The sequence below is a fragment of the Gorilla gorilla genome, chromosome 1 (genome assembly GCF_029281585.2).
Source record: "Gorilla gorilla gorilla isolate KB3781 chromosome 1, NHGRI_mGorGor1-v2.1_pri, whole genome shotgun sequence".
Lineage (NCBI taxonomy): Eukaryota > Metazoa > Chordata > Mammalia > Primates > Hominidae > Gorilla > Gorilla gorilla.
Window position 1 is genome coordinate 144,352,911 of NC_073224.2, and position 72,089 is coordinate 144,424,999.

At 37.9% G+C, this 72,089-nt stretch overlaps 1 long non-coding RNA gene across 1 annotated transcript; it reads left to right on the forward strand.

Moving 5' to 3' along the window:
• Positions 1-8,009: 8,009 nt before the first annotated feature.
• Positions 8,010-54,513, forward strand: LOC129529176 (uncharacterized). The gene is made up of 4 exons (XR_008674630.1): positions 8,010-8,079; positions 14,657-14,749; positions 40,530-40,594; positions 54,446-54,513. It is a non-coding gene; the product is annotated as an uncharacterized lncRNA (long non-coding RNA).
• The last annotated feature ends 17,576 nt before the right edge of the window (positions 54,514-72,089 follow it).

Consider the following 72,089-nt stretch of genomic DNA (forward strand, 5'->3'; position numbering starts at 1 on the left):
GGGCATATCTCAGTCCTTATCTCAACCAGTAAGACAGACACTCCCAGAGCGGCCATTTATAGACCTCCCCCCAGGAATGCATTCCTTTCCCAAGGTATTAATATTAATATTCCTTGCTAGGAAAAGAATTTAGTGATGTCTCTCCTACTTGCACGCCCATTTACAGGCTCTCTGCAAGAAGAAAAATATGGCTCTTTTTGCCCAACCCTGCAGGCAGTCAGACCTTATGGTTGTCTTCCCTTGTTCCCTAAAAATCGCTGTTATTCTGTTCTTTTTCAAGGTGCACTGATTTCATATTGTTCAAACACACATGTTTTACAATCAATTTGTACAGTTAACACAATTATCACGGTGGTCCTGAGGTGATGTACATCCTCAGCTTACGAAGATAACAGGATTAAGAGATTAAAGTAAAGACAGGCATAAGAAATTATAAAAGTATTATTTGGGAACTGATAAATGTTCATGAAATCTTCACAATTTATGTTCCTCTGCCACGGCTCCAGCTGGTCCCTCTGTTCAGGGTCCCTGACTTCCCGCAACAGAAATCTCCCAGAATATTAAGCAAAAAGGTAAAGTGGGAAATTATGAATAATAAGATTTATGGGCCGGGTGTGGTGGCTCATACCTGTAATGCCAGCACTTTGGGAGGCCAAGGTGGGCAGATCGCTTGAGCCCAGGAGTTTGAGACCAGCCTGGGCAACATAGACCTCTATCCCTATAAAAAATGCAAAAATTAGCAGAGTGTGGTGGTGCACACCTGTAAGTCCCAGCTAATTAGGAGGCTGAGGTGGGAGGATCGATTTAGCCCAGGAGGTCAAGGCTGCAGTGAGTCCTGATGGTGCCACTGCACTTCAGCTTGGGCAACAGAGTTAGACCCTGTCTCAAAAACAGAATTGTGGGGGGATATTTCAGAAGTTCCAAAAGCTATTTGACAGCAGTTGCAAAAAGAGAAAACCAAGGTAATAAATAAATAAGGAGGAAAATGTCATTGAAATAAGACAGTGTCCCTGAGCTTAAATACATACTCTTTTCATATTGAAAATGCAATCTGAGTGCCAAGCACAAAGAGTAAATATCCATCCTTAGAAATCTTCTGACAAAGTTTGAGAACTTCAAATGCAAAAAGAAAATCTAAAGTTTGGTGATTTGAAGGTGGAGTAGGTTTCTTTACACATGAACTCCAAATGCTTGAAACAATGTCACAATTCTTTAGAGGTTCTTAAGAAAAATGATTTTGAACCTACATTTCTAAAACCAGTTAATTATTAATCAAGTGTGAGAACAAAACTTAGACATTTTCTGACATGCAAAAAATTTAAAAACTTACCTCCCACATATACTCTTTCTTAAAAAACAATTACTTGCATATGTATTTCTGTAAAAAAAGAATGCCATGATGAAAACATACGTCTCTTCTGTCAGTAACAAAAAAAGGAGAAATTCAGAAAAGGAAACAAACTGATTTATCAACAAGTCATTCAAGTACGAATAAAATTATGAGTTTATGAGTTATTGACTGAGTTTAAGAGACACCACTTTTTCTTGATGCTTGGAGCATTCACCACTAAATGTCACATATTTAATGACACAGGATTATATCTTTTTCCTTTTGGGGTAAAACTACTCAGCTCTTCAGTAGATGATATGTACATAATAAGGGCATTTAGCGTTTCAAATCGACTTATATATAGCACATAGAAAAATTATAGATGGGAAGGTAAATGTTTTAAAATCTTAACAATATAAAAGTAATACAGAACTCTAGATACCAGAACTGGAAAATAGGATTAGTTGGGGCCTTCCTACAAAGATATTTAATTAAGCATTCTTTGAGTTATTGATTTAAACCTTATTAATTTCACCCTCCCTTGCAACAAATAAGGACAGCCAAAAGTAAATCCAAGTCACTACGGAGCCCCAGCTGTGGGTACTTGAACACATGGAGAACCAGAAATGTTATTGCAGAAATGATTTACTGCACCTCGAATGCTCCCATCGACTCCCAAGACTCTTCCATGACCTCATTTCCTTTCCCTTTTTCTCATACTTTTTTAAAATCATAGCTTCTTTAGTAAACAGCAGTGAATAATTTTTGATTCCTAGATTTCATGGCAGTCTTCATTTGTACAACCAAGTCCATACTTAGCTTTCATAATGATGTATTTCAAGTATGAGCTTTATTTTCTCATATAATAAAAGCACAGGGATCAACTCCCTAAGTTCTTTAGTGTATTAGTTACCACAACCCTAGAATTTGTAACAGATAAACCCTGAAATGTTGCTGGCCTAACATACATAGACTTATTTCTTGTTCAACAGAGGGTGATAGGGCAGCCATTTCACCTTCACTCCGTCATTCAGGGACCTAAGCTAACTGAGCCTCTGCCAACTTCAATACTTGACTCTCAGACTCAGGCATAGACACAGACATCTCAGCCTCAGACATAGACATCTAGATGTCTACGTTTAAGAGAGATAGAATAGAGGATTGTGGGAAGTTTTATGGAACAGATCTAAAAGTGAGATACATCAGTCTGTCCACATTCCATTGGCCGAGACTTAGTCATATGTCCACACCTAATTGCAAGGGAATCTGGAAAATATGAAATATAATCTAGCTTACTGCACAAGGGGACGGGGAAAACTGGTTTGGCGAACAACAAACCAGTTTGTCACAAAGAATGCTATTTAAAATGTTAACCAAAATCTGAAATACCTGCAGTGTGGTTACCACTGACTCAGCCCAATTTCATCAATTAGTGTGTAAATAGCTGCAGGACAGGATACATGGTTTAAACATCTTTGCTTTCTTAGCACCTTCATTTGCACAACTAGGTGTTAGAGAAAGTCTTGGAGGAATTAATTTACTTAATTATATTCTAGAAGCAAAGACAAATTAATGCAGCTACCAGAGTGAAAAATAATCTCCTTTCTCAATGAAAAAATCAAGCCAAGTATTTTGAACTGATCATATTTTTATTAAAATAACTATAAGACAACGAACCCATAATTGGTTATTCCAAATAATAGCTGAGTTAGTGATTTTCAATATTTGTTTTATTATTGAATGCAAAAGCAATGGTAAAGACTGCAAACTATAAACATTCTCTCATTTTTCTTAAAGGAACAAAAACATGCAGGAAAAATTTAATGATACAATGAATTGGTAACTTCCTAATTTGCTACAAAAGAAGCATTTATCAGGTGATGTTTACATGTGTATGCTGCAACAAGCCATTAAAGTAATAAAACCAAGTCTCGTAAATCAACCAAGCAAATAAGTCCTCAAATATAGCAAATGTTATAGGGGTAACTCAACCTCTGATTTGCAGATCCCAATGAAAGGATAAAAGACAGTAACAGGTGGAGATAAAATTTCAGATATAGGGATTTTAGAAATGTGTAAATTGTTGGGCGTAGTTTGTGAATCTGCAAACCAAATGAGGGTGGAGTAGCAGTGGAGAGAGCGATGCAAAAGCGATTCCAAAAAACATTCACTGTCTTTGGTAGTTTAATTATAAGCCATTACGGTATCAATTAAACAGAACCAAAGAGCATCAGAAGAAGAAGTTTGACTATGTGAAGAAGTATGTGGGTATAAAAAAATTACCTTTGATAGATACATAAAATAAAACCCATTATCAAACAGTGATTATTTAAACATGAATATCGTAAAGAAGATATCAAAAGTGAGGGCCAGGGAGTAGAGTTATTTAAAATTTCAGTGGAGAGTCACAGTTACTAGTAAAGACAAGGTCTATGATATCAGCCTCGGGTGAGTGGCTGAGATGGCATTGAGGACAAGATGGTTGAAGAGGAGAAGACCAGGGACTCAGAGGAAAGGATTATATACGAGAATAATCACATCATCAAGAAAGTTGACAAGACTGATGCTGAAGGACTGACATTGAGCCAGGTACTAAAAATCTCCAGACACAAGGGACTCGGGGCTCCACAGATAACCACAACTCAAAGAGATAATATGTGGGTGGTGGAGCATCAGATCCAAAGTTCGATTTTCCTTTATCGGGGACGGGGTGAGAATGGTTTGCAAACACCAATAAAAACACAAGGGGGTAGAAAAGGAATGTGAGACAAAATAGGCACCAAATGACAAGGCTGGGAGGGAAAGCAGTGTCCCCAGGGAAAGCTAGGAAAATGTAGCAGATTTTGCTAATGATGGACTGTTGTGTTCTCTTCATGTGAATAGACTTGAGTTGGTGGAATGCATTCAGTAAAGGGTGTTTCATGATCCTTCCATGACTGAGCAGTACGTTCAAAAGTGCTAACAGAGCGAAACACGCGTGGGTCTGCTTTCCTCAAGCTCTTTTGTCCTTTGAGGAAGAAGAGCCCTATAAAATTTGAAGCCTGGACACCCAGGCTTGTAAGTCTAAAGAAAGAAAATGGCATTTCAGAGGCCAATTGTGACATATCACGTTTTAAATTTTACTTGCTTTTGTTTTATATTTGAGAAGTGCTTAGCTTTTTGAATGGAAGTGTGGGGCTCAAGTAGTGATTAGGCCATCAAATGATGACAGCTAAATAGATCAGCACACTAGCTGGACTGCTGGATTAAATCAGGCAGATTTCATTAAGGATTTCAGAATGATGCTCACATTTTTGTATTTGAAATGTGTTATAGTTTGCGCTGTTATAAAAAGAACCTTGCCAGATTTGAGAATATGAAAGGGAACGGGGGAAAATTCCCTAACACATTTTTTTTTACCCCAGAAACCCTATAATATAATTTGTCACCATTTTTAGTATTTTGTATCCCTACAAGTTAAATGTGGTTTAGAACATTTCTAGAAAATGATCTTCAAGAAAAATTCAACTCAGGTATACCTTGGGGTATAGGGTCTTCCACAAGTTGAGGCCCATATGCATTTATGCATAATTTAAAATTATGACTTTGAGACTTTATGACCACAATTCAGAGTAAGAAATGCATTTTATATTTTAACCCATTATACATATATATTAATAAATGTATACATTAATAAAGGCACATACTACACACAAAATAAGATTTTAATAGAAATATTTATTCTTTGGAATCAAATGCACTATCATATTTTTATTTTATCTCCTATTTTATATGCTGATCTAGTAAACTGACTTCATGACCTAATAATTGGTCACAAATAACAGTTTGAAAAACATGTTTTTAAACGGCAATATGGAATTGCTCTATGCTTTGGTTTTTCTCTTTATTTCTTCAGTCTCTGAACTAGAACAAATGGCACTCTCTTTAAAAAAAAAAAACCAATAACCAGAATAAGTTAAAATTGTACAGTAAACAAAACAGCTGCTATTTAATAAGGGCTGAGCAGAGAGCTAAATTTTTGCATTCATTATCTTATTTAATCATCACAGCAACCCTATAAGGTAGGTGCTTTTTTCAAGGTACACTCCCCATTGTACAAATGATGGAATTGAAGGTGTTAATACAACAGTACACTGTGTTGCCCGTACCACCCCATATTTCCTCACCACAATTTACTGGGTACTAGTGAGCACAGCAGGGGATAAAACACAATCTACACCTTTAGGAATTTCTGTCACACTATGTTTATCCTCTCACATGAAGCACAGTGAAAAGACTATACAGTATATGTCATATATTCCAGTTGATCAGACATTTGCATGTTCATTATCTTTGCAACTCAACTTCTTAAGGTAGTACAGCTTGAACTTCAGAAAACTCACACAATAGCTTTCAGAATTCTCATGCTTTTATCTATTTCTATTTTCTATTCTCTGGTATCAGATGGTTTCCATCTCCTCAAAATGCTGCTGCTAGTTATCTAATTTAACACTGTTAGTGGCAGTCAGGGAAACTTTGAGATATAGCCATTTCATCAATTATCTCCAGCTGGGAGGATTTAGTGCTTTTTTTTTTTTTTTAAATAGGGCCACAATATCAAGTTCATCTACACTATTAGTGAGGTCTTTATCACTGCCAAGTTCAGAAAGTGCTAGAGCATTTAAAGTGTTTTTTGCCTTTGTATTTTGGGTACAGTTCATTTTCTTGCTCTTGCAGAACTTGGGTTTCATCTCCAAGAGAACCACCACTCAAAATCAAGTCAAGAGAGAATTATGGAATGAATATACCTCAGGTCAAGCAAAGAGTTAGCATTTACTGATTTCCCCCATGTTCAAAGCTCTATACTAGAACCGATAGGAACCTCCAAAGGGAATAGAAGTCTTATGTGATCATTAGTGCTGTTGATGAAAGACTTCTACACTTTCCAGGTATACAGTAACATCACACTTCTCTACCCTTGGAAGTCAGGTGTGGCACAATGACTTGCTTCACAGATGAGCAGAGTCACTTCCAGGTAAAGTTTCAAGAGCCAGTGTATGATTTACTATGCTCTCCCTTTCACTCTTTTCTTTCTGTTTTTCAGAGGTGATCCAAACAGTAGCTGCTTGGGCCCCAAAGTAAGGCAAAGTGGAAAACAGCCCTGACTGACCCATGCTACATGGATGGTGTTAAGTAATAATAAAAAAAGAAAAAAAGGTTTGCTGTAAGCCACTAAGTCTTGAGAGTTGTATTAGTCAACGTACAACTGACCCTTGGCAAACTTAAATCTCTAAAGATATTTTAAAACACCTTTAAAAACACACCAAAAAATGTAAATAAATGGAAAGTACAAATGAACAGTGTAAATTATGTAAATAAAAGATAAAGGAGGAAAAAATGACTAAATAAATGAATAGTCATATAGAGGTTGAATATGGGTAGGAATTTCCACTTGAATTGCACAAGAGGCATGGGGAATAGGAGGTGTGCATGAAATGCTGTGTGTAAAGGTGCAGAGGGAAAAATAAAGTCACATGAGCAAAGCCGCAGGTGATTTGTTTGGTGGAGCAAAGAACTAAGAACTGAAATACTTGAGAGAAGGAAGAAAAGGCAGTTGGGAGGGGGCTGCAAGGACCAGACAAAGGTGTTCAGGCACTGATACTAGCTCATTTATTCTTCACTCCTTCATTCATTAATGGATTCAATAATGATTACAAGCTAGGAACTCTGCCAGCCAGATGCTTGGAAACTGAAGATGACTGAGTTTGTGATCACTAGTCTTAGATCTCATCATTTTGTAAGTTTCACATAAACAAACAATCTCAACATATTATAGAATTTCATACCAGACATTTGGCTACCAGAAACATAAAGCCAGAAAGGAGTTAATTCACATGTAGGTTGTTGTAGTGTATAAATAAGAAGATGAAAGAATCTGGCAAGATTTTAAAACAAAACATGGCATTTGAACAGATTCTTCAGAAAGGACTGTTGATCATAAAGATAAGGAAAAAAAAGACATTTCACTCAGGGAAAAGAGTATTTATTCAGTAGTCATTGGGTCAACATGTTTTATATAGGTGTTTTCTTAAAGTACTCTGTGTTTTTGTCTCACAAGAAGACTAATCAGTGTATATTTATCAAACACACACTGTCTGCCAGACACTGTGCTAGCCTTAGTATGTGACAGTAGGGGAGATAGTCTCCCTTTCCTCACACTCTAGCTGGGGAAATGTGAGATGCTTAATTGAACAAGTAATTAAAATAAATTATGATCAGGGCTCTAACAGGGGAAAGCAGGTTGCTATACCAGCACATAGCAAGGGCACCTAATATGGTCAAGACTACCTGGAGGAAGTTACCTTTGGTTGAGATTTAAAAGTTAAATAGGAGTTAGACAGATGAAGAGGGAGGGGAGTAGAGTTGCAGTGAGAGGAACCAAGCTGTGGAAGACTTGGACGTAGACAGGGTATGTACTACAGAAACTGGAAGGAGTTCAGTACGGCTGAGGCTTAGAGGAGGGAGGAAAGGGCAGAGGAGAGACTTGCAGCTGAGAAGGGCAGGAGCAAACTTCAGAAGTTTACATCCTATCCTGAAATCTTAGGAGAGCCTTTGAGACATTCTAAAGAGGAGGGCATGGTAAACTGTGCATTCTAGAACATAGCGAGTGTGACAGACAGCAGAATGGAAAAGAATCAGGGCCAGAAACAAGGAGACCAGATAACAGGCTCTTATAGGAGCCCAGGAGAAAGATAATGGCAGTTTACCAGGTTAGCAACTGTACAGACAGAAAGTCTTGAGTGTACTTGTGACAAATATTTAGGGTAATGATGTAATGTGGCTTTGGGTTATGTATGAAGGGAAAGAAAATTGAGGATCCCTGCAAAGATTTTGATTCCTAGTCCTGGCAAGTAGATATACAGTAGTGTCATTCAGTGACAAAGAAAACAAGAATTTGCAAAATCACTAAAAATTTTTTCAAAAAAATCTGTATGTAGGGAACCAGGTTTACTCAACATCACAAGAAACGTAGTTCCACCTGGAGGGAGGTAAAAGTAAAATTTGACTTAAGTTGACATTATAAAGGCATTTCTATGTCAATGCTAAAGCAGCTAATTAAATGACAGAGCATGCCAGATTCTGAACAGAAGACAGAAGTGATCTGATTTCATGTAGAAAGATTACTCTGGAGAAAGTGTGAATGGGGGATTGAAAGAGAAAGTGGCTAAAGATGAAGCAGGAGATTATTTCAATTGTCCAGGCAAGTGATAATAAGGTCATAAACTTCAGTAGCCATGATGGGATTCAAGAGGAGGAAACGATAAAGATTTAGAGGAGAGAACCAATAGGTTTCTATGATAATTACAAGTGATAGGGTGAGGAAAAGAGGGATGCTGAAGATGAGCCAGATATTCTACTTTGGGAGACTGGAGGAGTGGCAATTCCATCAATGGAAAGATATTCTTTAGAGGAGGAGAAGTTACAGGAAAAACGACAAATTTGGTTTGGACATGTTGAGTGTGACATATCTGTGAGACATAGAAGATACTTAACAATGTTTGTTGTAATTATGTATCTGGAGTTTAGGGAGGAGGTTGGGTCGTGGAAGTTGCAACATATATTAGAGTCAAGGGAAGGGATGATAATTGCCCATAGAGGAAGAAAAGAAGAGAAAGAGGAAACCCTGGGGGAAGTCTTACATCTAAGATGTTGATGGGTGGAGGTAGAAATGATTGAGAAGCAAATCACCCTAAGCTCTGAAGTTGGAGATCCACTCAAAGACAAAGAGATTTCAGGATGCTTGACATGTATACACGCTAGAATTGGAAAGTAAGAAGCTGGGGAATGGGAGACCAGCTTGAAAATTATAGCAGCAGACCAGGCCCCCAAAATGGTAGATTTCAGCCCCAGTATATTGTAGTATTTCATGCCAGACATTTGTGCTACCAGAAATGCAAAGCCACAAAGGATTTCATTTACATGTAGGGTTGTAGGGTATAGGGTATAAATGAGGAGAAGAGAGAATCTGGCAACACTTTTAACACTTATAAAGATATGAATGAGGATAAGCCTTTGACTATAATGAATAACAAAAAAATACATGTCAAATTAATTCTTCACATAATCTTTTTTCCCATAAGTCTGACAATTTTGATTGAAAAAAACCCACTAGATTAAAAAGTGACTGTTCAGTCACTAGTGGAGTCAATAACTAACAGTAACTATTATTAGTTGGGTGAATGGGCCAGAAAGAACGGAAAAATAACTGATAGTAATTTGGCTGTTTGAGTACTCAACTGAGAACCTGTCATAAGGCATCAATTTAAGGGTGCCTGCAGCAGTGTTCAGCTCCAAACAAGGTCAGTAAAAAACGGCAAGTGCACAAGCAAAGAGGTGCCACCTATTCAGGCACAATACTCCCTCCATATCTATTTGGAGACTCTTGAGATGGCTCTGGTGTTTTTCTTTTACAAGTCCTGACCAGCATGTGTATGACATAATGACATGTCAGTGCCTATCAAGTGTCAGTATAAAGTATTAGTTTTGAATTTACCCAGGCATCTCATTAAAATGAAAAACACAGTGTAAAATTTCAAATGAACCTAAGCCTCTGTCTGGTTTGCTCATAATTCAGGAAAAGCCATAAACAGAAAGATACTTGTCTCTATCCATAGCCAGGGCCCCAACTAAGTACTGCATTGTGAAATGAGTCATATCCCTGTAAGCAATGATTTGAAATGTGCTATAATTGCTATGCTGCCCATGTCACCCAAGGAGAAAACAAAACATCTAAGTAACATCACTATGCCCTACAAACTGTCAAACGTTCATCGATGATTTCATCTCATACTGGTGATGACCCTTCAGTGGTTTCTTTTACAATAATAGACCTGCCAGCTTGGTCTAAGAGAAGAGGAAACTCACAGAAAGCAGAGCATTGGGCTCATAATTAATTTCATCACTACCATCCGGGCAAAACCCAGAAGCCTATATTTTAATTGGCTTGCTAACATATTTGAAAACAACATTTCTAATGAGATTTTTTTTTCCACATTCAGAAATAATGAGAGAAAAAAGCAACAGTTATATTTTAAAATATCTTAATACTTGGTATTGGGAATTTAGAAAGCTATTATCTATTTAGCATAAGTCAACTTGACATTCTGCTGAAACTAAAATTTCGCTCTGGTTAAAAAGCACTTGGAGGCCCTGGCATGAACAGCTGGATTAACAAAATGGAATAGAGGAAATGTTTGCATTACTTTGCTAGGGCTGCCATAACAAAAACCCACTAACTTGATAGCTTAAAGAAAAGAAATGTATTGTCTTATAGTTATGGAAGCTAGAAGCTCAAAATCAAGGTGTCATCAGAGTTGACTTTTTCTGAGGACTGGGAGGGGAGAATCTATCCCAGACCGCTGCTCTTTGTTTGTAGATGGTCATCTTCTCTCTGTGTCTTTTCATATCATCTTCCCTCTATGTGTGTCTAGCTCTGTGTCAAATTTCCCCTTTATGTCTTTATAAAGACACAAGTCATGTTAGATCAGGGCCCACCCTAATGGCTCATTTTAACTTGATTACTTCTGTAAAGACCTTTATCTACAAACAAGGTCACATTCTTAGATACTGGAGGTTGGGACTCCAACGTATCTTTTTTGGGGAGAAACAATTCAACCCATACCAATAGTTAAAATAATCCTTCTGGGAGTGCAAATGAATTGCTTTAATTCCATCCATTTACATGTTTGCTATCAACTGTCTCAGCTAACAAGATAAAACAAAGACAAATCAGAGCTACATTGTCACAAAGTTTCATTGCTGAGAGGTTGGTTTGGTAATGCCTGTCCAGTTCATTAGAGACAGATATATCAAGAGTAAATTTCTTGCAGACTCCTGCCATTATTGTCACAGTAAAACTGACTAGTGAATGTCTACATGCCTATTCATCCTATATCATTTATGACCATTACCATTCACCAAATTTTTAAATTCCAGTAGCATGGAACCCTAGAATTCTACATTTAAATTTATCTATCACTGACATTCTTAGGGATTCTAAGTATTATCTCTAGCAAAATATCTTCTTCTCTAAAGCTGAACAAAAGAATACTGCAATGTGACAAATTAAGATGAATTTTGGCTTTGCATCTGAGAAAGTCTATAGAGACTTAGACTCTCTTGCACTGACCTGGACTCACAGAGAGTTTTATTCTGTGAAGAAGCAAGAATGTTCCCATGATATTACCATCATAGAGAACCAAATAGGCCATTTCCAGCCCCACTGCATCATCTTGATCAAACTCAGAAAATGAACTATCTTCTAAAGAAATAATTCAGTATATATAAAAAGATATTCATCCAAGAATTATTTCTAGTAGCAGAACTTTAAATGTATACTCAATCATCAATCAGTAAAGATACCATTAACTATGTTATGTTTACTCTATGAATGATTAAAGTGGTAAACACAAAGATTATATAGCATCATGACCATGTGATTCTACAGCAAAATACACAGCTGACAGCTCTGTTCATGCCCACAAAGTTTTCAATAAACTTTTGAGTGCCTTCCTCTTAAATTTAAGGAGAAAACTAGGTGAGATTTAAGGAGGTCAGTAAGCCCCAGGAAAGATGTCCCCAAGAACATGAAATGTATAGAGTATCTGACGTGTTTCAATGCATGAGAGCAGATTGAGACAACTGAGGGAAACATCAATGTTGAATAAGCGATAAGTACGAAGAGAATTAAGAAAACAAATAAGCAAGACAATTAGTAATTCAAAGGAAAAACAAAAAGTTGTGTAAAAAACAAAAAAAAATAGAATACTATACGAATAATGTAGTGTTCTGAATTTTGTATCTTGGCAATATATCGTATCTGTACATACAAGTCTCCCATATGTTAAAAGCCAAATAATAGCTCCTTAATAAGAACACATTGTAATTCATGTAAGAGTCTCCTAATGATAGGCATTTCCGTCATTTCCAGTTTTGTTTTATTACAAATGATGCTGAAATAAACATCCTTGAAATTTTCTGGAGGACACAGTCTTAGTAATGAAATTTCTAGGTCAAATGGTAAACACAAATAAGGTTTTGATGACTTTTTTCTAAATTCTTCTCCAAAAAAGTTTCATCCATATAAACTGTCACCAATAGTGCACAGTCATTTTCTCCCACAATAGATATTATCAATTTGCTTTTTGTGAGTTTTTTTTCTTTTTGACAATTAAGACTACAAGAGTAAAGAGGGAGAATTTCATATTTAAAATAATTATATCTGTATTATTTTAATTTTATTTCAATGTATTATTTTTAAATTAGACTTAAATAATTGATTAATTGCTTTAGTCTAATTAAATCTTCATACTGCACTGACAAATTTTTCAAAACAAATAATGTCCTAAAGACGTGAAACATTATAGTTGTCCTTAATGCTAAATTATTTTCCTCTATAAAAATCCAGTCTACTGCCATCTATAAAATAGCTGCCAAAAAACCAATGTAGTTATTAAGAAATTATCTTTAATATTTTTAAAGGATTCCTATATCTTGCACTGTTCATTAATCTCAAAACACCTGATGTAAATTCCAGATCTTTTAACCAAGAAGGATGTGGCTGTGAGGAAAAGAAAAATACATAATTCCCATTTCTTAAATGAAGTATAGGATAATTAATAAAAATTAGTGACAACAAATGGGAAATCATATTAAATTATGTGGATGGATGCCTACTCCTTAATTTGCACAGCCTCTTAGCTCTCTACTAAGACATTCTGCCACCCACAGATATAGATCTAACTGTGGCATAAGAATTTTACATACAGTCTCCTAAATTTCTAAGCATTTCTACTCTTAACTTTCTCTGGTGTTAAAAATCTCCTTCATTAAGACAAGCATTGATTTATTTGGACTGAGAATATTTCTGACAGGATTTGAAACTAATTATTTTGTCCTAGATACACAAAAATAGATTATGTTTTACCAACTTCACAAAACCATGGACCATCCTCCACTAAAAAAAAAAAAAAACGCAAAAACTTAACTGAGTAACTTAACAGCAAAATCTTATAATCATGAAACGAGTTTAAAACTTAGTCCTTTAAACAGCTATTAGCTATCAAACTAAATAATTTATGCAAAATCACATGAATTTGGCCATTTTTTCAAATTGACTATTTCAAAATTTTAAATGTCAAAAATCCTAACGGAGACTCTGAATTCACCAACGTCCCAGTTGTGACTTTAGAATAGGTACGGTTCCAATAATTGTTCTGAATTGCATTCTGTTGAAAACCTCCTTAACAGAATTGAAAGTATAATCTGGGCACTGTGTTTGGTATGTGCTGGGAATAGAGGAGCAGAGCAACCTCTCTGCCCATGCAGCGCATTTTACATAATTTCATTATTAAAGGGTTGCTGATGAATAAAATGTCATAGATACAGAGGACTGAGGCAGGGAAAGAATGTAAACTGGAAACCTGGATACTGCAAAGAATCACATAGTACATGAGGGCCAGAAGTCCTTTCCCATTTTCTATACGGTCAGACCCCTATTTGAATATTCATTCATCCTAAGCTCCACAGGAATATAGAGATGTTGGAAGGAGTTGGGAGGTGAACACTGAAGATGATTAAGGGTTGGACTAAGAAAGAAATGAACAGATTGCTAAACTTGGAAAAGCAGGGAGCTCTATTTAAAAAAGGCTTCTGAGTAATGGGACCAATTAATAAACAAAAATAGAATCTCAGCTGCTTTTCGTTCCCACTGTGAACAGAATAAGAGAAAACAGGTGGAACTAAACATGAGGGTGAAGGCTGCCAACAGTTTAGCAAGTCAGGAGCAGCAGTGTCTACAGCAACCAGTTGTGATATTCCAATCCACACGATCTGTAAAGTAGGGCAATAGCAGAGGTAAATGTGGTCACTGCCACAAGAGACTAAAACAAATGAGTGCTTGAAGGAGGGAGGAAATATTTCTAAAAGCACCAAGTGCAAGACCCCACTTCCAGACTAGCTGTCAATAACTTGTATGGCAGTCGGACGTGTAAATTAGAATAGCCCTGGAGCTGGGCAGCCTGGCTTTGAACCCTGCTCTTCCGTTTGCTAGCTTGCTGTCCTTAGACAAGGCACTTAACCTATCTGTTCTTCCATTTCCTTATCTATAAAAGGGGAAAATCAGTGTTAACCTAGTGGAGTAGTTGAGAGGATTGATGAATTAAGTTACGTGTGTGTGTGTGTTCTCATATATTTGTTATTATTATTCCTCAATCACAAAGTTGTGAGTTGGAGGAATGTATTTTGGCAGAGGATTAATTAAACTTGTTTCAACATTCTAATGTCCAGAATTCTCTATGAACCATCATTTGCAGCAAGTACACTAAATGTGGACACTCATGCTTACAATGACTGAGGCAGCAGACACCATGAGACCCTGAGGTATGAATCACGCAAAATGGATTCACCTTTATCCAATATTGAGAATTTAAAATTTAGTCAACTACATGCATGCAGCTGGAGGCCATTACCCTAAGGGAATCACGCAGGAACAGAAAACCAAATACCACATGTTCTCACCAGTAGACCCTGGGGACTACTAGTGAGGAGAGAGTGGGAGGGGGACAATGATTTAAAAAAAACTATTGGGTACTATGCTCACTACCTGGGTGATGGGATCGTTTGTATCCCAAACCTCAACATGAGCCAATATACCCATGAAACAAACCTGCACAGGTACCCCCTGAATCTAAAATAAAATATGAAATTTTTAAAAAACAAAACTGCTAAACAAGAATGTCAAAAAAATAAATTAAAACTTCATTATCTAATTATTTAAGACTAGGTGACCTATGTTTATCTTACACAATAATTCTTTCTTTATAAAATACTATATTAGCCAGAACATATTAATTTATAATCACCTTATGTAACAGAAACCACTTAATACATAATACATATCACTGAATCAATGAAGGCACTAATTAATTAATTAATCAAAAACTGACTGCAGATCCAGAGACCTTTGGCTAGCTAGCCTGCGTGTTCCCCTTTGCTGGCTTGTGATTTGGGACAGGTCATTGCATAACTTAATTTTTGATGTATTTATTTTTAAAACTACAGATAGGTACTGCTTTAAAAAAACAATTCGGTGCCTCACCTCTAAGCAATCATAATTTAAAATAAAAGATTATAATCAAAATTACTATATTGGGTAATCAAAATGTCTTTAAGATTCCTGATATTTAGAACTTTAAAAAGAGAAAAAAAAATCCCTTTTTTCTGTCAGTTTGCTGTGCAATTATGTCAGTTGTTCAGTCCAGACTTAAATAAATCATGTTTTACTACGAACTACTCTGTACATAGAAATGCTTTATTCTTCCCTTTCATATTATTATTTAAAGCCATTCCACTCATATGCATGAACACATATAAGATTCTCTATTACAATTTTTCTTTTTTATAATTATATGAAAAAATAAGTTTAATAAAAGTGTCATACTATGATAAAGTGAAAATGTTGCATAATTAGAAGTAATTGCTGTAGACAGATTATCTGAATAAGAGCTGTTGTATCCAGAGTTTTTATTTTTAGGCAAAACAACCCTTTATGTTTTTTTCAGCTTTATTGAGGCATAATTGATGCACCCAAAAAAATCTGTACATAATTTATAAAGTTTGATGAGCTTGGACATACATGTATCCTCTTGATATCATCATCATAATCAGGGTAATAAATATACTCATTACTTCCAAAAGGTTCCTTGTGTCCCTTGGCTATTTTATGGTTTTGTTTTATATTTATTTGCTTGCTTGTTTGTAAGAACACTTAACATAAGCTCTAACCTCTTAACAAAATTTTAAGTACGTAGCACTGTATTATTAACTATAGGCACTGTGTTGTACACCAGATATCTAGAACTTACTCATCTTGTACAAATATAACTTTACACCCATTGAGCCCCTGGCAACCATTACTCTAGTTTCTGCTTTTGTGAGCTTGACTATTTTAGATACCTCATATAAATGGGATCATGCAGTATTTGTCCTTTTGTGACAAGATTATTTCACTTATCACAATGTCGTCGAGTCCCATCTACATTGTCATAAATGGATTTCTTTCTTTTTTAAGACTGGGTAATATTCCACTGTATGTATTCACTGCATTTTCTGTATTCATATGTCAATGAGTATTTGGGTAGTGTCCATATCTTGGCTATTACGAATAGTGCTACAATGAACATGGGAGTGTTGATATCCCTGCAAGATCCTAGTTTCAGTTTGCTTGGATCTATAGCCAGGAGTAGGATTGCTGGATATTGGTTTCTGTGCTTGACCAAGTGGTGGAGCTGAGCTGCTTCAGTGACAGATGACGCCTTGTGGATGAAGGGGACTGGGTTTGTGTGTGTTCGAGCTCCCATCTCTCCTTGAACCACATATAGCAATAGAGAAGCCAGGAGGTGTTCTATTTACACACCCTGAAACATGTAATTTCTGAATATGAGCATTTTAAACATAAAGATGAACATAACTTTCAATAATGCTTTCACTCAGTGCTCTCAGATCAGTGACATTGTGATTTATTTCTACAATTGGAATGGACTTCTTCACAGAGCTTACTTAACACATACTTTTAAAAAATATAGCATGATATAATAAGTAAGGCCAGCTAAGCAACTGATGCAAAAAGATTTGCAACATATAAACTAGACAAAAGATTAGTATGCTTAATGTACTCAGAGCTCCTACAAATGTAAGAAGATAAGCAACACAATAGAAAAATGTATAAATGATATTGTGATATTTCATATAAGAATAAATGCACAGCCGGGTGTGGTGGCTCACGCCTGTAATCCCAGCACTTTGGGAGGCCAAGGCGGGTGAATCATGAGGTCAGGAGATTGAGACCATCCTGGCCAACATGGTGAAACCCCATCTCTATTAAAAATATAAAAAAATTAATTGGGTGTGGTGGCTGCGCACCTGTAATCTCAGCTACTCAGAAGGCTGAGGCAGGAGAATCGCTTGAACCCAGGAGGTGGAGGTTGCAGTAAGCCAAGATCATGCCACTGCACTCCAGCCTGATGACAGAGCAAGACTCTGTCTCAAAAAAAAAAGAATAAATGCATATAATAAAAGACAAAGTTATGAAAAGATACTCAATCTCACTAGTGGTCATTAGAATGCAAATTTAAACAGTAAGATATTTTTCAAATACCAAATCAATTTTTTAAAATTTGCTTTAATAACTAGTACTTAAGAATTGCTGATGAGATGAACTGTGATCAACTACAAGAAACTTTTTGAGAAGTGTACCAACCATGCTTACAGAAGTTCTAAGAAGACAAATATCTATCCCATTAAGCTACTTGAGGAAAATATGAGTTTATGGTAGACATTAGTTGTCTCAAGTTCTTAGTGTTTGTCTCCCCTTTTAATAACTGCTCAGCAATTATCCTTGGGTAATCACACTTTCATACTTTCAATCCAAATGTTTTGGTAAGGGTGGCCTCATGCTCCAGAGTCCAGAGGGGAGCATGTGGCCTAAACTTGGCAGATAGAGTACTGATGCCCTGGTACAGTGACTGGTTCAGGGATGGGCAACCAGGTCAGCGAAAATCATATCTCAGAAATCATATCTCAGAAAAAACAACTGGGAAAGAACAGCTTTCTTAACACTGTAAAATGAGATTTAAGACTGGAACTGATGATGACTATTTTGTCAAAGAAGAAAGACTGCTTGAGAATTAAGCTTACAGAGACAAATGCTGAACCAAGACTCAAATGTAGACAGGCTCCTGAGAACATCATTTCTGTTTCTGAATCTGACAGTATCTGAAGCTTACATTCCTCTTGGTTTTTCAACTTCCTGAGCCAGTAGAGTTGAATCAATGGTGCATATACATTCTATGGAATATTATGCAACTTTTTAAAAACAATGAGACAGAGCTACACATGTTGAAAGGATGGCAAAGTTTTTCTCTAAAGGACCAGATATTAAATATTTTTGGCTTTATAACTAAAATGTCTCCGTCGCAACTACTTAACTCTGCCTTTGTAGTGTGAAAACAGCCATAGACAATACATTCAGCATGGCCAGAGTCAGCTCATGAACCATGGTTTGCCTATCCATGGTACATCATTAAATGAAAAATGATGCCATTTTTATGAAGGAACTTGCTTAAAGAATGATTTATATATAAACATATATTAAAAGTATAATGAAAACAATGTAATAACATATAGCATTGCTAATTACCTTAGGTGGAGTAGTTTTAAGAGGTGAAGCCAGCTGGACTTTCTGGGTCAAGTGGGGACTTGAAGAACTTTTCTGTCTAGCTAAAGGATTGTAAATGCACCAGTCAGCACTGTGTAAAAACGCTACAATCAGTGCTCTGTGTCTAGCTAAAGGATTGTAAGTGCACCAATCAGCACTCTGTAAAAACACACCAATAAACACTCTGTAAAAACGCACCAATCAGCACTCTGTATTTAGCTAAAGGTTTGTAAATGCACCAATCAGCACTCTGTATCTAGCTAAAGGTTTGTAAATGCACCAATCAGCACTCTGTAAAAATGCACCAATCAGCACCCTGTGTCTAGCTAAAGGTTTGTAAGCGCACCAATCAGCACTCTGTAAAAACAGACCAATCAGCACTCTGTAAAATGGACCAATCAGCAGGATGTGGGCGGGGACAAATAAGGGAATGAAAGCTGGCCGCCCAAGCCAGCAGCGGCAACTGGCTTGGGTGCCCTTCCACAGCAGCTTTGTTGTTTCGTTCTTCACGATAAATCTTGCTGCTGCTCACTCTTTGGGGTCTGCACTACCTTTATGAGCTGTAACACTCACTGCAAAGGTCTGCAGCTTCACTCCTGAAGTCAGAGAGACCACAAACCCAACTGGAAGGAAGAAACTCTGGACACATTTGAACATCTGAAGGAACAGTCTCTGGACACACCATCTTTAAGAGCTGTAACACCCACCACGAGGGTCCCCGGCTTCATTCTTGAAGTCAGCTAAACCAAGAACCCATCAGAAGGAACCAATTCCAGACACAGTTTTAGAGGAAGATTCAAGAGAGATTTTTAATTTTGAATCTTTTTCTTTCCATATTTATGTGTTATTTGACTTGTTATAATGAACATGTGTTACTTTTTTATTTAAAAATATCTAATAACCTTAAAAACAGGGAGGTGCATTTTTTAATGTAGTCCCTTAAATTTAAAAAAATTTGCATTATAACCAGGCTAGAATTTGGGGAAATCATGAATATTCAACCTGCCCTGATCTTTTAGCACCTGGAGGCCACACTCAGTTTAGCAGACCTATTTTATAGAGAAGGCCTAACGAGGTATTGCGCCTTACTAAAAAGGTTACAGAGCTAATTAGTGGTAAATCCTCATCTAGAAATAAGGCCACCAGATTCCTAGTCCAGTCTTTTTTCAGCACATATTACAGGTCCATAGATGTTCTTTCCGTTCCTCATTTGAGAATTAACGCATAGAAAATAGATGCCTCTCCAAACATATCATCATGAATATGTTTATAGCATCCAGCTCCAAGCAGCTCTGCCTTCAAAGATTTTTACACCACAGTCAGATTTTCTCTTCTGTAAATTGTTAGCACTATTTTTAGGAGTCCTTTTCTCTGGCAGATCCAGGCATTCTCGCATTTGAGCCCTGTCATCTCTTCAGTGTGTATTTAGTAGTTTCAGCACTCTGCTCACTGTTTGCGTATCATGACACCAGGCAGAGTTCAGCAATACAGAACGTCTTATCCATTTCCTCTTAATCCAGTTTATATTCATCCTGAGCCCATCAGAGCAGGAGATGGAATGAGAGTTTTATAATTACCTTTTGCAAACAGAACATTAAATTATTATACAGTAGAATCCTCTAGTTTCTTGGACATAAGACGGCCTTTACTTGCCAGTGAACAGATCTGCCTGTCTCTATAAGTACACATATGTGCTTTGGAAATCAGCCCTGTTAGCTTGAAGTTATTGATCAATTTTGGTAGATTACTGCAATAGATTCTTAAAGTGCTTTAAGATTAAGAGATGTGCTTGGCTTTCTTCTGTCATGTATCTCAAAGGAAAACCATGAGATGAGACACACAATGAAAAACAGCAGGTAATACCATATGAGACTCCTTATTAAAAACATAAAGTGCCTTTCACTCCTGCTTTTATTAAGTCTACTTTTCAAGCTAAATGGGGGGTTAGGTGAGACGATTATAATACAAGTCACATATAACTATTTCATTATCCATGTCCTACAGCAAGATAGCCCCCAGAATGCCTTTGAAAGCTCCAGAGTGATGGCAGCAGGTTGAATATAATGAACAATGTTACAAATGGGAACATGAGACGGCAGGTCTGGTGGGGACGGAGTCTCCTAGAAACTGTAAGGCTGTAATTACTGAACACTGCCTCGGTTTCAGTTGACTTTGAACACTGGTAACCATCTTTGGCGGATTATATTTTTCTCAGCTAGTTAAAATGAAGCCAGTCAGAGAACCTGAAATTTATAAGGCATAATACATAGGCAAAGGCATTGTCTGCTTTTATTACTCTAATTTTTGTCTGGTTTCCAAGCTCATTCCACTATGCACTGTGCAACTGAATTAAAATTGGGTTAAGAAATAGATTTATATTATTATGTCTGAAGGCTGAATGGCTAGAAGTTACATTTTTAAAAAGAATTGAACAGCGTAATTTTTTGTTGGGGGAAAAGAGGCAGACATGGGATTCCAGCTTTATGTGTCAGCACTTTTTCTTAGTATGTTATTTGAAATAATCACTAAATTAAGAACGGAATGAAGGAAAGCGAATGAAGAGACAGAATGAGCGGGAAAAGGGAAAAAGTATAAATGCTAGTTACGATGAAACATTGAACTGAAACCAGCAAAACCAGTTCCAGTGATTTGATTTGCCTTAACATTTAACCCAAAACAACAATAAAATGAAAATTGCTGACAATGCCCACTTTAATTTAGTTGATTTCTAGTCCAAATTTTAGGGGGCAAGAAAGTTAGTATAAATTTATTAAAGAGCTTGAGTAAACTCTGGTAGCTGACCTGCTGCATGGATAAGCCAGAATCCAGCTGAGCATATGCCTGCTTTCTTGTCTGGAACTACCTGAATAAAATTCAATTCAGTCCAATTCAGAGAACACAGCACAGGCAGGGCTAAGCCCAGCAGGGCAGACACAGGCCCAGTGGTAAATCACAAAACAGCCTCTATCCTTACTACCCATCCTTTGTTCTCGCTCTCCCTGGTAATACAGGGAATCTGGTTAAAGGGAACATCATGGACACATCCACAGAAAAAGGAAAGAGAGCCATGTCACAAAAGCACAACCTGAGGGGGATGTATGGGAGAGGTCAGGATGCCATTGCCCAGCAGTCAGCCTCTGGCCACCAGCCCTGTGCTGGACCCGTGAGCAGTATGGTAGCTGTGAGCTGAAAGAAAAATCACTGCCTCCATTTACCACCTTGGTTTTGGCATCCCCTGAGGGTGTCACCCCACCTGCCGCAAATCCTGAGATCCAATGCAAGATTCAATGTGCCATGTCCCTGAGATGCATTCTGCCTCTGTTAGCTGCAGTGACAGCTCTCCTGCCTCACATCCATGCAGAAGCAGAAGGCAAGTGAGCGTGTAAGAGTGCCGGCTTGGTTTCACAGAGGATGTTGGCACCCAGATGACCTCAGCCCATCCCAGAGATCCCCTGTAAACAGTCTCCATGCAGACCTACAGCTTCCTGCATTCCTAGCTGAGGGTGTTCTCAGGCTGCGGCAGCAAGCTCAGTCTGGACTCAGGGTAGGCTGGGCCACCCAAGAGTGAATTCCAGCAAATGAGGGGCAGGAATCAGTGGATAACCATGCCAGCTTCCTCAGCCCTCAGGGGAGCTCTGAAGTTTGCGCTACACAGTCTCTCAGGAGGTCCACGTGCAATTGAGCCCTACTTTCCCACAACCCTTTGTTGACTTTTCTCTCATGCCTCATGGTGTGTCCTGGGATCATCTCCTAAATAAACGACCTCACTCAAACCATTGTCTCCAGATCAGCTTTTAGAGGAATGCCCTCTAAGAGCCTTGGCATTACAGCTATGACCAACCAGACCAGAGCTGCTCCTGGTGCTACCTGGTTCTGTCTCTCTAGACACTCATACTAAAAACAAGACACTCAGAATAAAAACAAATCCAGTTTGTCTTCCGCATGGTATCTAAAGGTGGTTATCATGGGTGCCCCTCCCCAGGACAAAGCCTTCTTGTCTCTAAATGTTCTCAGCTTTTTTATGTTTATTTTGTTCTATAATTTCTAGACCCACTGCCATCCTACTTGTGATCCTCTGGCTGGATTCCATTTTATTAACCCTCCTTATAAATGCCCTGTCTCTTCACTCTCAACTTGATTCTCTAGCACATCTGCCTCTTAAGGCTGTATGTGACAGTCATCCCCACACTACTCTAAGGAAGACGACTGTTCACAGAGGTCCTGATGTTACCTTTTTTCAGATTAGTCACAAATATCCACCTGACATTTGTTACAATCATCTGTAAGAAATCCTAGGGACACCGTCTCTTAAATTTTTCAAACAACCATTAGAATGTAACTTCTGAGTACTCTGAATTAGAGGTTCTAATTCTTGTAGGAGCCTTGAATTCCCTTAAGAACGTAATGAAAGCTGTGTACTCTGCCAAAAAAAAAAAATACATATATGTGCATCCACAATTGTGTATGAGATTTGGATGGATTTAGAGATCTTCTGAAGTCCGTCTCTGGACCGAGGCTTAGAGGCCACATTTTCATCTAAACTCTTCCAAAATCATCCCTCTGCTCAACCCAGAAGCATATTGATTCCATCACTCTCAAGTTCCATTACTCTCCAGGCACAGAACTAAATTCATGACTGTCATACAATTGGGACATGGAGAGACAATTTTATTTGCTCTAAGAGAAGATTCTGTTTGTTGACCACTGTGTGACGAAAGCCTAGATCTTTTTGGTAGAAAATGCTGAACAAAGTCACTCTCTCCTGCTTTTTTGTTTCATGCTATGCAACAATAACCCCCATACCTAAAATGTTCTGCTACATAAAGTGACCTTCCCACAGCACCTCAAGGTGTTTGAATTTTCCTGAAAATTTTCCAAAGTTCCAGCTGGAGTATAGGAGATTTTTATTATGGAGAGTTGGGTGAACCTGCCTTCAGAAAAAGCTGTCTCTCTAGACAAGATCATTCATCTGGAATGAAAGCTTATCAAGTCTGTGGCTATTGTGCCATTTCTTTTACAGAACCAAGAAGCCAACTGATTTCAATCTCCAGTACCTAGACGGGATATTAAAATAAGTTGAATGACAAAGGAGATTGAAAAGTATTTTGGACATTGGTGAAGCATGTGTGCTATGCACAATTGTATAATGTTTTAGCCACCTATATTCATAGTTGCTTATACACTTAGACTGGAGGAGACAGAGAAGCTGTGATTATTGTTAATGGCGTGGCTTGGCTTTTTTTTGATTTGCAGAACATTTTAAAAGCACATGTGTAATGCACATTCTTTTTTAATATTTATTAAATGCCTACTTGTTCACTGTGAGGTATGCAAAGATAAATTAATCTGTGATTAGTGATAATTTTTATATTATCATAGGGGAGATGAGACTCTAAAGCAGTACAATTGCTTCAAATCAAATGCTATAGGTATTTCGAGAGCTCTTTCCCATGAGATTTACCTAATAAATTTGAAAAGTAGATATTATTCTATGTGTGATCTACAAATACATTGTTTCAAATTCCTTTCTGATCAATCAAAAGCTAAGGTTTTTTTCAAACAGTTAATTTGGGGTACAAAACAATAAATAAAAATAAAATGTACCTCTTCTCTAATTTTAGTAAAATACCCCACCTACATGTCCTAATGATGAAGTTAAGATTCCTCAGCTAAATAAATCAAAATTTGAAAATAAGTAAAATCTACATATTTAATAATCATCTGTAGGCATGAGCAGAAACTATACGGGAACTGAGATCTATAACTAGTCATGTTCATGGAGGGTACAGTTTTTGCCAAATTCATTTCTAATGATACTTGGTTGAATACAAGAAAATTGCAGCAAAACCCCATGCAAACAGAACCCACAGAAACAAAATTTGTATACAATGTGATTGACTCCTTCCTTCTATCTAATCATGTTTTCAGATCTGGTGGGGTTAAAGTTTGTATATGGGAGGTAAGGCATGAAGTGAAATGTAAAGGGAAAGGCAAAACTTGGTGGAAGTGGCAAAAAATACAAAACAAAACTCTTCTTGGGAGGTACAGGGGAAAAGAGTGGGTCCCTGGTCTCCAGAGTTTTCCTGGCTCAGTTTCCCCCAAGTAAGGCCAATGAAGTGGCACAAATTAACCAGGAGATTCATGGAATTGCTGCTGCTGTCCTAGAATTCCCAGCCTTCCCTGGGAAGCTGGATCAATGTCAATGGCACTTAAATCAGAAAGGACAACCAATACCAGGTGGCATTACACTGCAACTGGGATGGAGGCTGACTGGGATCCTCAGACAAACCCCAGAACTGTGGCAGCTAGCTGAACAGGCTCACCCCCACCCCATTCCATTAACCTTGTAAAATTGTGAGCTTGCATTTTATAAGATTGGGTATTTTGGACCCCACTTATCAGGTTTTGGCAGGGGTTCACTTGGTGAAATATCTTCTAGGTCATCATTTTTATCCAAAAACAAATTTATGGAAAGGTCAGCTATAGTTTGAAGGAATGATGAACAACTCAAACAGAAATTGAAATCTGCAATATTTTATGGAAGCGATTTGGAGGCAAGAAACAATATTGAATGAGAAGTGTACAAATATGAAATTTTTCTCAGTATATTTTTGTTCAGGTTTTTAAACCATATCTAAGCACTTCATACGTTCACCATTTTAAGCTCAAAATAATTAAGAAGCAAGCACTGTCTAAAAACACATTAGAATCATGGGGCAATTTTAATTCAACAAAACCAAAATCCCAGATGTCCAAAAGAGATTGTGCTCAGGGTATATACACACAATCAAGCCAGAATTCACATGATCATGAAATGTGACTTCCTGACCTTTGAAATTTCAAAGCATGTATTTTGCCTTAGTGATATAACTAGTTAATTCAAAAAATATTTAGATAGCAGCAATCAAGCTATTAAACATTTTCAGATGAAGATTTTTTAAAAGTGAATGAAAATAAAAGATCATCACTCATGTCAATCCCACTTTGCCTATTGACTGCATGGCATTTCATGTAGATTGCTTCTCTGTCTCCCTCCTCTTTCTTTCTCTCTCTCTCTCTCTCTCTCACACACACACACACACACACGCACACAACAACAATGATGGCTTGCTGCAATAGGCAAAGAAACAAAACAATATCCCAGAATAGATATGGAAGGTGACTAGAGTTCTTTATAAAGTATTATCTCTGGTTTATTTTTTAAAAACTCTTCTGTTATCAAACAATGGCGCCTCAGAGGTATAAAGAAGGACTCTGCTAATGCACAATGAAGGATTCTGCTAAAGTACTAATGAGCACTTTTGACATCGTTAATAAAGATGTCAAATTTTTAAAGAATAGAAACATTTCTTATTAGGGTTTAAAATGAGTGTTTTGGGCAACCGAAACATTTGTACCTCCTCACTAGTTTCCATGGTTCTTGTGACTATGTCACTCAGTCAAAAGCACTGCAAGAAGTATGTGACCACCCTTTTTGCACCATATGGTATACTGCAGTTCTGGGGAAGGGGAGTTAATTGGCTATATCTGAGCAGTCACAAGATTTATAGGTTTGATTATCCAAAATAGATGCTTTTACCCTGATATATATGGAGTTTTTGCTGTTGTATTAATAATAATAAAAGCATGCCAAATGAATGAAAAGCATCATTATAAAAGGGATTTGTGTGTGCAATGAAACAGCATGGGTACCTCGTGGCTTCTACAATGAAGATGTAACTATTTTCATATACAAGTTATTAGCTCAAGTTGTTCTTTATTACACCATAACTTTGCTCCTATAGCAACATGGTTGTAGCAGAAAAATAATTACGCCTGGATGTTACATGCCAGATGTTTTTAAAGCAAAGGTGGCAGTTTAATTCTAAGCTAGTTTAAACGGTAGATATAAGAAGTGCCAGAAAAAATACAAATAAAGGCGTTACAGAAAAGTAAGGTGAACTTAATTAGAAGTGTATATTCCTAGATACCATTTTTCTAAACCAGCACTACCCAATAAAAATATATGCTAGCATGTACGTAATTTTTAATTTTCTGATAGCCACATTTTTTAAAAGTAAAAAGAAATGAGCTTAATTTTACCAATACATTTTAACCCAATGTATCCAAAATATTATTTCAACATGAAACTACTATAAAAATGTATGATGAGTTATTTTACATATTTTTCTCTTGGGTTTTTTTAATCTGCTGTATAATTTACACTTACAGCACATCTCAATTCAGAGAGCTAAATTTCAAATCTTGATAGCCACATATAGCTGGTTCATGGCTCCCATAATGAACAGCCCTGTTCTAGACTTTTCTCTTGTCTGCACTTAGTACTATAGCTAATCTCTCCCATCTAGTTTGTAATAATACTCAGAGAAGATGACCCTAGGAAGGCGCTCCGGAATCATTAATCACTCTGAAACATCTGCATGTGTACTTTTCACAGAGGGCAGCTGAGTCCTTTCATTCAATCAAGATGATCACAGTTCTAAGTTCAACCCAGAAAATATTTTTTAAAAAAGCTTCTTTAAAAATCCTGAAGTCCAAAAATTGTGGCTCGATTATGCTGTCTCCCTGTGGAAATGAAAAATGTCCAGAGATAGGAGGTGGCAAGCCTGTAACTGGTGCAATCCACATTCTTGCCTAGCTGTGGGAGTTGAGGGGATGGAGGTTGCACGCACTTATAGTGAAATTAAAGGAAATAGTATACAGAAAGCATCAGGGCCTGCAATGTTTTCCTAGCAAGGAATTACCAAAGAAGAAAAGACTCTGTCTCTGCCCTCAAGCTCTAGGTCTACCTGGGATCCAGGGTAACAGGACAGAAGCCATGACATGAGAAGAACACAGGCAGAACCCAAGAAGTGGAGGAAATGGGATAAATCAACAGGATGGTTCTGAGTGTGTATTTGTGTGGTGTAGTCAGCCACCCCTCCCAATCCTAATCTTCACTTATCCTACTGGCCTTCCTTGAAACATTTGTATATGGATGAAATTTAAATGTTTTTTTGTTTGTGTGTTTTTAAGTGAATATCAGCCTTAGAAAAGCAAATCACAAAAGAGCAACTTGCAGTGTAAGATGAAAAGAAAGGGAAGCCACAAGAGAGAAAGAACAGTCCTTTCTGGGGGCCAGAGAGGAGACATGGTACTAAGTTTGCCAATTGTACGTGTATTTTCTTTTTCTTTTTACTTTACCTGACAGTCATCTCTTAGTCTCTGTCTCTTCAACTGTCACCTATGAGGGCCACACACAAAACACAGTATTGGGGGAAAGGCCCCAGATTGCCTGCCTGGAAGACTTCTCTGATGGTGATGCAATGCAGAACAAAGGGAGTGTTTGCTGGAGTAAATGGTGCAAATTCAGCTGAGTTAATAAGATAAGGCAGTGAAGGAGGTGAGTCAGGTAGGGTTGGAAAGAAGTATTGGGACCAGGCTCTTGCTGGGTTCTATTATAATTGCATTTCTCCCAGCTACCTGTCTTCTAGGTTAGCTCACAGCCAGGTACTATTGGGTTCTCCCTGGTGGGACAGAACTGATGAGAATTCAATCAATTCCAGTTAGAACATGGCCAGTGGGGTACCATTAGTAATCTCCCAGAAAATAAACTTCATGAGGACAGAGCCTCTGTTTTGTTACATAGAGCCTAGACTAGTACCTTAAGAAATATTTAAAAGATACTTATTAGTAAATTTAACAAATATTTGTTGAATGAAGGAAAAGAAGGGAGACCAGCAGTTGCCAGTTTGGAGAATCAAGATTGGCCAGCATTGTGATATCCCCAGAGACAAGACAAGAGGGCCAATGAAAACCTACCAAGGCCAATTATGAGAACACATGGGAGAGAGGCCCTGGGGTGCTGCAGAAAGAAAATAGAGAATAAAAGAAATTTGGGGGTAATCATTCCTCAGGTTTGAAGTATAAGTGAAGTCAACTCATTTGTGGATCAATTTTTTTTCTACCTTCATCTGTATTGATTTATCACTTCTGTTAAGAGTCTGCCCTGAAACCTAAGCACTTTACTTTCAGTAGGCTAATCCTAGATTCACCCTAGAGGTCATTTTTAGTTACTCCTAATCATACTGTCTTCTAACAAGCCAAATAATTTCTCTCCATCTTTGATGTTTATGCCGTTCAAATATTTGTAGAGCGTTATCCCATCTCCCATTAGTTGTTGCTGAGCTAGGCTTTAAGGATTAAGCACATTTAGATCCTTTAAACCTAGTAAATGCCTCAGATCAATCCTTCCATTACTCTAACCATTTCTGAGGCTGTTCTTGAGAGCATCTTTAGAGTCTTTGTACATCTCTACACTACTGAGACATCTGTAGCTCAACTTGATATCCCCAAAAGAGCCTAACCAACATCATATTTTTCTTAAGTCACCAAAAACAAATTTTTCTTAAATCACCTGCATCAAAAAATCCCAAAAGTGGATTATTTAAAATTAGATTCTTGGGTCATACAATTAAACCTAGTGAATCACTGAGAGACAGGTTCAGAAATTCAAAACGGTAAATTAACAAGATACCCCAGATTATTCGTAGGCACCTAAAACTTGAGGACCAGCTGCAGGAAGTCATTACTGAGAAATCCTCAATATAAACTTTGAATACCTTTTCTATATAGGCACGTAGGCCTGAAACTTTCAAAACATTATACACTATTATTTATGACTGTCCCACAAGTGAAGTCAGCATTGAGAAAGCAGCAAGGATCTCAGATATGCAAGAGGAGACAAATGTACCAGGTGCATTACTGGTTCTTTTCTCCATTGTACTGCAATGCCCAGATATTATTTACTTCAAGTTCATAGAATTGGGTTAACCATACCCTTGATTTATGGTACACTTTCATCATTAGTCCATACATGGCTCTTATTTATTTGCTTGCTTGCTTGCTTGTTTAAAATATAATAAACACCAATGATCTCACTACCTAACACAGAAATTAAAATATTCACAATAACTTACACTCTCCTGTGGGATTTTTTTTTTTTTTCTGTTGTTCCTGTCTCAGCTCTTCTTACTACACAGTCTACAAGTGCAAAATCTGGGGCTGGCAGGGAACCTGCTGGGATATTTTATGGGATATTTTACAAGGTTCTTCCTTGCTACTGAAAAGAAACATTTTGAAAAACACAGCAGTATGTAGACACGGGATGAAATGAGGAGAAATAATAAATAACACTGACTAAGCAGCTGTTTGTTCAACAAATGTCCATTAAAGTCCCTACTATGTGCTAGGTGCAATGGCAGGCCTTGGGGCTACAAAGATAGATGGCTCCTGTCCTCAAAGAACTCACAATCAGTTAGAGAGACAAACAAATAAATTCAGTCAAGTGCTACAGGGGTAACGAGAGAAATCTGTATGAGGGAGAAGTGAGACCCAACGGATAGAGAGTCAGTTCTACTGGTGAAAAAAGAAATATCAGGAAAAGATTTTACAGAGAAGACAATCATGAAGCTGAGTCTTGACAGATGACTTTGAGAGAATTTTACAACAAAAATTTTAGTCTCAGAAATGAGACTGGAAAAAGACTGGTGTCAGTACCTTTAAATTCAAATTTTACTCAATGTTCACTTGGTTTCCAGAACTTCACTATCATCTGTGTAAGCCTACTGACACCAGGACACATGTGAGTCAGCCTCAGCAGTGCACAGTCAGCCAAATACTGTTCAGCAACCTGAGTAATATCAAAATTGCTCAGCTATTTTGGATTGTGTTTGAAGAGAATACATAGCCCACAGTTAATGTTTTCTAAAACTTTCATTTTTTTTCTCCCGTTTATTTTCTTCAAATGTTGGAACTTGTCTGGTACCATTCTCCTCAAAACTTTCTTAAAAACAAAATAAACAAACAAAAACCTCATCTACATCAGGACTGAGCATTCCAGTTATTCTATACTTTCCACCTATCTTTCTTATTCTGTATCAAAACCCCCCAAAATCTGGCCTGACAATAGCAGAACACTCCTCAGGGGCCAAGAAAGGCAAAGAAACTACGCAAGGAAAACTAACACCATGCTTTTTAAGATTAAGGGATGCAAAAATCTAAGAACATTCTTTGGTTATTTTTGTCTTCAAATAATTATTACATCCAAATATCTACTCTTCTAAAACAGTAGATTTATCAAAAAATATGTATAACTGTGACTTCTAATCAACCTGCTTCCTGAGAAGTTGAAGACTTAAAAAAAAAGAGAAAATTGTGGGAAGGCAGATAATAACCAGATTGTGGAAGGCTTTGAACCCAAGCAAAGAAACGTGTCTTCATCCCTTTGAGCTGCTATAACAAAATATCTTAGACTGTATCATTTCTAAAAAACAAATTTATTGCTTACAGTTTTGGAGGATGGGAAGTACAAGATCATGATACCAACAGATTCAGTGTCTGGTGAAGGCTGTCTCCCCACCTCATAGATGGCGCCTTCTCACTGTGTCCTCACATGGCAAGAAGGGCAAACAAGCTCCCTCAGGCCTCTTTTATAAGAGCACTAATCCTATGATGAGGGTGGAGCCCTCATAACCTAATCATCTCCCAAAGACCCCATCTCTTAATTCTACCACAATGGGGATTAAGTTTCAACACATGAATTTTGGAAGGGACACAAACATTCAGTCCATAGTATTCTGATCCTGATGCCCCCAAATTGATGTCCTTCTCACATGCAAAATACACTCATTCCACCCCAGTATCCCCAAAAGTCTTAACTTATTTCAGCATCAACTCAAAAGTCAAAAGCTCAGAGTCTCATCTAAATATCATCTAAATCAGACATGGGTAAAACTCAAGGTACAGTTCATCTTAAGGCAAATCACTCTCCAGGTGAACCTGTGAAATCAAACAACTATGTGTCTCCAAAATATCATAGGCATAGGATTGATATTCTCGTTACAAAGGAAAAAAAATAGGAAAGAAGAAAGAGGTAACAAGTCCCAAGTAAATCCAAAATCCAACAAGGAAAACAACATTAAATCTTAAAGCTGAAGAATAATCTTCTTTGATTCTATGTCCTGCCTTCTGGGAGGGGGTTGTTGGGCCCCCAAAGCTCCAGGCAGCCCCATCTCCATGGCTTTGCTGAGCACAGCCCACACTGCAGCTTTCGTGGGTTGAGGTCACCTGCCTATAGCTCTCCCAGGCTGGAGTTGCACTCTGGTGTCTTTACCATTCTCATTCTGGTGTCTTGGGGATGACCCTGCTTCTGTGGCTCCACTAGACAATACGATAGTGAGGGCTTTCTGTGGTTGCCCTACTACTACGGCAGTTGTCCGCCTGAACCAGGAGGCTCTATGGGGCACCCTATAAAATCTAGGTGGAGGCAGCCATTATCCAACAGCTCATGCACTCTGAGCACCAGTGGATATGGCACCATGTAGATGCCACTAAAGTTTACTGTCTATGCCCTCTGGAGGAGCAGCCATAACTGCACCAGGCCTGCTGGAGCTGAACCTGGTGGGGGGCCAAGAGTACTGCACTAGAATGCATGTAGCCGAGCCTTGAAGTGGTGCTGGGCAGTAAGACCCAATGTCTCATAGACCCCTTCCTTGAAGTCATTCTGCCCTCAACCAACTGGCACTCCAACCTGTGATGGGAGTGGCAGCCCCAATTATCTCCAAAATGCCTTCAGGGTCACACTTCCATTGTCTTGATGAACAGCACAGGGCCAATCTATACTGATCTTCTTATCCACACTCTTGGTGTTCTTGGTCCCTATTATGGTTTGAATGTGTGAACTCTCCAAATTTAAATTGAAAAGTAATCCCCATTATAGTAATACGGAAATTGGCTCAACTTCCCCAAAGAACTGATGGTTACAGTTTTTGAAAAAACATAGAGTTGACTGTCCCAGTCTTAAAGCTGGAAACTTACATTTGTCTTATCTGAGTTCCTTTCTCAAGAAACCTCAGGCCTCCCAGATAGTATCAAGGAACTGAAACTCACCAGAAGACTGCATCTAGACAATGAGACACAAGGCCCCTCATTCATCATGATTGTGTCCTTATCCCCCAATAATTCCTATTTTCCTGCACATAACTACTCTCCTTCCCCACTATATAAACCCCCAATTTTAGTCAGTTGAGAGGGAGATGGGTTTGAGGTTTGGCTCCCATCCCTCCAGCTGACATCACTCATAATATAATAAAGCCTTCTTCTCTGGCAATACTTATTGTCTCAGTGATTGGCTTTTGGTGCAGTGAGCAACCAGACCTACACCAAATGCCCAGCATTTTGGTAATAGTATTAAAGAGGTGGGACCTTTGGGGAAATGGATTAGTGCCTTATAAAAAGGACAGAGGAAAACAGCTTCAGTCCTTTTTTAGCTCTTCTGATCTTCTGCCATGTAAGAACACCTAGATGGTGAGGAACAAGCTTTCACCAGATGCTGAACCTGTTAGTGCCTCAATCCTGGGCACCCTAGTCTTCAGAGCTATGAGAAAATAATTTTTTTTTCTTTTTAAGTTACCAAGACTGAGGTATTTTCTTATAGCCATAGAAAAAGATGAAGACAGTCATAAACATGCATTCCTATTTGTTACAATATAGTCAGGATGAGAATTTTCCAAGTATTTAAGTTCTGCTTCCTTTGGGATTATAAATTCTATCTTTAATTCATTTCTCTCTCCTAATTTTTACTGTAAATAGAAATGTTATGCCATACCTTCAACACTTTGCTAAAATATTTCTTTTACTAAATATCTATTTCATCACTCAGAAAGTCTACCTTCCAAAATGCATTAGGATTCACACAACTCAGCCAAGTTATTTGCCACTTTAAAACAAGGATGGCCTTTCCTCCAGTTACCAAGAGCATGTTCCTTATTTACATCTGGACCTCACCAGAACGGTCTTTACCATCTGTATTTCTATCAACCTTTTGATTACAGCTACTTAGATAATCTCTAAGAAGATTGAGGCTGCTCTAAAGCTCTCTTCTTCCAAGCTGTTATCAGAACCATCCTTAATGCACTATTTACAGCATTTTAGGTTTTTTTAGCATGAACTTCCAAATTCTTCTGGTCTCTATTCGTTACCCAATTCCAAAGTTGCTTCCACATTTTTAGGTATGATACAGCAACACCCCATTTCTTGGTACCAATTTCTGTCTTAGTCCATGGTTGCTATAACAAAATATTTGAGAGTATGTAATTTATAAACCACATAAATATGTTGCTCATGGTTCTAGAGGCTGGGAAGTCAAAGATCAAAGTGCCAGCATATTCACTGTCTGGTGAGGGTTCTCTCTCAGCTTCAAAACGGGTGCCTTCTTGTGGCATCCTCACATGGTAGAAGAAGAAAACAAGTTCCTAGGCCTCTTTTATAAGGGCATTCATCCCATTCATGAGGGCTCCCAAAGGCCCCACTTCTTAATACTACCACATTGGGGATTCAGTTTCAACATACTAATTTTGGGGAGACACAAAATTGACACATGTAGACCATAGCAGAGCTTAAATTTTATACTTTTATCAATGAATTAATCAAAGTGTTTTTACAGAGAAACATCTTGGGAAGACGATGCATCAGAAAAAATTAGAGGAGAGGGTTTGTATTAGTCTGTTTTCACACTGATGAAAAAGACATATCTGAGACTGGGCAATTTACAAAAGAAAGAGGTTTAATTGTACTTACAGTTCCACGTGGCTGGGAACCCTCATAATCAAGGTGGAAGGCAAGGAAGAGCAAGTCACCTCTTACATGGATGACAGCAGGCAAAAACGGAGATTGGGGAGGGAACCTGCCCCCACCCTTATGATACTGTCAAATCTTGAGAGACTTATTCACTATCACCAGAAGAGCACGAGAAAGACCTGCCCCATGATTCAATTATCTCCCACCAGATTCCCCCCACAACATATGGGAATTCCAGATGAGATTTGGGTGGGGACACAGCAAAACCATATCAGTTATTAAGCTACTAACAGTTTATTTGTCTTTCTTATTGTTAGGTATAAATCCAAATATTTCAGGGTGAGATTATTGCTTCTTTTCTCAAAGCACTTGAGTTTGTCAATCATTGCAAGGAAGGATGGACTCCATATCTTGTTTTGTTTAACTTCCAAAGCTATCATCTACTCAACACCCATTTTACCTCCTTCCTACACTAAGAATATGCTTTTTTCCACACAAGTCAACAAACGAGGCTCCCTTTCTTTGAAGACTATCTCAAAACCTATTCTTTCTACATTCAGAGTAAATAATGGGCATGTACAGACTCTGAATCTTTCTTTTGTTCTTCATGTTTCCATTCATTTCATGATGTCAACTCTTCCTTTTTACATCTCCTCCACTGTTTCTTAAATGTAAATTTGCCTGATATGTTGATGCCATGTTTTAAAAATACTACTTGGCTGGTTGAGAGTAAAAAGAAAAAAAGAAAAAAAAGAAAAAAACCTTTTCTCTTTTGGGAATATTCATTCCAAACTCGATACCATATTGTAGCTGCTATGACCCAAATGTATCCCCTCTACAATTCTTATATTGAAAACTGAATCCTCAATGCAACAGTGTTGGACGGTGGAACCTTTGGGGAGTTATATAGGTCATGATGGCTTAATGCTGCCATAAAAGGGGTTTGTGAAAATGAGTTCTCTCTCTTCTGTTCCTCTGCCTTGTAAGGACACCGAAGGAAAGCCCCAACAGATGCCAGAGCCTTGATCTTGGACTTCCCAGCATCCAGAAATGTCAGAGAACAAATTTATGTTTTTTATAAATTATCTAGTCTCAGGTATTATGTTATAGCAGCACAATATGAACTAAGGTAGTAGCTTAGCCCCAAATATATGAGATTGGCTTTTATCAAAATATAAAGATAGAATTATTAAAAATTTTTAAGTTTGAAGCAAAAGTGGAACTGATAATTTGGGATGAATTAGAATTCAGTCATCAATACAATAATAAGCTCTCCCTTCTGAATGAGCTGGAGATGCTTACTTTACTTCTTCATGTGCTCTAGATGTACACCTCACTACAAGCTTCTTTTAAATCTATTGTGACAGTCTCTGTCTTTTAACTGGTAAGTTTAATTCATTTGCATTAAATGATTACTGATAAGGAAGGAGTACTTCTGCCATTTTGCTATTTGTTTTCTATATGTTTTATATATTTTTTGTTCCTCAATTCTTCCAATACTGTCTTCTTTTGTGTTTAATTCACTTTTTTCTAGGGTACTATTTTTATTTTCTCCTCATTTCTTTTTTTGTATATTTTCAAAGTTCTTTTCTTAGTAGTTACCATGGAAATTATAACTAACATACTATACCTATAACAATCTAGTTTGAATTGAAACCAATTAAGCTTTAATAGAATACAAAAACTCTGTTTCTATACCTTTCTGTCTCCACCAAGTTACTGTACAAAATTTATACTTATATATTTCATGTCCATTAACATAGAATTTATAATTACTGTTTTATGTATTTGTCTTCTAAATTATATAGAAAAACCAAAAATAAGTTACAAACAAAAACACGGTAATCCTGGTGTTTATGTTTACCTTTATGGTTACCTTTGCCAGAGTTATGTATTTCTTCATATGGCTCCTAATTTTTGTCTAGTTTCATTTTATTTTAGCCTGAAGGACTCCTGTTAGCATTTCTTGTAGGCAAAGTCCATTAGTAACGAATTTCTTCAGGTTTTGTTTATCTGGGAATATGTTAAGTTCACTTTCATTTTTGAAGAATAGTTTTGCCAGAAATAGAATTCTTGGTTGACTTTTTTTCCTACTAGCACTTTAAATATGTCATCCCACTGCCTTCTCCCCTCCAAGCTTTCTGCTGCAAAATCAGCTGTTAATCTTATTAAGGACCCTTGTATGTGATAAATTACTTTCCTTTTGCTGCTTTCAATATTCTGTCTTTGTCTTCGTTTCTGATTGTTTACTTTCATGTGCTTAGTTAGATTTAGGTTTGTCTCTAACAAGGTGATCCTATAAAAGGCTAGAAGTAAGTGGACTGATGTTTTTAGTTTGTTCATCTTTCATTCTGTAGCAAGCAGCAATTCCTTTGACATATACCTGTGTTTCTTCCTTTCTACACTTTTATCAGAATGGGCCTAAATACTTGATCTTTACCAGTTTTCCCCTAGACCTATAGGACAGCATTTGTAAAGTGTGCCAAACTTAATGTTGACAAAAAAAAAAAAAAGTAGTATGATTCCTTTTTATTTCAGTATTCCAGTGGTTCCTTTTGAGGATTAATGAGTTAAATCTTGCAAACCTCTCTAAAGTATTAGGATATTAGATATTACTGAGAAGATGCAAGAGCCGTATGTTAAAAATTAATTGCAGGAAACCACTTGCAGATTGTAATAACGAAACATCCCAAGTTCCAAGGGCACTGGGGACTTCAAGTAAACAAGCCCTCATTAATTTGGCTAATTAGTCACTTGCTGTATTTGCTGGTTTGTAAGCAGCACCCTTTTAAGCAGAAAATTGAGCTGTAAAGTGCTAAGAGCCATATGTGTGGTAAAGATGGTACCAGTATACTATACTTTGGATTTCAAAGCATATCTCATATATTCAAAAATATATTTAGGATATTTGGACATTTCAGACTCATTCACATAACCTAAATGGACAGAGAGAAGCTTCAGGAAAACAGGCCCTGCTCTATTGGTGGCAAGAAAGAGCAAAGGTTAGGAAAAAACTGAAAGAAGTAACTGTTAAATTTTTTTCTCCAAGGAAGGCCAACAGGCTTTTTCAGACAGGACCTCACACACACAGGCAGCACCTTGTGATTGATTATTGTGGAATCAAGAGAAAGAGAAGAGACATCCCTGTGACTGGCAAATATGCAGCTCCATATATGTCAACACCTGGGAACCTTGTCCCATAATGATAGTGGAGGAAATTACATATCTCATGCACACTATGGTAAAGCCTACTGAACTATTCTGCCACCAAGCAGAGCCTCAGTCTAGTGAACTGAATGCTTATGTCCACCAGCTACGAGGTCTTCCTTCCTTAAACTGGGCTAAAAAATACAGACAGTCCTCAATTTACAATAGTTCAGTTTACTATATTTCTATTTTATGACAGGTTTCCTGGAGTATTAAATTCATTTTCAACCTATGATATTTTTGACCTATGATCGGTTTATCAGTACATAACCCCATTATAAATTGAGCATTATCTGTACTGGGAAAGTCTTACTTTCCGTTTCTTTCCATATCAACTTACAGTAGCATCATCAATTCCATGGCTTCCTGATTGGCAGCTGGAGACTCTGGTTCAGATAGCATCACATTTATAAGCCAGCTCCGAGGGTGCGTCAGACCTACAGGTGGCTAATAGCATCAATCATGTGTTCAATTTTATTAATTTCAATCACTGAAAATTTTTCTTGAACTGGTTCTCAAGGTAATCCATTAATTAAAATTCAATTTAAACATCACTGAACACGCTATATACAAAACCACTAAATTATAGATTAAAGAGTACAACGATGAATAAGATATTTTCTATTTTAAAGGGCTTAAAATTTGCCTCTGCTATGACCAGTTCATCTGCAAGACAAAGAGCATGTTACAGGTAGTCAAATACAATGGCTGACTTCTTGTCATCTAGGAAGCTGAAAGTTTCTTAATTCTAGAGTTACTTTGAAATTCATGATTCCAAATGCATTAATTCAAATGATTTCTCATACAATTCTCACACCTTCCACCACCGTGTTTGTCCCAGAACAGCTCTCTATCTGCTTTCCAAACACAGTTCAGGTGGACCAGAGCTGCAGAGAAACTGTAGGCATAAACAGGGCTTATTTAGTTGATACAATGAGAAAATGTAAATATCCCTTTCAGCAGGCAAAGAGCTAGAATATATTTTTGAGTGTTGCTAATGAGTGGAAGAAGCAAGCTGCTTTTATCATGCAGTGGTGCAAATTAGATATTTATGGGTTTCCTGTGGTGTTCAAGGTGTTGCTCCTTTCCAGTATTTTAGGAAGGAAAGCTTTGTGTTCTAAGAATAGCCTCATTGATGATTCTCCCTTGGGCACAAAAGTATTCTAATCTGGAAGTAGTAAATTTTATCTGAAGAGCCTGAATCTCTTAGTAGTATGAAGTGTACCTTAGGCTTTGGGAGCTTTTTGAGTGTTTTTTTAAAATAGCTTTATTAAGATATATTTCGCACACCATACAGTTCACCCATTTCAAGTGTACAATTTAATGACTTTTAATATGTTTACAGATTTATGCAACCATCTCCACAGCAAATTTTAGAACATGTTCATCACCTCAAAAAGAAATCCTGTACCCTTTAACTACTACCCTGTCTTCCCATCCCCCACCACCAAGCAACTACTAATTTACTTTCTGACTGTATAGAATTCTCTGTTCTGGAAACTTCATGTGAATGGAATGATATATGTAGCCCTTTGTGACTGGCTTCTTTCACTTACCATCATGTTTTCAAGGTCCATCCATGTTGTAGCACGTATTAGCATTTTATTCCTTTTATGGCCAATTCCACTGTATGGATATGCCACATTTTGTTTGTTCATTTATCAGTCGATGGTCATTTGAGTTATTCCCATCTTTGGCTATTATGAATAATGCCATTTGTGTACAAGTTTTTGTTGAGGCATATGCTTTCATTTCTCTTGGGTATATATATATGTAGAAATAGAATTGCTGGACCATTTGACATTTAAAGCAGCTGCACCATTTCACATTCCCATTTACATTCCCAGAAGGGTATGAGGATTGTTTTCCATATATCCTTGCCAACAACTTGTTATTGACTTTTTAAATTCTAGCCATCTAGTGGGTATGAGAGAGTATTTCATGATTTGATTTGCATTTTTCTGATAACTAAAGATGAAGAAGATCTTTCCATTTGTTAATTGGCCATTTATATCTCTTCCTTAAAGAAACATTTATTCAAGTCTTTTGCTCATTTTTTAAATTGGTTTATTTATCCATAGAATTGTAAGAGTTCTTTATATTTCTGGATACAAGCCTCTTATCAGATACATGATTTGCCAATATTTTCTCCCATTTGGTGGGTTATTTTTTTACTTTCTTGATGGTGTCCTTTGGAGCACAAATATTTTTAAATTTAATTAAGTTTTGGAGAATCTTTGTAGCCTGGTACTTTTGACAGCGTAGCAACATGGGTCAGCTTTTGACATTACCTAGCTCCCTCACCCTCCTCTGTGAAAAGACCATCTTGGAATCTTTCCACTCACCTCCACACCACTTCCTTTGCCCCTTCAGCCTCAAGCCATAATATTCATCTTTCCATTTTTCAGGCATGCAAAGCTTTTTCCTACATTTAAAACTTGACATTTGAGTCTCAGTTCCAATGTCACTTCCTCAAAGAAAACTTCCTGGGCACCCAAGCAAATTATCCCATTTCATCATTATCACATCTCTTTAATTTTCTTTGTAACACATATCTTTATTTATTTATTTATAGAAATACTAAAATATTCCATCAAAATATAAGCTGCATTAGAGAAAGAATCATATCTACTTTCTTCACTGCTATGTCCTAAGTACCTAAAATAGTGACTGCCACATAGTAGGTTCTCAATGAATATTTCCTGAGTGATCAAACGAATCCTCTAGCCCAGACATTGTGCTAGGGACTAGAGGAAAAAGAGTAAATAATACCGATTCCCCAAACAGGGCTGGAATCACTTTAGAAATATACTTTGTGATTAGTGTTGTGGGAGAGGTATATGGTTATTAGCAGAAAATTCATTTAGCAGGATGAGTTAACTATTTATCTTATTAAAATAAAAAATCTTTAAAGCAGTTGAGACAGATGAACAAACTTGCTCTGCAAATACTCAGAACTCCTTTAATTGAGTTTATTATGCCCCCATACACATTACCACTAGTAGAGAGAAATGAAGAAATCTGGCTGTACTCTCTTCCTTCACCCCTCACTATCTGATAATAGTAATAATCATCATAATAAAATAACAACAATAATGCTTTTTTTTTTTTTTTTTTTAGTTTACTGCTCTGGGGAAGAAGCAGGAAAAAGCTCACCCCTCTCTGATCTGGCTGAAAACACCATGGTACTTGCCAGGCAGCTGGGTTCCAGTCCCAGCATTCCTAGAGTTAGTTGTGTAAACTTAAGTCTTGTGTACATTTTTAAAGTACTTTTTTTAAGGTTCCCTCTTCAGTGACTTTTAATTATTAAGATATATCTTATCTAATTTATAAAATTTGTATGAGGATCAAATAGGGTAGATGTAAAGATGCTTCCAGCTTCTCCAGGACAGAGAATGTGCCATAATCAGCTCAGCATTCTCAGAAACACCCACATTTGATCAGGTGTTAAGATAGTTTCTAAAAGAACCCATGCTCATATACACCATTTTCTTGCTTCAGTGATTTTCTCAGCCTAGGATATTCTTTCCTTTTCCATCCCCACCCCACTGACTCTCTTCCATGCCTTAATGTTAGTGTAAACATCCTTTCTTTCTGATAAATGCTGGTTTTGATACTCTGTACTCTAACATCCTCAATGCTAACAGTGATGTAGGAACCAAGAGCATCAGGATGAATTGAGATGACTCAAGATACACCCTGTAATAAAAACCACACACAACAATCTATCAAACAATGAGAAAGCAATAAACAAAATGTCAGTAGTAAGTCCTTATCTACTAATAATTACCTTGGTTGTAAAAGGATAAAGGTCTCTGATCAAAATACATAAAGTGGCTGGAATGGATTAAAAAAAAAAAGAGCCAACCCAACTATCTGCTGCCTACAGGAGACTCACTTTACCTATAAGGACACACAGACTGAAAATGAAGGAACAGAAAAAGATATTCTATGCAAGTAGAAACTAAAAGAGAGCAGGAGGAAGTATACTTGTATTAATATCAGGCAAAATAGACATTAAGTAAAAAACTGTAAGGACAGACAAAAGGAGAGACAAAGAAGGCCATTCTCATAGAAAAAGGAGTAAAATGGTGGTTACAAGAGGCTTTATTATGGGGTGTTTGTGGGGTGGGGTTAGAAAGATGTTGGTCAAAGGGTACATAATCACACTTAGATAGGAGAAATTAGTTCCAGAGATCTACCATTCAGCATGGTGACTATAGTTAATATACTGTATTCTCAAAAAAATGCTAAGAGAGTGAATATTGTGTTCTCACCTCAAAAATAATAACTATGTGATGTAACACATTTGTTAGTTAGCTAGATTTAACCATTCCACAATGCATATATACAGTCATATACCATATAACAATGTTTTAATCAATGATGGACCTCATATACTATAGTGGTCTCATAAGATTGTAATACCATATTTTTACTGCATCTTTTCTATATTTAGATATGTTTTGATATGCAAATACTCACCAGTATGTGACTATTGTCTATAGTATTTAGTACAGTAGCATGTTATACAGGTTTATAGCCTAGGAGCAATAGGCTACATTATGTAGCCTAGGTGTGTAGTAGTTTATACCACCTAGGTTTGTGTAAATACACTCTATCATGTTTATACAATGACAAAATTGATGGATTTCTCAGAACATATCCTTATGACACAGGACTGTACTTCAAAATATTGTGTTATACATGATAAATACATATAATTTTATAAGTCAATTCTTTAAAAATAAATATTTTTAAGAGAAAGAAGTACATACACATACTCTATAACAAACCAGGAAGAACACACAATGTGTTTCCAAGTTTCCAAATCCTAAAGAGCTGATGACAATTCTTAATCAGTGTGGCCACTATGAGCTGGTCTGGCACATTCTTCTTGTAGTCTCTGTGATGCTTCTATCTTCCCATGCTGCTCACCTCCTCTGCCATCTGCCTTAATATGCTCCCTCTTTGATTCAGAGTTTGTTTCAGAAGCTCTTAGTCTTTGCTTATGCGTGTTTGCAAACCACATACAGTTGTGCAGGTTGTGCACATAAAGAAGCACTGGGCAAGGGAAGGGAAAGATGTGATTGAAACCCAGCCTTCCCTCTGTCAGCCATGCCAGGAGGAAAAAAAAAAAGTCTTTTTAAAACCTGTCCACCCAGAGGCAGTAACATTTTGCAATTCACAGTGTATAAGCTTACAGTGGCTCTCTTCTCAAAATACCCATTGAAGAATTCAGTCTATTTAATTTCTACAGAAGACTGTATCCCTCCAAGACCCTGGATAAAGGGACTGGCTCCACGATGCTGGCTTTGCTTCTCTCTACTCTCATGTTTCTGGTATAGGGACCATGGTCTCCATGTAATGTGCACTCTCTCCTCTTAGTCAGTGTTCAGCATCCTGAAAAGGAAGCAGTTTTGAAACCTTTTGGTGAAAAGCTCGTTTCTTCATAGGAATCTGAATTGAGAAGTAGGTTTTCTCCAGATAACACTTCTTCTGTTACACAAGTCACTCCTCTCATTGGTAGCAACTGGGGTTTATATAGTTAAATTATGTAATGCTCAACATCATATAGGCTACATATGCATCAAAGCTAAAATCCAGCATCTAACGAGGAAGGCTATGATGAATTTCGCCCCTATCTGTTTTTCTCTATTTCCTTTTCTTTGAAATGCATCTCACAATGTTGGGGCGAGTAGTAAAATAACTATATAATGTCTGACTGAATACCAAAGAGGAATAAAACCATTTGCAATGTTTTTTCAATATTTCTCTAAGATCTTAATGAAATTTTAAGTTTAAAGGAGTTCAAAACAATTTAAGTAATACAATATTACACAAGGAGGTTTTCATTGAAGCCAAAAACTTCATCATTATTAAAATTAAGTATGTTGTTATTAAAAGAAGTTTTCATAGGAGCCCCAAATTTTGTTATTATTAAAATTAAGTATGTTGGTATTAAAATAAGTGGGCTTCTTTTAAATGAACTGAAATGTAAAAAAATTACTTCAAATTTAAGTCCAAGACAGCATGAAAGAAGAAGAAAATAAATGCTGAAAGGATTAATATAAGAAATGACAGAACTGTTTTATATCTATCATTCTTTGTGTTTTCCCCCTTCTTCTTGAAAGCAAAGATACTATAACAAATAAAAGTTTAATAAGTAAAAAATACATGTTAAATGAAAAACCATGATTAACTTATTAAGGACCATTAAGTATATAATTACAAGGATTCTATTACATTAAGATACCAATTTCTTTAAAGCCAGAAATAATACCTACTGAAACTTTAATTATTTAAATGAGAAGAGAAAGAGGCATGTTATCTTCTCTGACAAAGATTAAAATCAATTTAATTGCTTCTCTGCTGCCTTGACATGATTCTTGCTGTGAGTCAAGCAACCAAAAAGGGAAATTAATACCGCAGCTGTTAATCAAGTGATATCCGTGCACTCCATTTGATTACATCAGGGAGAAAACCATTGCTACTTGGCTGACTTGTGTGTCTATACCCCTTTTTTGCTGTAGTTGGATTAGCTATGAGAAATGCTGAGGCTGGACTTAATTTTTAGAGCTTGTGATAGTGCTAGGTGAGGCACAGCCTCAGGAAATTGCAGGTTGCTGTGTTTGAGCCCGGGCAAAGGCAGTTCTATCAAGACAGAGGTTTGTTCCAAATTAAATTCACCCTTTGGTGCCTGATTCTACTGTCCATGGTGTGAAGTACAAAGAAACACAAGGGCACTGGCGGAGCTAGAGAATGAGAAAGAATATGAGAGTGTAGCTAAGATTGATGCTTTTTTGCCCATAGAACATAACAATATATTTTTCAAGGTAGACAGCAGCAGTTTCTAGAGGTCAAATACCAACTCCCTCTCTCAAATTAGGACATGCATTTGAAAGCCAGGTACAATAACAAGTGATGCTTACCTCGAGGCCCCCCAACTCATATCCTCTGATTTTAAAACCGGGCTTTTGTTAAACACTAGTGCTGAATGAACATCCAGCAGCATACTTGGCAAACTAATGTATCTGATTGTAAAAAAAAAATGGTATTGTGAAATATTTATGAGTCTGGAAATACAAACCAGTATCCTGTCTCATCATCTCTTATCAGCCCTTGTTAACTTTACAGATGATGAGAGACACTGGAATAACTGGAGTTGCCAAAACTAATAGATCTCAGGCACTTTGCACCCACAGAGTTCAGTTTCATCAAGGGCCCTTTTTTCAGGAACTTTTAACTCTCCCCCTTCCTGTTTGCCTTCTCTTATGAGAGATAGAGATAGATAAGAACAATTCTCAATCTCAAACATATATACTCAGGAAGAGAAAACTCTTCTGAGAACCTTATCCTTTTCCTACATAGGAAAAAAACTCAAAGTGGGGATTGAGAAATTTGGTTCCTAGGGAAATGTTTTGCATTTGAGCTTTTTAAATATCCCTCCCAGTACTGTGGAAGGATCATAAGGAAAAATGCCCATCCAGACCAGTTGCAGGAAATGCTTCTATATAACAGGAAACACAGAAAGGCAGAAAAAAAAAATTCTGTCCTCCAAAGATAACCCAATGTTTTTTTACATTTCAAAAATATAATCACTGGCTCAGGTAAGCCCAAGGGATAGGTTAAGATGCCCATCAGCTTTTATTTTATCCGAGCCCAGTTCACCTATCCCCAGGACCTGTAGATGACTTTGCCTGGCTCTTTTTCATCAAATACAACTCATCCTACTATATTGGATCACCTTGCTGTTAGCCTGGCACTGTCCCTCCCCATTTCAATTTGACCAAATTGAAACAGATGCCCAGAGGCCGTGAAGATCAAGACTAGTATAACAAAATTTGGAGCCAGTTTCCAAGCTTAAATCAATATTTAACGGTAAGCCTGCTTTTATTTATTTATTTTTTGGCAGGCTTTTACTGGCAAATATCACTTTAAACTGAAAGCCAGAAGCCTTAATTATAAAGGATGCCATTCAGGCTACATTTTGAAAAACAATAACTCATTTGACAAGACAACCTGGTAGTTTACCGGATTGCACTCCCCAGAAGAAGGCAAGGAGGAGGGTGGTGTTGTTTTCTATATCCTTCAAAGATATATTTAATTACCCCATCTTCAAGCATGCAGAGACAATTCAAATAGGGTAGAGGGAGAGGGAAATGAGGGAGTGAAATCAATTCACTGTCTCAGTCAAATCAAGCAAAAGCCCCATGCCTACCTGCAACATGAGAGGCAAACATTTACGGAGGTGAGGAAGGATCACCCAAAGAGCTTATACAGATGGACCCTGGCTAGAATGAGGACCAGTGAGGATGCTATTCCCGGGTGACCTTTATTTCACCTCCCTGCTCTCCAACATGTGTGCTAAATCTCCTCTAGATGAGTCAAACAACAGGACAATTGGGAAAGAAGTGACATGACATCAAAATATAAGCCCCCCTGGGCTTGCCAAACTCAGCAAGACCTACCTAGAGATCTCACTTCTTCAGTATAATTTTTGGAATCAGTTTCAGGGGCCAAAAGTCTCTTTTTGCCTTACCTACTTTGAACAGTCATAGCAAAACAAAAATAGGTGATCCATGTAAGCAGTTGCTAAACATAAAAAAAAAAATGCACACACAAGGTTTACGAAATGAATCCACATCCAACTTAGCAAGCATCACGTCAGAGCTAATAATTGGTCATTAATCTCAAAGAATCTATTTCAAAATGTGCAGTCAGAAATTAGCAAGCAGGAGCATATGTTCCACAACTACAGACTCTACGAGTGTATCTTGTAACGCTGCCATTTACCTTCAACAGAAATTTGTGATTTTCTAAAGAAGAAAGTTGTCAATCACTTACATACATAGAATTTAGGGTGGGGGATTGGGAGAGAGACCACAATATAGCTCACCAAGAAACAGAAGGGACTCAGAACAATCATGTAAAGGAGAAAAGAAACCAGTTCCAGTCCTCACATGGGCACCGAGACTGTTTCTGCCCTGCCTGCCAGAACACATAATCAGGAGGGGTAGTCTTTCTAAACATTGCCTCTTTCTGTTGTTACATTGTTTCACAAATTCAGACAAGCCTCTAGGTATCATTCTCCTTTTTTTGTGAAGTAAAAATTCCTAAAGACTTCTTCTCCTTAAACCTTTACCCTCCCCCTACCCCCCGCCCAGGCCTTCTAAGAGACAACACTTGCCTTCTGCTTTTCCTCCAGCTTCTGGGCAAAATAAAGTGCCTTCCATGGGATGTCTTCCAGACCGTCCTGTAGGATCTCACACCCACCTCTGTGAGCAAACCGAGGGGGGCACCCCATCTACATTGACACGAACACGATTGTAGGGCTTTAATTTTATTTCATCGACTTCCCTTTGCAGCTTGCCTGTCTCTCCCATGTCTGCCACCCGCAGCAGGAGATTAAAAGAACAGAGGAGGTAGGAGCTCTTGTGAGAACCACGGGAATTTTGGCAGAACCTTTATGGGAACCATATGGCAGCAACTCTGAAGTACATGAAACATTTCTAAGGGAGAAGAACTCTATTATTCCCAAAGAATGTTTCTCATCTGTCTCAAGTGCACTGAGCACCCCTGCCAAAGGATGGGAATAATATTTTCCGGAAAGACTGTATGGATGCAGATTATATCTGACCTCAATGTATCTAATAGTAGCAGATCAGCATTATACCCCACAATCTATTAATAAAGGGAAAAGACAATATGTGTGTTTCTGATATTCCCTAGCTATTCATAACCTTCCTACAACACATTTTACTCATCTTTTGCAATGAAGGGACTGGATAAGATAAGTGCCCTTCAGTTTTTTATCTTTGCAGCAGTCTCCTTTGGTCAATGGAGACCTCATTCAGAACTCCAGTACACAGAAACGATCATGATGGATCAGATATGGTTGAAGCAAGGGCAGAAGGTCTGGCTGCTCTTTTTTGGCCTCTCCCTCACTTTTTTCTTCTTTTCCTTTCTTTTCTTTTTCTTTTGTTTTTTTTTTTTTTTTCAGGTTTCTTTCCCAGACTATTACTCTTTGTTAACTTTAAACAGGTAGAACAAGGAGAGACATCTGTCCCCTCCAGTTCTACCAGAGCTAGATGTGCCTTGCTCTTCTGTTCAGAAACACAAGACAGTGAGTTCACACTGCCTTCAATGGGTCCATGACTTTCCAACCAGCCCTGCAGTGTAAGGAGACTCTTCACATAGCCATCCAGTGAGCAGCAGTCAGCTAATGACCAAAAGCAGTACTCCTGGAAAAGAACCCAGAGCACTGCCTCAGGACTGGGCAATGGAGGAGTCCCAGGTAATGGATGAGATGCAGACAAGCAGAAGGGATGTGAAAGTGGCTGAAGAAGGTTCTTCCAGGCAGGAAAGAGTCCTGGAGATAATTTTTTTCTACCTCAAGCCCTAGAGCTCTGTAAACAAATCTAACTTCCTCACATAGAGGGGTCACAAAGAGAAGTCCCAAAAAAATCATGTGTGGTAGTATTGAGAAACAGAAATAGCAAGAAAAATAGCTGTATAGTGGTTAAATTATGGGTGGTTGAGGCAGAAAATATGCCTGCCTTGAATTCTAACCTTTTAATCAACCACGTAGAAAACAGATGTTAAGATTTGGAAAAAACAAACAAACCAGCTTGGACTGGAGAAGTGAATAATTCTGTTCAGAAACACTAAGTCAGGATGAAGGAAGATCTCTAGAATACAACTGGATATCACCAATCCCAAATCATTTTTGATTTAGGATTTCAAGAATCTCCTAGTGAAAAGAGATTGGAGCCCTCACACCACACTCATGCCTTTAGATGGTGTGAATTTTTAAAAATATACTTAAGCTTCAGTTCACTTTGGATGTGTATGGTTTCTTTCCTCGGTGGTCTTGACTTCCTCTCCCATGAACTTTTAAGGAGCTTATAAAGTCCTAAGCAAAAGAACAATTCAGGCACTTTCATGGAAGTGCACCTGGACCAAGAGGACTCAGCTCTTGGTCAGCTGGAGGCATGATAGTGTTCCCTAATGTGAAAGAACATAAAAGCACCCTTGAAATGTGGTCACTAACATGGATGGATCTGGAGGCCATGATCCTAAGCAAACCAATGCAGGAACAGAAAACCAAATACCACATGTTCTCACTTACAAGTGGGAGCTAAACACTGAGTACATATGGACACAAAGTAGGGAACAACAGACACTAGGGTCTCTTTGAGGGTGGAGGGTAGGAGGAGGGAGAGGATTGAAAAACTACCTGTTGGGTACTACACTCATTACATGAGTGATTAAATAATCTGTACACCAAAACCCTGTGGCACTTAATTTACCTATATAGCAAAACTGCACATATACCACTGAACCTAACATAAAAGTTTAAAAAATGTGATCACTAAAGACATATATGTGTTTATTAACATTTTCTGAGAACACATTCTAGAACAAGAGGCAAATACTAGTAGTATTTGCTTTCTCTGGACGTAAGTCAGGACACTTTTAAGAAATATGTATTCCTAGCATACTAAGAAAAGTTGCAGAGGAACTCTTTGACAGGAAACACATAAGACCAGCTCCAGTCTTCTATGACCATTGTTAGATTTTTTAAAATAGTATTAGTTTACCTTAGTGTGTGCTATGTAGGGATCATGTTGTAGTTTTAGAAGCCATTGCTTCTTCCTAGATAAATGGCCTTGGGTATTTCACTTTCAGAGATCCTCATCTGAAAATGTGATGACGATGATGATGATGACAACAACGACACCTACATCTATACAAACCCACTTTACAGGAGTAGGAAGGGGCTGGGCTTGAGTACTAGCCAAGGAGCTTTGTTCTAGCATCTAGGTTCTGAGGCTGGTGGGGTCAGGATCAGAATGAGACATATTGGTGACGTAGCAGGATAACAATTTGGTAGTCCTGAAGCAGGTGCCTCTTTGTTTTGTTTAAATATCTGTTCAACATTGTCTACGGGAGATGTTGAAGACTAAGAGGGGAAAGAGCACCTTGGGCTGCAGGCTACCAATTTCTATCTTCCTTCCTTTTCTCAGCAACTTAGCTCTTGCCAGCTATTGCTACTCAATAATTTACCTTGGGTGTCTTGTCACTCTCCCCTCCAAAGTAGCTTATTTGTGTTTTTCTTACATGATATACAGTACTCTCCCTGAGACGAGTTATGGAAATATCATCTTTCTCCATGTTTTTATATTTCCAGGTATAGTTTAGACCACAAGTGTATTTTGATGCTTTGAATTATTGGCACTCCAGTAAATGGCCCTACTGATCTCCCAATTTAAGTGGCATCTGGGTAGGATTTCCTCCCTGGCAACTATCCAGCTGAACTGACCTTCCAATTTAATTTGGTTCTGGGTGGGTTTTCCTGCCAGATCAACCACATAACTGCAGAGTGAAGAGCAGCCAAAGTCTTGGCATTGTGGGTCCAGCTGGGATGAACAATAGCAATTAACAAATTGAAAAGACAAAAGTAGAGTTGAAAGTGAAAGACAATAGTCTTTGATGCTGGGACTGAGGAACTATAATCAAGCAGAAGCAGGTCAGGAAAGAAAGATGTGTGTTGCCATACCTGGGTTTTGGGCAATTGCGATCGATGCTTCAGCAGTGTCCTGGGCTTGTCTGAAATTACTAGTGACTCCAAGGTGAATCATTGCATTAGGGTGACTTAAAGGTTGAAGAAGACATGTTCCAGGGGTGTTGTGGGAACTAAGTAAGATAGAAAGAAAGCAAGCAAAGAAAGGCTCTTGTAATACCTACACCACTGAGCAAATGCTATGATTACTACCTCAACTGTCCTAATTACCGATGTCTCTCAACTCCAATTTGCTCAACACTTGGTCCTCTTACAGAATATAATTAACGAGAGAGAGAGAGAGAGAGATGAACAAGCATCACGGGATTGGGATTCAGACAGAGCTGGATTCCAATCCCATCCTCAAAATCCAAAACTATGAAAACCGTGGAAGACAACCTAGGCAATACCATCCTGGACATAGGAACGAACACAGATTTCATGACAAAGGCCAAAAGCAATGGCAACAAAAGCAAAAATGGACAAGATAGGATATTTTGCATAGCAAAAGAAACTATCAACAGAGTAAACAGACAACCTAGAGAATGGGAGAAAATTTTTGCAAACTATGCATCCAACAAAGGTCTAACATTCACCATCTATAAGAAACTCAAACAAATTCACAAGGGAAAAACAAATAACCCCATTAAAAGGTGGGCAAAGGACATGAACAGACACGTCTCAAAAGAAGACATACATGCTGCCAATAAATACATGAAAAAAAAGCTTAATATCACTGATTATTAGAGAAATGCACATCCAAACCATAATAAGGTACAATCTCATACCAGTCAGAATGGCTATTATTAAAAAGTAAAAAAATAGATGCTGGCGAGGTTGCAGAGAAAAGAGAACCCTTATACACTATTGTTGGGAGAGTAAATTAGTTCAACCATTGTGGAAAGCAGTATGGCGATTCCTCAAAGAGCTAAAAGCAGAATTACCATTAGACCCAGCAATCTCATTACTGAGTATATACCCAGAGGAATACAAATCATTCTACCGTAAAGACACATGCATGCAAATGTTCATTGCAGCACTGTTCAGAATAGCAAAGACATGGAATCAATCCAAATGCCCATCAGTGACAGACTGGAAAAAGAAAATGTGGCATATATACACCATGGAACACTATGTAGCCATAAAAAAAAGAGATCACATCTTTTGCAGGAACATGGGTGGAGTTGGAAAACTATTATCCTTAGCAAACTCATGCAGGAACAGAAAACAAAATACAGCACATTCTTACTTATAAGTAGGAGCTAAATGATAAGAACTTATAAACACAAAGAAGACAACAACAGGCATGGGGGTTTACTTGAGGGAGGGTAAGAGGAGGGAGGAGAGAAAAAAAGATAACTATTGGGTACTGGGCTTAATACCTGGGTGATGAAATAATATGTACAAATCCCCATGACACATCTTTACCTAGGTAACTCACCTTCACATGTACCCCCAAACCTAAAATAAAAGTTAATTTAAAAAAAAATCCCAGCCTCATCATGTATTAAGCTTTGTAAAGTTAATCAATTCACTTAACTCTGAGACTCAATTTTCTATGCTTTAAAGTGGGGATAAATAATAGTAGTTTGAAAGGATGTTCTGAGGTTGAATAGAGCATTCGTAAAGGGCCAGGTACATAGTAGATAGCCGATGAATGGCATTTTTTTATTGTTATTATTTTTATTATTGAGCTGTTAGCTTGGGGCTCTTTAAAGGAGACTCCCTCCTAAGAATTACCTTTCCTTAGCATAAAGGACAATTCTTCAGGGCACTCCAGCCAGAGGAGGAGGTCCTCAATTTAAATTCACTGTTTGTAAAACAATGGATTTAAAACAATCCAAAATAAAGGTATTTTAAAAGTGTTTGGATGATAGCAAGAAAACTCCAGGGTCACCACCATAAAGTATTAAGTTGGGGAAAAAGTAATTGTGGGTTTTGCCATTGAAAGTAATGGCCGAAACCTCAATTACTTTTGCACCAACCTAATAGCTTCCGCTTATCTTGCTGTGTCCTTAGAGGGCAAAAGAAGTGAGAAAAAGGAAAGGAAAAGACTAAAATGTTCAGATAATTTAAGGAATTGTTTTTGTTTTGTTTTTCTCAGTACAACAAGACTTTTCTGTTGAATTAAGATTTTTGGATCTTAAAGTTCTGCATTGCACATCAATGTCTTCAAAGATTAGGGAAAAATATTTGAACTTCCCAGATTGTGTGAACAATTCTGAGAATTTCTGTAGTATGAGGAGAAAAAAAAATCTCAGCAAAGATTCATTCCTTAGAGACTGACTGAAACATGCTGAAAAGTCTGGTTGAAGTCAAGAGACCCCATGCAGTCCAGACACATAGCAGGCTTCCCAGAGAACCTTAGGAGAGCAGGTTTTGAGTCACTTTCCTCTTGGCTGTAACCAGGAGGCTAAAGTACCTATGAGCCAAAGTCTTGGGAAATTTACATCAGGCAAGCAATTCAACAGGTCTTGGCCACACACAGATCCAGCTTCTGTGAAGAGTTAAGCACCAAGGATTCATAGAGACAGCAGCACAGATGTTTTCAGTCTCGGTTTCCTATTGTGTCCACCCACATCCCAACTTCCCGCACCCTCTGCCCAGACCCACAGCCCCTGCCTTTCTACCTTCTCACTATTCACTTGTTCAACCTGTCTCCATTAAGTGTCTCTATGAGCCCCACAGCTGCATCCCTACTCTCATACTCCTCTCTCAGAAAGAACAAATATTTGGATAAATTATGTATAATTTCCCTGCCCCATGCAGCCCTATAGGCTTCATTTACAATAAGTTGAAAAATATGCTTCTCAGAGATTGTACTTCTCTGGGAAAAGAGAGCAGATTGTGCTAAAGACGGTAACCGTGGTCTCCTAAGAACTCCTCATCATATTCCATAGCGCATGGGAAACCAAGGTTACTATTCCATCCTCCACTTGCAGCAGCAAAACAGATGCCTCCCCAGCCCCCAGTGCTAAAAACCTAGAGCACTGTATACCAGGAACAGATTAAAGTGGTAGCTGGAAGCATACCCAAGCCGAGGATTTACAGATGTTCAATAAAACCTGCAGACAGCCCACCGAAATCCCTGCACAGAGCTGCGAGGGCACACATCCAGCTCAGCTGGAAATGGGTCCATAGTGAGGGAAAGAAACAAGAATCATAGCTGCTCCAGATGCATGTTAGTTACAAAGGATGCTGAGGAGCTCAAGCGCATCTTTCAAGAATAGCAACTTTACAATCCATCTCAGGCTTTTTTGAACTTCAGAATTCTCACTTCACCATTAAAAGTGTTCAGTTTAGTCAGAGCGTATAACAGATATCTTGCTGCCAAGAAACAGTAAGATGCACAAGCTGAGACAAGCTTGGTGTGAGGCAGAGAACACAAATACCCCAAAAGCCACTGAGTGGCCAACCAGAGGGCTCGGCACCAAACAGGCCTTCACGTCTTATTAATATTATCCTTCTCTTGATTGCCCTATTTGGACACATTTGTAAAAAGCATTACTCACTCCACCCTTTATTCCCCAAATACAGCAGATGGTTTTAGCGCAGTGTTTCAAATCAGATGTTAGGCAGAGAGACCAAGCTGGAGCCCAGAGCATCTGGATTTTCAAGAAACAGCATGCAGAGCATGTGAGAAAGCTACGAGGGAACAGAGGGGAGAGATTGTTCAGGGTACTTACCGGGCCATTTTTAGCCAGAGGGAAAATAACCCCCAAGTTGTGTAATTATTCTTTCTTTAAAGAAAGGTACAGGCTCACAGAGCAAAGTAAATCTATTTACTAGCTTATTTCAGGAGCTAGACATTTTAGGTAAATTCTTAAAGACACAGACAAAATGCTATCACAATTTTTCTCTCCAATATTTTTTTATTCAGGTGTTGAAAAGAGATTATAAATGAGGATAAAAATAGAAAAACGAGTAATTCAGCTCAATGCAGTATCCATGTGTTTCCAAAACCTAAGTGGGTTGCATTCACAAAACACAAAAGGACATGTTTCTGAAAATTAGACTTTGTCTTGTTTAAAGATTATCAGGTACGGAATTAGTTAAATTGTGAGGAAAAGACACAATTACTTGTTTGTATCAATAACTGAAAAAGATTGAGGAGCCCGAGTGATTTCATAGTGTCCAGTTGCATATTTGTCAGCCTCATTGCATTGCCAGCTTGTTAGTAACAATAACTCAAGATGAGATCTTCAGCAAGCTATTTAATCTTTTCCATGGCTCCAGTTTGCTCATTTGCAAAATGAGAAGGTTGGACCATATTAGCTCTGAGGCCCTTTCTTGCTCTAATATTCTACAGATAGATGAAATGCCACCTAATTAAGTAACTCATGTAAAATATATAATGCAATGTCTTACACATAAGTGGTGAGTAAGTAGTTTATTAATAATAATATAAACTTCTGATATCTGCCACTATTGTTCTAGCAATTATTCTTGAACACTGACTATTTTAATGCAGAGAGAAAAGCAACACTGAACAGCTCCCACCTAGAACTTGACCCAGGTTTGATCCACAGAGGAACAGGGAAAAGCAAGTGCTCACATCCGTCCCATGCTGCTAGGAAGCAGACTACATGACCGATTACCAGCTCTTCTGGCAGCATTTTCTGATTTCACCAACAGTTTCTCCTAGGCATTGTTTGGAATAGGAATATGGACCCATAAATGTTACCTTTTTCCCACTCCTGAAGTATTTTTCTAATCTACCTAGTTATCTGCTGTTCTCGGCCCTTAAAGTTATTTAAAAGTAATACGTATTTGTGGATTTCACATTTTGAGAGATAATAGCTACTTGAAAAGGTCTAAAAAGAAACCAATAGAAATTATAACATAAAACTTGAATATGTAAGTTCCTATTCCCTGCTTCTCTCACTGTATTTCCTTTAGTGAATGGCACTCATTTCATGGTGTGTCCGAGTCAGAAAAGTGAGTTATCCCAGACTTCCATTTTCTAACTTTTTCTTTCTCCTTCCTTCTTCCTTCCCTCATACTTTACCCAATAGTTGTGCAGTGCTTTGCCCAATTATATGCACTTGATGGATATTTGTTGAATCAACACCAGGAACAGCCTCCTACAATTGTATAGTACTATATGTGCCAGGCACTCTTCTAAACATTTCATATGTATTCACTCATGTAATACTGACAACTTCATCATTCCCATTTAACAGATTAGGAAACTGAGGCATAAGAGATTAAGTGACTTGCTCAGAGTCACATGGCTAGTAAAAATGCTTTTTAAAACCAGGCAGTTTGGTTTCAGAGTCCGTGCACTCGACCACTATTCTTTACTGTCTGTTTCTATCTTGGGACATTTAGGTTTAATCTTACCATCAGAGTAAGGTATATTTATTCCAAGCTAAATAAAACAGGCAGTATATTGCTTGTGCTCAGCAATTATTTTCCTTTCTTTGTCCTATAGATATTATTGCTCTTTTTAAATTTGTTTTACCTTCCCAATTTAACAGTGTGTCTTGGAGCTCTAGAGTGACCAGGACAACACTCCAAAGTAGTATAAAGCAACTCTTTCATTCCTCTCTAGTCGACTAAGGGCACCCCCATTCCCTGCCTGCACACAAGTCAATAAGATGGGAAGCAACAGGAGGGAATAATTGAAGGGTAAATTGAGGGCAACATAGAGTTGATTGAATAACCACTGTGAAGATTCAGAAGTCTGTAAGCAGGGTGTTAGGTGATCCATGCTGTGTTTTAGGAAGGAAAATTTGTCAACACTGCATGGGACAGACTGGTATGGGGATGGACTGGGATATCACCTTGTCAACTCTGCCCCTAAGTGCTGCCTAGACATCAGGAGGGCCTCACGCTGAGCAGCGGGGACAGGGATGTTGAGACGGAGTCCAGAGATACTTTGGAGGTAAAATTGGCCTTTGTGCCTGATTAGATGGAGAGGGTGAAGGAGAAAGGAGACAAAAGCACCCTCAGAGCATGTGGACAGAGATACAGGGAGAATGGTAACATTTATAGTTATAAATGTGCACCGGTTATAGTGGTAAACAAGACAGAAATAGGCCTTGCCTTCCTGAAGCTTATAGTCTGGTGGAGACACATAATAAAAAAGCAAAGCTAATAATATCTGTCAAGTTCTACAAAAGAAACCCAGACATAGAGTATGAAGGGGAGAAGAAGAAAGCATGTCTCCTTGGAGGTAGGAAAATAAGCAGTAGAGTATTTTGTCACAGGAGTCAAGAAAGCAGTGAATTTCAACGAGAAAGGGATGTTCAAGATCAAACATTAGGAGGTCATGTGAGTTAGCATGAGACGGCTATTAATGGCTTGGGAAAGCAGAATCTGTAAAGCAGTTGAGGTAGAAATCGTGGGCCACTGGTTGAAAAGGAAGTGAGGCACAAGGAAGCTGTGAAAATCAACCCATACCAACCCTTTTGAAAGTTTGGAAGGTAAGAAAGTTGTCAGATTCAAAATGGAGTCACTTGTGTCAAACCCTGGCAAAATGAAGAGGGAGCTCTCACACATGATTTGCCTGATAACAGGAACTATTATCAGGCAATACTGCAGCTTACTACATGAGTCACCCAAGGACAGCTAGCAGTACAAGGACAGCTAGTGGCTGATACAAGAACAATTGCCTGACACACTGTCTCACAGGCCTAATCCAAAACCACAAGGGCCTGACTAGAAGTCCAATATTCTAAGTCCTACCTAGCAAACACCAACCCTCGCTGATCAAAACTCACCAGCCCTTAGAAGATACTGCCAGCACCAATGGACTTTCCTTCAAATCAACTTGTATAACCTCTTCTTTCCCCCTAAAAACTCTAACCATTTTCCTTTGTTCTTCCAGACATACTAGAGGCCACCCTGTTCCGTACGTATGTCCCAGATTATAATCCTACTTCTCGCATATTATTCTTAAACAAAACCTTTTCATTTGGAGATTTGTCTCTATCTATTTTTTATGTTGGCAAAGAGAAGGAAAGAAATAGGAGGTTAGCTTGAAAGGGAAGCAGGTTTAAGAGGGCTTTTCTAAAGATAAGGCAAAGTTAACTTCTTTGTGGATTAAGGGGGAGAAGTTCTTGTAGGCAGAAGCTGAAGATTCAGGAGAGAAAATACACAGCTGAAAGAGAAAGCACAAAAGAAAGAGAAGAGAGTTTTAACAGCAGAGATGTATGAGTGAGCTATGGAAGACAGAAATAAGAAGGCTTCATCCAGAAGAGAGCATGTATCACTTGGGGCAAGAAAGGGAAAATAATGAGGTGCCCTTTTCTAAATATTGAATAAGGTCAGGAAGCTGCTCAGGAAATATTTTCACCTCCAAGTGTGAGGCTGCATCTGAGAGGCACCACCACTGTTTACAAAGAGAGACCTGCATACTAGGAGAGGATCCTGAAATAGTCTGTTATTACGAATTCAATACACAGACAGTATTTGCAAAGTCACACCAGCATTTACCTCAAGAAATCAATAAAAAGTATTAAGTGGCTCTGATTTTCCTTTTACTATCAGAAACAGGAAAAATCTAGTAAGCTGTTTGGATAGACATCACTTAAATCAATTACCTACAAATAATTGAATTTATTTTCAAGTACAACAAAATAGGAAAATCATTTTAATTGCTTCTTTTAAATGGATATGCTTCTATAGTAAATAGTGCATAAGCAGGAGGGAAAGAAAAGCAAAAGGCAATTACATTTATTGCACACATACTATGTTCCAAGTATCTCGGACTAGCTGTAAGATACCTTTTCTCACTTAATTCTAATACCTGATAAAGCAGACATTATCACCTTTTTATAGATGGAACTGGGGCTCAAATATGTTAAAGAGCCCTTCTTCTGAATGTTCTTCCTTTCATACAACTACCTAGCATGTTCATGTCTAGATGCTGGCTTGGCACCAAACTCTAGAGCCCTGGGTTTGGCACCCCTGCCACCATGGAAGCCCTGGGCACTAACAATCCTATCCCCCAGATTTATTGTCAGAGGACCTTGGCCTGTCATCATTTCGTTCACAGCCATTTGCAGCAGATAGGATCTCAGATGCTTTCTCGCCCACCATCTTTCTAGCAGCTCCCCAGCCCTTAGTCCCTGCTGAAGAGGCAGTTCCAAGTGGTTTGATGGGACCCCTCTGCCCTGTAGTCACATCTCAGTGGATGTCCCAGGGTGAAAAACTGACCCAAGGCCAAGTGCCAGCCAACCATTCTCTAATAAGAAGCCAACTAAGACACATAGAATGCACCACTTTGCGATGGGCTCTAGAACTAAAACCCAGGCAGGTTTGGAGTTGGAGCTAATACCAAACCAAAGCTACGCAAAAGCTCTAATGTGGGCCCTGAGAGAAGAAAGAAAGAATAGAGAGAAGAAGCTGAACTGCAAAGAGGAGCATGGAACAGAAACACGGAAAATCAGAGGTAAGAAACCACATGGCCCTGGGGAAAGACAGAACATCTCCATTCCTGACTCCTGTCCCTTTGGGGCCCACCTATACTTAATATAGGACCCTCTTTGCATGACGTATTGTCTAATGTAGCCTTGTAACAAACCATATTTTTGAGACAGTGTCTACTACTTGCAATCAAAGTTGTTGACTAATCATTCATTGAGCACAAATCAATGTATTAATAATACACTAACTAACATCTAGTGCTTTACATTTTAACTGTTGTGCACTTATTAATTCATTTGATCCAAACAACAGTGTTATATTATTCTCGTTTTACAGGTAAAGAAATAGTGGTATAAAAAGTTAAAATTTAAATGTCTTCAAAACGCCACTACAAATTCATTCCCTAGAATCCTACTTCTACTTCCACCCCCAAATAAACTCTACTTTGCCTGTGTTTCAACTAGAGTAAACTCAGGTCTTAAATCCAAGAGGGTTTTCTAACCAATTTAATTGATGGGATGAGAGTAATTCATCTCTTTTTCAACTGTAGAAACGAGTTAAAAATAGCTTCAGAAAACAAAATTTATTCCTGAACCAAAAATTAAAACTTAATAATGTGCAACCAAATTGCATTGAGCTTTTATCACATTTTGCCCTTGCTGAACATTTTTGGCTTCAGCAGCTGCTCCATGAAATGTAACTGTCACTACAGTGAATAAATAAGCAACTATTGCTGTCATACAGCTGCCCCTTGTAACAGCATTAGGGGAAAGCCTTTAGTGGAACCACAGGCCGGAAGAGAGCTGCATTCTTGCTGAATACGGATAGGATTTCATGCAGTCTACAGAAATTCCCCTTAGACTATAGTACATGTAGAAGGGCAAATGTGCTTCAGAGTGGACGTCTGCTATTTAGCCTACCCAGAAGGCTTTCCTTCTTCTGGGAATTTTTCCAAACCTAACTCCACTCTGGCTATGTGATTCCTGTGGAGGAATTGCCATTTTTCTATACAATGCTGCCGTGCTGACCACAGCCAGTTGGTCCAAGCCAGGCCAACCAGAGTCTTTTCTCAAGGTGTTGCCCACTGGAACAAAGAAAGAGAATCAGTGTCTAGAAACAAAAGATTTAAAATGTACAACTTGGGAGCTATCAGTAGGCCATGTTCTCTGCCGCACAGAAGAAAGCAGCCTTCAAAGAGAATGAAGCCAATACAGAGAAATGAAAGCATTTGAATCCCTGATTGCAGCTGTGTCTGGGCTCAACTGTATCACTGTCCTCCCTGTATTTGATTGCTCAGTCCTTTCCTGGATTATCTAGGCCAATAAAACCCTTTTGTCTAAATTGTTTTGATTTTGGTTTCTGTTATTTTCATCTAAAAGTCCTATACAATCTTATCATTTATTCTCAATTTTTTGGGCCATTTGTAAGAGAGGCACACTTTCAGTTTTGCACAGAAACTTGGGTAGTCAAAATATATCTCTTCTCTTCCTATTGTCTTTCGTCTGACCAACATTTGACTACTACCCAGATTAGCCTCCCAGCTCCATTTTTGCAAGTACCTTGGAATCAGAGCCACTACACTGTAGAACCTTAGGAATGCCATTTACATATGTGAATCCCATCCCCTGGAGTTGCACAACATGTAGTCATATTCGGCAGCCCTGTTGATAATTATTCAGGATTGTTTTATGCTGAGGAGAGCTGGACTGGCTTGTTCACTTAGCGATGTTAGCTTATAGTTTATGGAGAGAAAAACGGTAGATGTGGTCCCCAAATGAACCAGCGTGATATATAAGAAAGGAAAGTTATGTTCCATGACTCACTGATTCTGTAGCAAGGGCCAGCCACGTCAAACATCGAGTATTATCAGCAAAAAAGTGCTGGCAAGGCCTGTGGGAGAATTAAGTGCACTGAAGGCTGGAAAAAGCCAAAGCAAAGTTCAATGGGTCATTCAGGCCCTCATCCCCTGGTCAATAATACTAATGGAAGGGAGTCTTTGTCTTTATTCTCTGATTCTGCTCATTAGCAGTAGTCTATACAACATTCCAGACATATCCCAATGCCGGAGCCCTCCGCCCACACCGCATTTACTGCAGTCTGTCCAAGTGGAAGGGTAACGTGGGCCCAGAATACCCACTACCAAGTCTCAGATCACACCTCAGTAAAAGGTCATTGTTGAAGTCTATCACACCAGGACTCATGCCAGGACCTTCCCAGGAAGGGCTTGGAAGAGCTGTTGCTATAGCCCTTGCCTGTATCAAACAGAGCGTGCTCAGGAATTAGGGAAAACTGAACCATCATGTGGAAGTGATAGAAAGAGGGGTAGGGATCAGGGTTTTATACGGGGATACCCCATGCAGGGAAGCACACATTCTCTTTCTACAGGACTCCTCTCAAGCAAAGTCTTCTTTCTATCCTTAATGCCCCATTCTAGCTCAATTCAGTGGTTCTCACATTCAGGGAGAAAAAAAAAATCTCTAAAGCCTTGTATTCAAAGTGTGGCCACAGACCAGTTGCATCATTGCACTTGAGAACTAGTTAGAAATATAGAATCTTGCTTCACCCAAACCTACTGAATCAGCACCTGCATTGTTAAAAGATGCCCACGTGATGCACATAGAGATTACAGTTGAAGAAGCACTGACTTGGCATATTTACCAAAAATATAAAATCCCAGGCATTGCCTCTAAAGATTCTGATTTTTCATATCTAAGGATGGGCTCAGGAATCTACACTTTCACCAAGCACATTTGGCAATTTTTAACCAGGAGGTTCCTGGACCATACTTTGCAAACTACTGGTTTATTTTATTCCAAAACCAAAATTCCCCTCAATACTTGTTAAAACAATTTCTTTTTTAAATTATAGATTCGGGGGTACATGTGCAGGTTTGTCACATGGGTATATTACATAATTCTGGGGTTTGAGCTTCTAGTGAACCTATCACCCAAATAGTGAACACAGTACCCAATAGGTAGTTTTCAACCCTTGCTCCCCTCCCTCCCTTAATTAAAGCAATTTCTTATTTTTCTAGAGTCTTTGAGGTAGTAAGGGAAAGAAACACAGAAAGGCATAGTTCCATTATTTCATAGGAAGCTAATGGTCAAAGCAAAACAATCATCAACTTCTAATTCTGCATTTCCACCATTGGATATGTTCTCCTTCGGCACTAGAGCCAACGTCGAAATGAGCAGATGGAATGACCAAGAAACAGGGAGCCAGAAATGGAGGAAAATGGTACAAAGTGGGGCAAACACGTGGAGCAAACATGGGGAGGCAGAAGTAAAACAAATCAGAGCATTGCCACAGCGTCTCTTTATGTTTGTTGCTGAGAATTCTAATTCAAGCAATATAAGAAGGACTTATCTAAAAGAACCTTAAAACTCTCCTGAAAGACTTAGAAGAAGATTTGAATAAGCAGAAAGCACATATTATTCTTGGATAGGAAGGCAGCATTATAAAGATATCAGTTTCTCCTAAGTTATCCTGGAAATAAATATATTTCTTCAAGTTGGCAAAATGGTACTTAAGTTCATCTGGAAAAATAAATACGTGAGAATAGTCAGAGGAGAACTAAGGGATTATAACTGTACTAGATACGAAAGCATAATATAAAGCTATTGTAATTAAAAAGTTTGCCACTGATGCAAGTATAATCAGATCCTAATAAATATAGATATCTGGTATATTATAAGGAAAATCATAAATAATGTATTAAATAAGTATATTTTTGAAAAAAAAATAAATAAATATTGAGGAAGTATTTAATAGTGTTGGACCAGTTAAATAATCATTAGCAAAAATAAGTTGCTGCTAATACAGCAATTCATTGCAGATGGAACAAAAATTCAAAGAAAGCACCAAAATACTAAAATAATAGGTGAATAGGTTTTCATTATTAACCAAGAATGGGAAAAGCCTTTCTAAACATGAAAAACAAAATATTAGCCATAAAGAAAGAGGTTGCTAAATTTGAATACTTAAAATCAAAACATTCTTTTTAACAAAAGTCAAAGTAGAAATTTTTAAATTGGAAAAAAATTGCAACACATGAAACAGAGGAATATCAATATGAAAAAGAGAATAACTCATGGGGAAAGAACATAAGCCAGCAATTTATATTAAAACAAATATAAATAGCCTGTAAATATGTGAAAAGATAGTCAATATCACTCATAATAAATGCAAATTAAAACAAAAAAGTATACCATTGTTTACAGATTAGCAATGACTTGAATAATTTCATAATACAGTACCTAATCTTGAATCTTATGCATTGTCAGTGAGACTACAAATTTTAAAAACTCTGGGGCAACTTTGACAATATTAACTCAAGTGAGAAATGCTATGCCCTTTGATTAATGGAGTCAATGTATATGGATTTATCCAAACAAAAATATTTGATTATGGGTGTAAAGGTATCTGTAGAAGGATATTTTGTAATGGTAAAAATCTGAAGACAACCTTCAGCAGGAGTTAGGTAAATGCTTATGGCACATCCATACCATAAACTATTATGCCAGCCACGAGGAAGAACAAGGTGGATCTACATGTACTTTTATTATTATTATTATTATTATTATACTTTAAGTTCTGGGGTACATTGCAGAACATTCAGTTTTGTTACATAGGTATACATGTGCCATGGTGGTTTGCTGCACCCATCAACCCATCATCTACGTTAGGTATTTCTCCTAATGCTATCCCTCCCCTAGCCTCCCACCCTCTGACAGGCCCCATGTTCTCACTCATAACTGGGAGCTGAACAATGAGAACACATGGATCTACATGTACTTCTATGGAAAATGACTAAGAAACATAAATGGGCAGGGATTACAAGCATGACATCTGGAAATGGACATCCCCAGTTTACAAACAGCTCCTCAACTAATAAACTACATGAACTTAGATCCTTACCTTCTCTGTGCCTCAGTTTCAGTTTCCCCATATTTAAAATGGGAATAGTAACAGTATGTACTTCATAGGGTTGTTGTGAGGACTAAATAAAGTGGTCTTATAAAGCATTTAGCACAGTGCCGGACTCATAATAGGCACTACGCACAGAGATTATCACAGTGCTTCTCTTTGGGAAATGGAGATGAGTTTGGAGCTTGCATAGGACTTTTATTTCATACTTTTCTACACTGTTTGGTTTTCAACTTAAATATATTACTACTTTTATAATAAAAAATTCTCAGTTTAAACTTAAAGAATCCTATCAGAAACTTATTTTAAAAGACTATCCCATGAGCATTTCAATATTTGACATATTCTTAAAGTTAAATTCTCTTCAAAATAAATGTCTATAGTCTTTCCTCAAAGAATAAAACTAAATGGCAGCTCTCCAGCATCCGTAAATCTCACACTACCCATCCAGACAGGAGGGCTGAATTTGCCTGGTGAAGGATAACAGCATTGAGTCGTGAGGCTTTAGTTGACTTATTTGTTGTTATAATAAACCATTATTCATTCATTCTCCAAAGTATATAAGACAGACTGACCTTGGCAGCATTTTTTAGGAGTGAGAAGACTATAAGCCAAATATCTAATCATCAGAATCAAAATCTGATTTCTAGATCATCAGAAAAATCGGCCTCTTCTGCTGCCAAATGATCCTCCTGCTGACAACATTTTCAGTCAATCAGAATATAATCCTATCATGGGCAGTGAGCGAGTGTGAGGATTGCATTTTGTTTCATAGCTGGTCTAAACATGATTACTGCTTTCATCACACAGCCATATCATCAAGTCAATAAGGATTTTCTATACTGACTTTTCATGTTGCACAGACTGTATTGAGGAACTTGAGTAATTCCAATTTGCTGCACAAAACCCAGCTCTGCAAAGAATAGATTGGTACCTGTTCACCTTGGCTTGTTCAGGATAAGCCCATGATACTACTCCCTAGCTCATGAGTACATTTCTTTTATTCCAAATATATATATTAAAAAAAAACTCATAAACTCTAATTCTACTTCTAAAATAAACTTTTAAGACACATATATTATTCAAGCCATGGATGCTATGAAAACCACAGTACCCCATTCCATTCTTTGTACATCTTTACATTCCTTTAAATCATACAAGTCTCCGTTTTGAATCCAGAGTCACTAGGCACAGTAACTACTAGCCCACCAGAGTCATATAGACAGAAACCAGCACATTCAACTACTAAAATATGCTTCCAAACTCAAAATTTAGCTTAGTCCCAGCAAGACATGGAACAATCACTTTCTGCCCAAACCTTTATGGCCCTAGATTTGGCTATGAAGAGATACTACAACAATGCAGGAAAATATTTCCTTGAAAAGTCTTGTAGTTTGTTATGGAAGGTAGAAAAAGTCTTAAACACTTCCAGAACAACAAGAAGAGGTTTACGTCATAGTTGTCTTTGCAAAACTAGGTAACCATTTACTTATACAAGGAAAAAATGTCTGGAAAAGAAAAAAAAAAATAAACGGATCAGGTGCCATCTCAGGAACTTTCCTCCTAACACCAATTTTTCCCTTGCTCTAAGAAATAGATAAATATCCCCAGGAAGCGTGAAAATTCTCCATAACGAATAACATAAACAACAATCTCCTCTTGATTCCGTTTCTGTCCAGCTATTGCTCTCATTTCACAGCAAAATGTCTGGAAAGCTATCGATGGTCATCATATCCATTTCCTCACTTCCCAATCTCTCTTCTTCCTACCTTAATCAGATTTCTGTTCCCACCATTGCACAGTGACTGCTCTTTTCAAGGTCACCAGTAAACTCCACATTGCCAAACATGGTGATCATTTTTCTGACCTCATCCAACTCAACTTCTCAACCACCACCTCACTAAAATAAGCTCTTCTTTTGTCATTTATGACACCACATGATATGATTTGGCTCTGTGTCCCTACCCAAATCTCATCTCGAATTGTAATCCCCACGTGTCAAGGGAGGAACTTGGTGAGAGGTGATTGGATCATGGGGGCAGTTTCCCCCATGCTATTCTGGTGATAATGAGTCAGTTATCACGATATCTGATGATTTTATAAGGGTCTCTTCCCCTTTCACTCTCTCTCCCTTCTTCTGCCATGTAAGATGTGCCTGCTTCCCCTTCCACCATGATTATAAGTTTCCTGAGGCCTCTCCAACAATTCAGAACTGTGAGTCAATTAAGCCTATTTCCTTTATAAGTTACCCATTCCCGGGCAGTTCTTCATAGTAGTGTGAGAACAGACTAATACACCACAATATCCTGGTTTTCCTACAAACCACAGATGTCTCCTTTTTGATCTCTTTTGCCAGCTAATCATCCTCAGCTTCCCGTCTAAACCCTGGCATGTCCCACACTGGGTCTAAAGACTCCTCCTTTCTATCTTTCCTCACTCACTTGGGATGTCATCCGGTTTCATGGCTTCAAATGCCATCTATAGACTGATGACTTCCAAGGGAGACCTCCAGTACAAATTTCACCCTTAAACCTTAGTTGGCTGTCCAACTGCCTAGTTGGCATTTCTACATGAAGGTCTAATCAAAATCTCAAATACAACGTGTCCAAACAGAGTGCTTAATTTTCTACCTCCTATTCTGCTACTCTTCCAGTCATCCCCATTTCAGCAATGGCATTATTGTGTACCAAGTTTCTAAACCAAAACCTAAAAGTCATTCTTCACCTCTTTCTCTGATGATCCCCTATAACAAATTATGAGGTCCATCAACTCTAACTCCAGAGAATGTCTCAAATTCATTTATCTCCATCACCACTCCGGCCACTCTACCTCGTGACACATTCATCTATCACCTGATCTTATGCAATAGCCTCCTAATTGTTCCCTTTGGCTGCCAATGAAATATTTTAAAATATTAATCAGATCATGTCCCTTTCCTGTTTAAAACTTCCCAATGGTTCCCCATTTCTCCTTCTGCTGCCTTTAAAACCCTGTATAATTTGACCCCTGACATGTATGAGCTCATTTCTCTGACTTATTAAAATTCAGACATACTAGCTTTCTTTCTGTTTTCTGAACACACTGAGATTTGTCTCATTTCAAATGTTTGCACTAACTGTGTGTTCTACCTGAAAGGTTCTACTTCTGGATCATCCCATGTTTGGTTTCTTCTGATCACAATGGGTCTCAGGTTAAATGTAACCACCTCAGAGTAACTCCTCTGAACTCCTACCTAAAATAGCCCACTAATCACACCTCCTCTATCACTCTCTCTAATAACCTCCTACTTTAATTCCCTCATAACATTTATAACCATCTGAAAATAGTACTTTTATGTGTTTGTCTATTTTCTGTTCCCTCTTCCTCTTTTAGAATATACATTCCATGAGAACAAGAACCATGGCTATATTGGATGCCTACCACCTAAAACAGGGTCTGGCACATAGCAAAAACCCTATATATAAATTTGTTTAAAAATTAATAAATGAATGAATGACACAAATAATACAAGTATGAGCTTTGCATCCATTCGTTTAATCATTCCTAACATTTGTCAGATGCTTTGTTGTGATGTTCAGTTTGGAAGCAAAAATAGGTAAGTATACCCCTGTCCTTGAGAATGGGCATCCCCAAAACAAAATTTACTAAGAACTGCCAAAGAGAAGCCAAAAGAAGTTGGTCAACTAAAATCAAAGTGTATAGATCTTTGTATTTGTGGCATCAAATAATTATTAAATATCTGTGGTTACGTAGAGAGCTGAAGGTAGGAAGACTTCAAAGAATGATGAGGAGGAAAGTCAAACTGGAATTTTCAAGAGGTAAATATTACAGAAAATGAAATCATTGTAGTGATAAAGTAACCCATTTGTTTAGAAACTGAGAAGAGAAGAAATAAGAAGGCTAAAGAAGTAATAGAATCAAGAGATATTTCTTTGAGCATAGAAAGGGCATAAACTGATAAGGTAACCCATTGGTTTAGACACTGAGAAGAGAAGGAATAAGAAGGATAAAGAAGTAACAGAATCAAGAGATATTTCTTTGAGCATAGTAAGGACATAAACTGTGCATGTGTGAAAGAAGAAGAGGAAAGACAAGAGGGAGAGAGGCAGGGAGAAAGAAAAGAATGAAAAATAAAAAGAAAGACGGACAAGAGAAAGAGAAATGATAAGAGTAGCATGGAGAAGACAAAAGAGAAAAAAAATGAAGCAATATGAATTAATAACCAGAGAGAGAGGACTAGGGCAACCACAAAGGCTGATGGCAGGAAGACCAAAATTAGACCCATGAGTGGGAAGCTCCACTGGACCTCGAGCTTCCTGAAGGCACAGAATATAGCTTACTTTGTGTGTCCAGCATCATACTAGAAATTACTTTGTATTGCCAGTGTAATAGATTGTTAAATTGGAAGTTTTGGTTTTGTTTTGTTTTTTACTTTAAGTTCTGGGATACAAGTGCAGAATGTGTAGGTTTGTTACATAGGTATATGTGTGCCACGGTGGTTTGCTGCACCTATCACGCCATGACCTAGGTCTTAAGCCCTGCATGCATTAGCTATTTGTCGTAATGCTCTCCCTCCCCTTGCTCCCTACCCCCTGACAGGCCCCAGTGTGTGTGTTGTTCCTATTCCTGTGTCCATGTGTTCTCATTGTTCAACTCCCACTTATGAGGGAGAACATGTGGTGTTTGGTTTTCTGTTCCTGTGTTAGTTTGCTGAGAGTGATGGTTTCCAGCTTCATCCATGTCCTTGCAAAGGACATTATCTCATCCTTTTTTATGGCGGCAAAGTATTCCATGGTGTATATGTGCTACATTTTCTTAATCCAGTCTATCACTGATGGACATTTGGGTTGGTTCCAAGTCTTTGCTATTGTGAATAGTGCTGCAATAAACGTGTGCACAATATGTGTGCATGTGTCTTTATAGTAGCATGATTTATAATCCTTTGGGTATATATCCAGTAATGAGATCGCTGGGTCAAATGGTATTTCTAGTTCTAGATCCTTGAGGAATCACCACACTGTCTTCCACAATGGTTGAACTAGTTTACACTCCCACCAACAGTGTAAAAGCGTTCCTATTTCTCCACATCCACTTCAGCACTTGTTGTTTCCTGACTTTTTAAAGATTGCCATTCTAACTGGTGTGAGATGGTAACTCATTGTGGTTTTGATTTGCATTTCTCTAATAATCAGTGATGTTGAGCTTTTTATCATATGTTTGTGGGCCACATAAATGTCTTCTTTTGAGAAGTGTCTGTTCACATCCTTTGCCCACTTTTTGATGGGGTTGTTTTTTCTTGTAAATTTGTTTAATTTCCTTGTAGATTTTTGATATCAGACCTTTGTCAGATGGATAGATTGCAAAAATTTTCTCCAATTCTGTAGGTTGCCTGTTCACTCTGATGATAGTTTCTTTTGCTGTGCAGAAGCTCTTTAGTTCAATTAAATCACATTTGTCAGTTTTGGCTTTTGTTGCAATTGATCTTGGCATTTTCATCATGAAGTCTTTGCCCATGCCTATGTCCTGAATGGTATTGCCTAGGTTTTCTTTTAGGGTATGATTTTCTGATGTACATTCAAGTCTTTAGTTGATGTTGAGTTAATTTTTGTATGAGGTGTAAGGAAGGGGTCCAGTTTCAGTTTTCTGCATATGGCTAGCCAGTTTCTCCAGCATCATTTATTAAATAGGGATTCCTTTCCCCTTTGCTTGATTTGGGCCTGTTTGTCAAAGATCAGAAGATTGTAGATGTGTATTGTTATTTCTGAGGTCTCTGTTCTGTTCCATTGGTCTGTATGTCTGTTTTGGTACTCGTACCATGCTGTTTTGGTTACTGCAGCCTTGTAGTATAGTTTGAAGTCAGGTAGCGTGATGCCTCCAGCTTTGTTCTTTTTGCTTAGAATTGTCTTGGATATACAGGCTATTTTTGGTTCCATATGAAATTTAAAGTAGTTTTTTCTGATTCTGTGAATAATGTCAATGATAGTTTGATGAGAATAGCATTGAATCTATAAATTACTTTGGGAAGTATGGCCATTTTCATGATACTGATTCTTGCTATCCATGAGTATGGAATGTTTTTCCATTCATTTGTGTCCTCTCTTATTTTCTTGAGCAGTGGTTTGTAAGTCTCCTTGAAAAGGTCCTTCACATCCCTTGTTAGCTGTATTCCTCAGTATTTTATTCTCTTTGTAGCAACTGTGAATGGGAGTTCACTCATGATTTGGCTCTCTGCTTGTCTATTGTTGGTGTATACAAATTCGTGTGACTTTTGCACATTGATTTTGTGTCCTGAGACGTTGCTAAAGTTGCTTATCAGCTTAAGGAGATTTGGGCTGAGACGATGGGGTTTCCCAAATATACAATCACGTCATCTGCAAACAGAGACAATTTGAGTTCCTCTCTTCCTATTTGAATACACTTTATTTCTTTCTCTTGCCTGATGGCCCTGGCTAGAACTTCCAATACTATGTTGAATAGGTGTGGAGAGAGAGGGCATCCTTGTCTTGTGCCAGTTTTCATAAGGAATGCTTCCAGGTTTGCCCATTCAATATGATATTGACCATGGGATTATCAGAAATAGCTCCTATTATTTTGAGATATGTTCCATCAATGCCTAATTTATTGAGAGTTTTTAACATGAAGGGATTGTAAATTTTATCAAAGGCCTTTTCTGCATCTATTGAGATGATCATGTGATTTTTGTCATTGGTTCTGTTTATGTGATGGATTATGTGTATTGATTGGCATATGTTGAACCAGTCTTACATCCCAGGGATGAAGCCAACTTGATTGTTGTGGATAAGCTTTTTGATATGCTACGGGATTTGGTTTGCCAGTATTTTTTTGAGGATTTGTGCATCAATGTTCATCAGGGACATTGGCCTAAAATTTTCTTTTTTTGTTGTGTCTCTGCCAGGTTTGGGTATCAGTATGATGCTGGCCTCATAAAAAGAGTTAGGGAGGAGTCCCTCATTTTCAATTTTTGGAATAGTTTCAGAAGGAATGGTACCAGCTCCTTTTTGTATCCCTGGTAGAATTCAGCTGTGAATCTGTCTGATCCTGAGCTTTTTTTGGTTGGTAGGCTATTAAATACTTCCTCAATTTCAGAACTTGTTATTGGGCTATTCCGAGATTCGACTTCTTCTTGGTTTAGTTTTGGGAGGGTGTATGTGTCCAGGAATCTATCCATTTCTTCTAGATTTTGTGGTTTATTTATGTAGAGGTGTTTATAGCATTCTCTGATGGTAGCTTGTATTTCTGTGGGGTCAGTGGTGATATCCCCTTTATCATTTTTTATTGCATCTATTTGATTCTTCTCTCTTTTGTTTATTACTCTAGCTAGCAGTCTATTTTGTTAATCTTTTCAAAAACCCTCATCCTGGATTCATTGATTTTTTGAAGGTTTTCTTTTGTGTATGTCTCTATCTCCTTCAGTTCTGCTCTGATCTTATTTCTTGCCTTCTGCTAGCTTTTGGATTTGTTTTCTCTTTCTTCTCTAGCTCTTTTAATTGTGATGTTAGGGTGTCAATTTGAGATCTTTCTAGCTTTCTGATGTGGGTATTTGGTGCTATAAATTTCCCTCTTTGCACTGCTTAGCTGTGTCCCAGAGATTCTGGTACATTGTCTCTCGGTTCTCATTGGTTTCAAAGAACTTCTTGATTTCTGCCTTAATTTCATTATTTGCCCAGGAGTCATTCAGGAGCAGATTGCAATTTCCATGTAGTTGTGTGGTTTTGAATGAGTTTCTTAATCCTGAGTTTTAATTTTATTGCACTGTGATCTGAGAGACTGTTTGTTATGATTTCAGTTCTTTTACATTTGCTGAGGTATATTTTACTTCAAAATATGTGGTAGATTTTAGAATAAGCATCATGTGGCACTGAGAAGAATGTATATTCTGTTGATTTGTCAGGGAGTCTTCTGTACGTGTCTATTAGGTCCACTTGATCCAGAGCTGAGTTGAAGTCCTGAATATCCTTGCTAATTTTCTGTCTTGTTCATCTGTGCAATGTTGACCGTGGACTGTTAAAGTCTCCCACTATTATTGTGTGGGAATCTAAGTCTCTTTGTAGATCTCTAAGAACTTGTTTTATGAATCTAGGTGCTCCTGCATTGGGTGCATATATATTTAGGATAGTTAGCTCTTCTTGTTGAATGGATTATTTTACCATTACATAATGCCCTTCTTTGTCTTTCTTGATCTTTGTTGGTTTAAAGTCTGTTTTGTCAGAGACTAGGATTGCAACCCCTGCTGTTTTCTGCTTTCCATTTGCTTGGTAAATATTCCTCCATCCCTTTATTTTGAACCTATGTGTGTCTTTGCACGTGAGATGGGTCTCCTGAATACAGCACACCGATGGGTCTTGATCCTTTATCCAATTTGCCCATCTGTGTCTTTTAATTGGGCCATTTAGCCCATTTACATTTAAGGTTAATATTGTTATGTGTGAATTTGATCCTGTCATCATGATGCTATCTAGATACTTTACACACAAGTTGATACAGTTTCTTCATAGTGTCATTGGTCTTTACATTTTGGTGTGTTTTTGCAGTGGCTGGTACCGGTTTTTCTTTTCCACATTTAGTGCTTCCACCAGGAGCTTTTGCAAGGCAGGCCTGAGTTGAAAATTCTTTTCTTTAAGAATATTGAATATTGGCCTCCATTCTCTTCTGGCTTATAGGGTTTCTGCTGAGAGGTCTGCTGTTAGTCTGATGGGCTTCCCTTTGTAGGTGACCCGGACTTTTTCTCTGACTGCACTTAACATTTTTTCCTTCATTTCGACCTTGGAGAATCTGATGATTATGTGTCTTGTGGT